This window comes from Drosophila montana, unplaced genomic scaffold (assembly GCF_035044405.1).
Source record: "Drosophila montana isolate Dmon_TW-CO22-7 unplaced genomic scaffold, ASM3504440v1 contig_2482_1, whole genome shotgun sequence".
Taxonomy (NCBI): Eukaryota; Metazoa; Arthropoda; class Insecta; order Diptera; family Drosophilidae; genus Drosophila; species Drosophila montana.
Window position 1 is genome coordinate 756005 of NW_026997352.1, and position 72089 is coordinate 828093.

Genomic DNA, 72089 nt, shown 5'->3' on the forward strand with positions numbered 1-72089 from the left:
ATGTAAGTATGTAAGTATGTAAGTATGTAAGTATGTAAGTATGTAAGTATGTAAGTATGTAAGTATGTAAGTATGTAAGTATGTAAGTATGTAAGTATGTAAGTATGTAAGTATGTAAGTATGTAAGTATGTAAGTATGTAAGTATGTAAGTATGTAAGTATGTAAGTATGTAAGTATGTAAGTATGTAAGTATGTAAGTATGTAAGTATGTAAGTATGTAAGTATGTAAGTATGTAAGTATGTAAGTATGTAAGTATGTAAGTATGTAAGTATGTAAGTATGTAAGTGTGTAAGTATGAAAGTATGTAAGTATGTAAGTATGTAAGTATGTAAGTATGTAAGTATGTAAGTATGTAAGTATGTAAGTATGTAAGTATGTAAGTATGTAAGTGTGTAAGTATGAAAGTATGTAAGTATGTATGTATGTATGTATATATGTATGTATGTATGAATGTATGTACTTATGTATGTATGTACATATGTACATATATATTAACTATTATGTATGTGCGTAGGCATTACATGTATGTATATGCATATATGGGATATACGCATGTTTAATGTAATTCTTATGCATGTAAGCATGTGTGTGTGTATGTTTGTATGAATATAAGTATTTATGTATGTTTGCATGTATATATGCATGTGTGTATGCATGTATGTATAAAAGTAAATAGTATGTATGCATATATTTTGTATATTTATATGCAACTTAAAAAAACCTATACTTAAATAGTATCCTTCTACTCGATTCTCAGAAATTAAAGTAAGCCTCATGGGCTTCACTTCAACTGCAGGAGACGGCGGCCTTAACATTGGAGGAGACGGCCTCTTAAATATTGGAGGAGATGGCTTTAACTATAGAGGAAACGACAGCAGCCTCCACCTACTCCTGGCTTAATGAAAGGATAAGGTTACTTTTTTAATATTGGAGGAGACAGTGGCTTTAAATGTGACATATGTATATAGATGAGAAAACTGGTAAATAGTATAAATTTAACTATGTCTTCGTATACGTAAAACTATTACAATATTTGAATATATACATGCATGCATGTATTTAAATATGTGTGTTAGTTTGAGCTGAGCTGAAAACTAATTATTTATATATATTGCTCTACTATGCGATTCTCACTAATTCAAGTAAGGTATAGCAAGCTTGCTGCGTTTTTAAACTAATAAACATTTTCTCTTCTTTTCTGTTCTTGCAGGGAATTGTTTATGTAAAAGTTTGTCTCCCGCCTGCTGAAAGATGACGACATAATAATCATGCGTGTGAATTTACAGGTGAGTACGTAATTACAAATATCTCTATATACAAACCTATTTGTTCGAACTTTTGACTGACTGACTGAATGACTGACTGACTGACTGATTGGCTGATTGACTCACTGACTGACTGATTGGCTGATTATAATCAACGCACAGCCCAAATCATAAGAGCTAACAAGTTAGGACTGTGAATAATTCCTGCCGCAAATATGAACAAATCGGGAAAAAACTTTTTGAAACTTTTTTGTGTATCATCCGATCGTTTTAGCCGATGTTCTTCACACTTAATTCCAAGGCCCTTCGTGAGAATTTAATTCATATTTCAGAGATTTCCACCCACAAAAGTAGTAAATTGGAAAACCGATAAACCGGAAAACCGTTGTAGGAAAGTTTTTCGTTTACCGATTGGCTTCGAAATCATTTTCCTTTTTAAATATTTGTTAAACTTAAATTTAAAACGCGTTTCACGCTTTTTGGAATTTCCACCCGCAACTGTGGAAATTTGCAGAAAATTTGCATCTTTTTTGTGTGTCTTCGGATTCAAACTCACTTTGAGATCTTTGTGAGAATTTTTTCGATACGTTTATGTTATTACAGTAAAAACGAAGTTTTGCGAAATGCTTTTCAACTTCACATTATGTTTGATTGAGTTTGAAATGAATATCGATCGCAACTCAAATATTTTTTGATTATGGTCCCATCCAAATGAAGTTTTGTTGTTTAGTTTTAAATGAAAGTCTCATTAGATAAGTTGTCACGATTTTGATAAAGATCAGCTGGCCATAAAATAAAGTCGCTTTAGCCGAAATGTGAGAAATGCGAATAAATGCGACAAAGTTTTGGGCTTCAACAATGTTATTCTATTTACTTGCTATTCGGAAAGGGCAACGCAGCTCTTTTATAGTTGGGCAAATTTATCTAACGATCTATTAGCAGGTTCTACAATTTACGAGCCTCTCGCAATAACAAAATAGAAGACGCAGAAGACGCAGAAGAAGAAGAAGAAGCGCCGCCAACAGCTGAGCAAATTAACAAAGTCAAGGGAATGGAGCCAATAAAAAAAAAAAAAAAATGAAAAGCAACAACAATGCAATGTGAGAGAAGAAAACGAGTGTGTGTTACAGCAGGTGCCTACTCATAAAGCGCTGGGCAAATATTGCGCATACGCCCCGCGTGCGGCCGGGGGAGAGGCCGATGAGGCAGCGGGGGCAAAAGGCAACTATTGCGCATACGCCGCGCATAACGAACGGACATATCTCTCTCTACCTCTCTCTGTGCGTGTGTGTGTGTGTGTGTGTGTGTGTGTGACGATCGATGGAAAATTATTATAGGAATATTTCGTTGTGTACCCGCGATATGTCTATTGCCCCCGCACCCCTGCATAATAATAACTGAGCAAATAAATATATAATTGCCACACAATTTTGTGTGCTGTCTGCAAAATTGTGATTGCGATCAATGATCAGTCGAGCGATGCTCTATGTGTGTGTGTGTGTGTGTGTGTGTGCTGTGCCCTGTGCCAGCGATAGATACTACTTATGTATCTGACAGATACTCGCTGCGCGCTGTAACTACACGCGAGGAAATTATCTAGATATTTCACTTTTGGCATCAGTGGAACATTGGAATGTGGAACAGTGAATCCTTGTCAAAGTGAAAGCATAAAGTCAGACAGGATATAAACAGGGTGTCAAAGAGGCACTCACTGAAAAAATAGAAAAGTGAAACATACAAATTGTGATTCAGTGGAAATTTATTCACAACGATGTGGAACAGTAAAATATGGAAATATGGAACATGGAAAGGTGAAACAGTGAAATATTAAGCAGTAAAAAACGGAAAACGGGGAACAGTGAAGTGTAACACACTCGACCATTATTGTTCTTGGAAATGTGAAACAGTTATTGATCATGAAAATGGGAAACAGTGAAGTATTCTAAATGTGGCACAGTGGAATATGAAACAGTGGAAAGTGGAACACTGCAATGTAGAGTGCATCATATCCGAGAAGTATTCGAGAACCGTGTCTTTTGCCTTTATATTGCATGGGAAATGCCACCGTTCTCTATACTCTCTTATATGTTCTCGTCCAAAGAAAATGAAGCGATTAACTTCTTTAATTGAATGATCTGAGAATCGAATAGAAGGGCATTTTATCTCATGCGGCATATACATATACACTGCGACTAGATTTATGCTGTTGCAGCATAGTTGCAGCATAGTTGGGTCAAGGAATTTTCAGTTGTTTTCAACATTTATTTACGCTTATTTGAAATATTCAGATTAAGAATTCTATAAACTGTGTTAGGCCGTATTTTCGCTCAGTGTATGGCCCACTATTGTCTTAATTATGCGCTGCTGCTTCTGCTGCTGCTGCTCCGGCCTCTGCTGCTGCTGCTCAAGGCGTGACTATCTAACGCCAGACAGACACAGCCACAGCCGAAGCCGCAGCCGCTTGGCTTACTCATCGTCTCATCAGCTAGCCCCACCCCCCATCACCCATCCCCCATCCCGGATCCTCCCCTTGGCCAGCCCCTCGCTAAAGTACCCGAATTGTTGGCTCGCTTTTTGCCCGTTCCGCTCTCGTTGCCGTTGACGTTGCCGTTGACGTTGCCTTTGCCTTTGCCTTTGCCCGCTGAAGTGACCATCGACATCGTCCATCGTCCGTCGTCGTCCGTCGTCGTCCGTCGTCGTCGTCACCGTCGGTCGCCACTTGTTTATTTCTAAGTATTTGGCGCTCTCGCAAGATCACGCGCCGCAGCGATCGCTGATAAAATTGCTTTTTGGGGGCCCGCATATGGTACGTTTTGTCGAGAGGGGCCAGAGGGGCCAGGGGGGGCAAGAGGGGCCAGGCAGCTGGGGATGGGGGCGCAGTGCTCTGCGTCTAATCTGCGAGTGTTCTAATTTAGAGATGGGCGCAACGACACGAAATTCACAAATATTACGAATCTGCAATCGCTTTAACAAAAAAAAATTAAAAAACAAACCAACTCAAAGGCGAAATCTACATCGAATCTCATAGTTAATATGCTGGGTCAGAATAGCTACGTGAATATTTTACAGATCATATATATGTACATATATGTATTTTCACTTAAATACTATAGCATGCGATTATATGGGAAAGAAATCTGAAGAAGAAAATAATATAGATTATTTATAGTTTTTATATATATATAAGACTTTTCATTCTGATTGATTCCTGATCAAAGCAAACTTACGAATTCCATCTGTCGTGGTGAAAAATTGGTGGAAAATGGCTAAAAGCAACTATTTGTGTTAACTTTGATGAAAGTCGTGTTTCACACGTTTCGAAGAACTCACCGCGTTTAGTGAAAATGTAGGATTTCAGGAGGAACTATGGGCATAAGTATAATTTTGGACTGTTACGTTTTAGATTTAAGTTTACATGCAAAATTAACGAATGCCGGGCAAAGCCGGGTAATGCCTGCTGGTCTGGAATATAAGAATATTTATAAAGCAAATAAATATTAAGAGCTGATCAAGGAGAACATCAATATATATACACATATGTGGAATACTTGGGCACAAATCTCGAACCAAATCTAAAGATATAGAAACAGATCGGAGAGGCTGCAAGACGTAAAATAGAAGAATATATATATGAATAAAAGAATTGTATGTCTTGAGAGATAAGGAGGAATGGAGTTTTGAATATGAAATATGGTTAAGCAGACACGAACGAAGTTTCAGCTCACGAAGAGTCGCTCGGTTACCTCTGGAAGAGGCAGGTCTCGAAAATATATTAAACGTGGGCGCATCCGTCGACTCGTAATTATGTCCATTCGCGGTGCGCCGGGCATTGTTTGGACTGGAATAACTAATTGGCGTTGCGATCATGCGCTCGCACATGTCCAGCGCTGATTTATTTGGCAGTCTCGGGATCTGCTCAACGGCCGGCCGGCCGGCCGGTCACATGGCAACGGGGCCAAATAGGGCGCAGCGGAAACAAGTTGGGGCCTAATGCATTGTTTAAGGCATTTGCCAAATGCACGTGCCATTATATTTATGATCGCGTGTTGTTTGTTTGCTTTGCGTTGCCAACACTTTTCTAATGAAGGCAGCGCACAAACAAAACGCGCTAATTGATGCGGCAACGCGGCATCTGGAATTGCCGAACCCGAAGTCGAACCCAAATCGGCGACCAAAGCCTGATTTGGCGCTAAGTGGGAGGTAAATATTGCAATAACGAAATGGTGAACAATTTGCCCAACACTGTTAAAGACCTATGGAATGTGGAACAGTATGGCAAATGGAACAGTAAGACACGACAAGTGGAACAGCAGTTGGCCAAGAAAACCTAGTATATCAATATGAACAAGCTGTTGAGCCTGTGGCATATGGAACAATGGAATGTGGAACAGTGAAAATATAAACTTATCAAAAGCAAATTGACTTAAGAAAAGTTGAATACGAATCCATGCTATGTGAAACAGTGCTATTTGGAATGCTGGAATTGGAACACATCACTATGTCAAGCCAAGCATATTAAGGCGAAGTATAGCCATGTAACAACTTAATGCGCAACATATTAGATGGGGAACAGTGAAATTGCAGTTGGAATACTGGAATTGGAACACTACAATATGTCAAGCCAAACGTCAAAGCAAAATAAAGCCATGAAACAAGTTAACAATATAACTCACAATATATTAGATGTGGAACAATGGAATTGGAACACTACAATATGTCAAGCACAGCATGGTAACTAAAGTCAAGCCATCTAACAACTTAATGCACTTGGAGTTGGAATACTGGAATTGGAACACTACAATGTGTTAAAGTAAAGTAAGGCCCTGAAACAATCTTACAATAGAACACACATTATATTAGATTCAGAACAGTGGAATTGGAGATGGATTGCTGGAATTGGAACACTAAAATGTGTTAAGCCAAACATGTTAAAGCAAAGTAAAGCCATCTAACAACTAAATGCCCAATATATTAGACGCGGAACAATGAAATTGGAGATGGAATGCTGGAATTGGAACAGTACAATGTGACAAGCTAAACGTATCAAATCCAAGTAAAGCAGTGTAATCACTTAATGCAATATATATTTAATGCGAAACAATGGAATTGGAGTTGGAATGCTGGAATTGGAACAGCACAATGTGATAAGCTAAACGTGTCAAAGCAATGTTAAGCCATGTAGTTACTTAATGCAGTATATATTAAATGCGGAACAATGGAATTGAGACATATTAGTCCTGCTTCTCTGCCAAACGCCAGCCTATTGGCTCGCTTGACACTCAAGGATTTGGATTCCACAGCTGAGATGAAGCTAATCGGTAGACTCAGTCGCCACACTTGCCAGTTCCAATTCCAGTCGTTGCTGTGGCTGACTACGAGTAGTTGTAGACGTCGGATCGTGACAGAATATGAATTGAAAGGGAAACCAGATTATAGACACAGACATAGACGCGGAGAAGAAAAACATGCACATACACGGGCGGGCAATATGTTAACAGGTATTTAGCTAGGTAAATACCTTGACTAAGTTGTCGGGTATGTCTCCGGTCTGCGGGTGCACCTCGAGACATTCCATGAGAAAATGTTCTATAAGCGAATGCGACTATTTTTAGACACGTCGAGATGCATACACAGACGCAGATATAGTCGTATCTATATCTAAATCTAAATTTGCCTGGCAAACAGTCGAAAGTGAGCCTCGTGACGATGATGGATCATCGCGATGGCATCTCCAGCTAAACAAATGACGTCAGCAGCTGCACAAACTGCGGAATTCGGCTAAAGATCATGCGTTGCATCGTGAGTGTAATCGTAATACTGCCAACCAAAAATTCCGCCTAACCAAAAATATCCCAAAAATAAATAATGAAAAGTTTGTGCAAAAATAAAAACATATTTTTGCATTTACGCATAGTTACAATAATAAACAAGTGCGCCAGTGTGCCTGACTGCGAAATACCCTGTAAGGAGAAAATGCACAGCATATGTGTGCACAAAAGTCTGCTTGACTATGTAATACCCTGCAATGAAAAGAAGAATCAAATTCACAACTTATATGCAAGCTAAACTCAAAATTTACAGCCCTGCTATAGCCTTGTGCTTTGTTCAATAATCAAGCAAGGTTTTTCACACGTTTTCCACGAAGGAGCGTGAATACTTTTTAGTTGTCTACAAGTTATCGGTATTTAACTTAAACAAGTGTGTAAAAGAACTGTCACACAACTCATTTACATTTACAGCGCGTTATGCCAACCCTCGCACCACTTTTGCTACAGGGTATGCATGTTCAAATAGTTGCGCTTTGCTCCGATTTCAATGCAACAATATTTCGCACATTGCGCATACGCCGCGTGCGCCGATGCGCCAATGCGCGGCTGCCTGTCGTAGGTTAGTTCCGCCGACAGCAGCTCCAACGGGGGGCTAAGTGTACACAAACACACACACACACACACACACATACATACATATGCTTGTACATATGTATAAATATGTGTATGTTGGTATGCATGTACATATGCTGTTCACTGGAAAGTAGCGCACGCTTCAATAGGCAGCACAAAATCAATGGAAAGAGCGTCGTATGTGTGGGCGGAGGGGGGGGGGTCGACGTTGGGTGGGCTTGGTGGCATGCTGAATGCTGATTGCTGGGCGGGGCGGGCGCGCATTAGGTTAATAGATAGCGACAGGCAAAAGACAAAACAAACAATATAAAATACACGTTATAGCAGCGACAACAACAACAACAACAACAACAACAGAAATGAAATTAAAATCCACAATAAGCCAAAAAGCAACAACAACTAATCCAGCAAACGAAGTGCGCGTCGTGCATGTTGACAAAATACAACAAAAAAAAAACAAAAAAAAAAGCTAAAAAGCTAAAAAAAAAAAACCACACAGAACAACAAAAAAGCTCAACAACAACACGAAAGAACGTCAACGGCGACAGCGACAGCGACGTCAGCGTCAGTGTCAAGCAGAGCGCAGCTGTCGGCCGTTGTCTATTTGCCTATTTGCTATACAGTTGTATGCATGTGTGTGTGTGTGTGTGTGTGTGCGCGCGTTTGTCACATGTGAGAGAGCCGTCAACTAAGAGAGAGGCGCGACGCAGTGCGGCATCTATTCTATGCGACGGCTGCTTGTGCTGCTTTTGGTGCTGCTACTGCTGCTGCTGCTGCTGCCGGCGCGCGTCAGCGTCAATCGAACTTCAGTTTGTCCAAGATCGCGTCGACCGAACGAACGACGCTAGAAAAGACGCGCGCGCGCAAACGAGACGCGCAGGCGACAACAACAAAAACGAAAGACGAAAAACGCAGCGAATTCGAATGAAAAACAAAACAAAAAAACAAAAAAATCAAAACAAAAAGAAAAAAATATCAAACAATACGAAAACCGAAGACAGCCGATACGAGTGCACACACAAAAAATTGACAAATAAACGCGAACTGTTAACCGTTAAACGTTAACGGTAAAACGCAAGCGTCGTCCTGCAGCAGCAGCAGCCGCCGCAGCAGCAGAATAACGAAGCTTTTTTAACGAACGCGTATTTTCAATTGTTGTAGGTGACCAAAAAAAGAAGCGTTCGCAATGCGTGTGGGTGTGTGTGTGTGAAGGTAACACACACACACACGCACACACACATATGTACATATATATATGCACAGCTGCACTGCTCGCACTTGCAGCTACTTCTCATATAGCAATAGAAACTAAATTAAATTGGACATTGATAAATGTTAAATGCAATATACATAGATGATATATACGACATATGACGTGTGATATATGATGTATGGAACAATATCGTGTGATTGATGGCTAGACCAATCGATTTAGATGTGTATAACTGCCTCATAAGAACTAAATGAAGTGCACTTTAACACAAGAAACCGTAGACAAAGTGCAAGAGTCGCACTTCGAATACCCTATAACTGGAGAACTTTTATGAATGCTGAACAAGTAAAAAACAAACTGAAGGAAATTTATTTTAAAAGTTCAAAATCTATAAGTAACAACTTTTATTATATTGCCAAAATGAGAGTCTTTAAATGAAGTATTCCGGATTGGATCAAACAAATTTTCATAGATCAATATAAATTTCGATCTCTTGTTTATACAATAGCTATATTATCTGATGAGCAAATCCATTCGATATCGACTTGTGTATTAATTGTGTAAAAAAGATGCAGATATAGCAAAATTTCAGAAGATAACCCCACGTAGGACCGGGATCACAGTACTTCTCCTGGCAACCTTGTGAGAAATCTCACATTCTAGCACCTCTCGCATACTCCCCCTCTTTCGCTCTTACTGTCCCTTTAGTATACCCTTTTGCTGTCATTTATGGGCAGAGGGTATTTACAGTGCCAATTAAAAGCATGTGGAATGAATTGGATAGCTATTCAAAATTCCCATAAATCAAAGTGGATTCGATGGGATTGAGCGAAATATTAAGTGTAATATTATTCAGGCACATTCTCGACTAATTTCAGGCAAACTGATCAAGTTATTAACTCGAGGAATGCGGCGGAAACAGAACCCAGCCCCAGAACCAGAACCAGGCACCGACACTTAGCCAAGACACACACCCAAAAAGAACAAAAAAAGCGGCAATTACCTGGCAATGAAGTCGGCTTTTATTACTATGTTTAGAGGCTGAACGAAGGGTGACCCACAAAAAAAAAAAAACATAAAAAAAGCGAAAACAAATCAGAAATCAATCGATCGGGGGCTTGGGTTGGGGGCCTGTAGATGCCTTGCTAAAAAAAAAATACCGACGAAAAGAAAGAGAAAAAAATAACAAAAACGAAAAACAATTTTACAATTTACAATTCAATGGCTGCTCGAGCCGTATCGTTTCCGATCGATTGCGAATCGGAATCGGATCGTATCGCAGCGCGGCGTGCATTAGCAATTGGTGTGACTTACAGCATGGCGATTGCAGTGCACCATCGGGGCGTGCCACTGCCAAGGGGTTGGCCCATGGGGGGGGGCGCCGGCGGTACGCAGGGGTAGGGCACTGGGTGCTGAGGTACTTGGCGCTGGGTGCTGAGTGCTGGGTACTTGGTACTGGGAGCTGGGAGCTGGCATTAAATAAGCACATAAATTGCTGGCGCTGATGACGCATTTTTTTTTTGTACATACACATTCTTTAGGTATTTCGCTATGGTTGTTGCTTTTGCTGTTGTGTGTGTGTGTGCTTTTTAATGCGCTACATGGGTTGAGCATTTCCGTTGTGAAGCTGCGTTTGGCGCCGTTTCAAGCGGCGCGTGAAAGAGTCAACTTTGAACACAAAAAGGATAAAACGCTTTGCAAGGGAGCGACAGAGAGAGAAAGAGCAAGAGAAGGAGAATTAGAAAGAGAAGGTGACAGAGAGAGAGAGAGAGAGAGAGAAAGAGAGAGAGGGGTATAGAGAGAGAGAGAGAGAGAGAGAGAGAGAGAGAGAGAGAGAGAGAGATAGAAAGAGGAAGAGAGGGAGAAATAGAGAGAGAAGCTTCAATCTCCGTGAAGAGTTGCATAGGTACGTCTTTTTCCTTATTTCCCCTTCTCAATATAACGAACGTCTTGAATCCTTCCAATAGGAACTTTCCACAAGTAAAATTCTAGCATATAAGCAATATATATTAAAAAGTGGACTTCTATTTCCCCTAGAGAAAATCGACGAACATTGAGCATTCAAATCAAATACAAAAGTTTCTTATAATCTATATTTCTGTAATATGTTCGCGAAAAGGGTATTCAATTATCGATATGCCCTACAAAAAACAAAACCATCTAGTTGCCTTGCTGTGAAAGATATAGAACTTTGTGATAACAAATGCCAAAACATATCGAAGAGGTGCAGACTTGAATAGAGCTGAAGTCCAGCTTTAAGAGCAAGGCAAAAGATGACCGATTTTTATGGGAAAGCGAGAGAAAGAGAGAGAGAGAGAGAGCGGGGTGGCTTCCATATATTTGCCCGATTCAATCAGACCGACTACGCTGCAATTACATATGAATGAGTCTCAACACACACTCGCACACAGTTCGATAAATGGCGATCGATCAATTGCGTGATCGATCAATTGGTCGATCAGTCGGCAACGCGATTCACTCACCGGGTTACCAGCTTTGCGGCTCTTGTCAGCCAGTTGTCAACTGGCAGTTGCCAGTTTCTCGCCGAGTTATGAATATTCATACGAGACGCGAGTCTGATTTAAACTTTCCCAACTTTTTTTTAATTGCTTTCAAGCGATCTAAAACGCTAAATACATGACGTATACTTAATATTGGCTGAGTCGACTGTGAAAGCAAGAGGCGCGAGCAGAGATCAGCACAGTCAGCTATTAAAACGAAAATCTAAAGTCTACGCTGGCGTGGCTGGCAGGGGGGGGGGGGGGGGGAAGAACAAATTGCTTTGAAGCACCTCAAAATGCCAAGGCTACAAAATGTGTAGAAGAAAACGTCATCGAAATGTTGAAGCTTTCAGTTTTAGCTCTGATCACAGGAGTTCCGAAAACAGCCAAGGGAGACTTAAAATGGGCTCACTTAATCAAACTTGCAGCTTAGCTAAAGCCAAAGCTTTAAGTCGTCAATGACTTGTTTCAATCAAGCTTTAAACTACTCAAAACAGCTTTTGGGCAAGATAAAGGGGCGGAGAGGGGAGGGGGGAGCACATTGTTAATACCCATTAGCCGCTTTCTCTGCATGATTAATCCCATGATGGATATTGCCGTGCGCCGTGCGCCGTAGCTAATAAAACAAAACAAAACACAATAAACAATTCAAAATAAACGATAAACGATTTCATATGGTTTCAATCTGAAAACAGATGTTTGTGCGGTGCAGTGGCTTTTGCCATTTGCCATTTAAATCAGGCACAATTTTTTGTGATTTACTTTGATTGGCATCTAATTTATGATTGACAGTTACAAACGTTGCGTCGAGCCGACCAGCCAAACGGCCAAACAACAGCAACAAACACAACAACAACAACATCGTTTGAGCCTACCGCAAATGCGGATACAGATACACAGACAGCGGCAGATACAGATACAGATACAGATGCATATACAGATGAATGAATACAGATACATTTATTGGTTTGATAGTTTTGATAGGGAAATAGAAAGGCTTGAGAGGGGATAAGCAAACGGTAAGCCAAATGGAAATAAATACAGATACAAATGTGAATATATTTATAAGACTGACTGTAGGTTTGAAGGGGAAGATCACGGTGGAAAATACAGATGGATACAGATACAGATACAGATACAGATACAGATACAGATACAGATACAGATACAGATACAGATACAGATACAGATACAGATACAGATACAGATACAGATACAGATACAGATACAGATACAGATACAGATACAGATACAGATACAGATACAGATACAGATACAGATACAGATACAGATACAGATACAGATACAGATACAGATACAGATACAGATACAGATACAGATACAGATACAGATACAGATACAGATACAGATACAGATACAGATACAGATACAGATACAGATACAGATACAGATACAGATACAGATACAGATACAGATACAGATACAGATACAGATACAGATACAGATACAGATACAGATACAGATACAGATACAGATACAGATACAGATACAGATACAGATACAGATACAGATACAGATACAGATACAGATACAGATACAGATACAGATACAGATACAGATACAGATACAGATACAGATACAGATACAGATACAGATACAGATACAGATACAGATACAGATACAGATACAGATACAGATACAGATACAGATACAGATACAGATACAGATACAGATACAGATACAGATACAGATACAGATACAGATACAGATACAGATACAGATACAGATACAGATACAGATACAGATACAGATACAGATACAGATACAGATACAGATACAGATACAGATACAGATACAGATACAGATACAGATACAGATACAGATACAGATACAGATACAGATACAGATACAGATACAGATACAGATACAGATACAGATACAGATACAGATACAGATACAGATACAGATACAGATACAGATACAGATACAGATACAGATACAGATACAGATACAGATACAGATACAGATACAGATACAGATACAGATACAGATACAGCTTAAAGTAGAAGAAGAGTGAGAGGGAGAGCGAGAACGGGCGAGAGGGGCAACTCGCGTCTTGATTTACCTAGTTTGTTACCTGATTTTGATGCCTGCGGTTGCCGTCGCCTGACAACATTGTCAAAAACTAAACACACGCTGCCAGCTACCGTGCCAAATGGCTAGTAGCAGCCCCCACCCCCCTCCCCCTAATCCCCCTAAGCCCCACACAAACCCCAAGCCCCAGTCGGCACTCTCGGATTACGCGTCGTATGCGCAATGCCAGCCGCAGCTCTTTCGAGTCTTCTTCTAGTTTCCGTGCTTATCAGTCAACCCAATTAAGCGCCCGCCGAACAATTACATGAGCCCATCAACCCCCGTATATAGCGATGATATAATACCCGATCGCCCGATCGCCCGATCGCGCGATCGTACGATCCGATCGGTATATCGATCGGTCGCTACCGTTGCGTATTCGGTGTAAACCAATTAAAGTCTTAACTTGGACAATGCGCAAATCTATAAACAATCGACGCCGCACAACAATTGCCCGATAAGCGCTGCATTCAGCGATATATATATATGTATGTATGTATGTATATCTATATATAGCTCTATAACCATATAACTGGGTAATGCAGAAGAAAGTACGCAATAATCGAATATACGAAAACAGTTATAGTCGAATTCGCAAGCTTCTTCGTAGAACTCAATGGGGCAATAAATGCTCTAAGTGTGCATCAAGAAAGGCAGAAAAAGACAAAAGAAATTAAACGAGAGAGGGGAGAGAGGTAGGGAAAGAGAGTGGGGAAAGAGGGGGGGAGAGAGAGAGAAAAGTAAGGAATGGACTGAAGGAGGCATCTTTTAAAGTAGTTTTGTCGAGCTGGGTCGATCTAGCCATGTCTGTTTACCTGCCTGTATGTGTATATCGATAAATATCGATCATTTTCAGCACCTGTCTTTTGAGCATATCTCACAGATAATACGAGCCTAGAGACACCTAATTTGACAAGTAGTTTCTCGTTAACCAAACGCAGATTTAGTTGTTTTCATTTCCATAGCTCGCTCTCAATTTGCGATTAACAATTAATATCGATAACAATTCTAACTTGATTGAAGATGATAAACTGATTAATATCATAGCTTTGAGACACACATATTAAGCATAAGATGTTTTTGGTATGCATGTACAATACTTTCCTCCTTTTTGAATGATTTTTCAATTGAATTCCTTTAGAAAGCCGAAAATTTCAGAAAGATCAAAGCAAATGCAGTAAAGTTATTTGAAGAATGAGTTTTTGTCTGTAAATTTCTGTAAATATGTTAACAGCGCTGTTAAGCCTAACATGAGCTCTTCAGCTGTTAAGTAACATGATCTGTGAGAGTGCGTGTGTCTGTGTGAGAGTGGGCGAGTGGAAGAGAGGGAAGGGGAAGCTCGCTTCTGTGGAGTCGCTTTTCGTGCAAGTCATGCCTGGAAGAGCTGCCAATTTATTGATGATGATGCGATCAATTAACTCTGGCCAGAAACGAGAGAAAATAAATTGTTTCGAGGAATGACTAAAGCAGAAGATTAATCATTCAACTATTTCTTAGCACACGAAACGCTTTCGCTGTACCAAAAATTTAAGAAAAATTCTCCTATGAATTTTCTTTGGCTTTTCTTTTTATTTTTCTTCACTCTTTTTTTCTTGGTTTTTTCTTGTTCATTTTGTGTTTGTCTCTGGCTGGCGACAAATCCCTTTATGGCCGTCCATATATCATTTTAAAGCTCCCACAACACACACTCACACACACACACACACAGACACACACGCAGACATTTGTTTTTTGTTGTGTCTTGTAGTTTTTTTTCTGTATTTTTGTTGTTCTAGTGGGGCACGTGTGAGCGCAATTAAATGAAAATGTCCCGCAAATATATTAAGTATTGGTAATAAATTATGCGAACACAAAATATTTGCGATATTTGTGACAATCTGAGCAAAATATGCAAAAACTGACGAGGGACGAGTAACGAGTGTTGAGTGTCGAGTGAGGGGGCAACAGCACAAGGCTGGCGTTTAGTCAATTAATTTGTTTGCTTTCGCGAGTGGGGAGGGGCAAGGGGCGGGAGGAAAGCGGCGAGTGGCGAGAGTCGAGGGGCGAGAGGAAAGCGGCGAGTGTCGAGAGGCGAGTAGCAAGCGGCGAGTGAGGGTTGCTTAATTTGATTGCTTTCGAGAGCGGCGAGAGGCAAGCAGCGAGTGACGAGTGGCGAGTGACGAGTGCGGGGGCAACAGAATCGCAAATATATTAAGTATTAGTAATAAACAATGCGAACACAGAGTATTCGCAAAACTTTTGACAATATGCAAAGACTGACGACTGGCGAGAGGGGAGAGGCAAGAGGCGAGCAGCGAGTGGGATGTGAGGGGGCAACAGCACAAGGCTGGCGTTTAGTTAATTAATTTGTTTGCTTCGCGAGTTTTCGATTCCCATGCTGTCAATTTCATTATCAACAACAACTGCACAAGATAAAAGACAGACAGACAGACAACAACAAGAACAACATGAACAACAAGAACAACATGAACAAGAACAAAGAGAACGAGTCGCGAAGGCGGGTCAACAATTTTAATGTAGCGCCAGGCGTTGGCCATAAAATCGCGCGATATCGTTTAACCATAATTTCTGTCACTCTTAAAGCAAAAATAAAACAAATTAAAATAGTTGAAGAACTCAAAACAAAATAAAAAATAAAATAAAACGAAAACTAAACAAATAAATAATGAAAGAAAAATGAGTTGGAATGCAAAGAAAATTATGAAATAATAAGCACGAAAATAGGCAGCTGGCAACAGGCTACACAGACTCTAAATATACCCTAACCAAGTGTATTGCAATTATGTCGCAAATTCTGATACCTTCTTGATGGAAACCCACTGAACGCAATACAAAAATTGTTCTCTGTCCGAATAATCTATGCGAACTCGACTCCGGACGCAGCTTTCTTGCTGAAACTTGACTTGAGCTTCAGCTTTTTGCTCTAGATAGTGTATCTATTGATACCGACCAGATCGGCCCACTATATCATATAGCTGACATAGAAAAGAGTTTGGAAAAAACTTTTTTTTTATCATGATATGTTTTTCTTGAACTAACTGGGAAATACTTTGTGATCGGAATATAGTTCGAATATTATTTAGAAAATATTGTTTTGATTTTGGTCGGGATCATATGGACTTCTATATGATACTATATGATATACCAAATGCTTTTGCGTAATTTGGTTAGATGAGGGTATTTAAGCTTATTTTAATGTACAATTCCTTGTCTGTTTTTCCATTTTATGTGTTATTTAATTAAGTCAGGATATTTGGGCCTCACCACAATTTAATAATGTTAGGGTATCTAAGCGTCGGCTACTCGTATTAAAGGGTTTTTTATCTTCGACTAATTGTATTTGTAATGCATCTTCATTATTTCCATTAGATAATTTTTAATTTTTTGCTAAACTTTATTAGTATAAGGGTATTTAAGCTTCGGCTAATCATATTTGAATGTATTCTTTTGTCTGCTTTTCCATTAATAATATTCCTTTTTTGCGAAATTTTATCATGCTAGGGTATTTCAGCTTCGACTTATTGTACTTGTATTATATATTTTCACAATTTCCATTTAATAATGTTCCATATTCAGCTTCATTTCATAATGTTAGGGTATTTCGGCATCGGCTCGGCTCGAATCGAATTTAAATTTTTTTATTTATTGTCTACTTTTCCATTTCATAATTTTCCATTTTTTGCGCATAGAATTTTGAACGCGAGAACTTTTCAGTTATTGTTTGTCGATTTTTTTTTTGTTGTTCTTTTCTTTGCTCCTCTTTTTGTCAGCCTCATTTAATGCGCTGCCCGCCGACGCAGCGGCAGCGGCAGCGACGTTGACGTCGACGTCGACGTCGCCGTCAACGCTGTGACTGGCGTCGTGTCTGCGATTTGAAATATTCCTATAAATGTTTTGGCCTCACGGCCCGCCGCAAAACAACAAATAAGCAAAACACAAAAAAACACAAAAAGAAACGACGATCAAATATATAAAACGTTATATATTCAATATATGTATCTTCGTATGTGTGTGTGTCCGTGTGTGTGTGTGTGTGTGTGCGTATAAGTGCGATATCTGTCTCTTGTCTATATGAAAAGAAATGTTAAATGTCTGAAACATGCGTACAAAATGCTAATGCAAAAGCAACAACAACAACAACAACAACAGCAACAACAACAACAACAACAACAACAACAACAACAACAACAACAGCAACAACAACAATAGAATGAAAAGTTTTGTAGACGCCCGCCGAATGGCAAAGCACAGAACAGAAAAATGCTTTTCCTTTGATTTATGTAGTTTTAGCGAGCGGCGTCAACGTCAACGTCAACGCTGACGTCGCAGTCGCAGTCGCAGTCAGCGACAGCAGCGCTGGCACACGCACACGCACAAATTGCAGCTGCAGCTCAAAATTTGAAGCTCAAGCTGAAAATTCGCCGCATCTAAAACTAAATGCAAGAAATTATAAAGAAATCAACAATTTGACATTGTTATGAATTATTTGCAATATAAATTATTATATTTTATGTATATATATATACATATATATTTATTTAAAGAATCCTCTTTAAGAAACGAGAAAGTAAGGATATCTTTGGCACGCCGAAGATTTAATACCCTGGCAGACATTTGCCCTGTGACTTTTCAGATATGTGAGCATGTTGAGTTTGATGAAAGTATCTCGGAAAACAGATCAGTTTTCCTTACAGAACTCAATTTGCGACCGATTCTTCTTCTTGTGCTGCTATATAATATAGTACGATCTTGATAGGATTTGACTCAGATGTAGGCAGCATAGTTTAAATATCTTTAATAGTCAAGATATCTTGAAAAACAATAGTGTCGTTTTAGAGAAGAACTTAATATTCAACCGATCGTTCCTATTGCACCTAGATGATATGAGGAGCATAGTGAAACTTATAGTTATAGTTGTTATAGTTGTTCGATCCGGCCGGTTCCGATATATTTCAAGACGATATTCTTAAAACTGAGAGATCGGCTTCAAACTTATTATTAAACCTTTTTCGTAACCCAACATAAAACACAAAAGATTCCGTGTCTCAGCGATTTTGGAAATTCCACTCGCAACTGTGGAATCTTGGCGGAAATTTTGCAACCTTTTTGTTTATTGTCGGTTTCAAACGCATTTTCAAAGATCTTTGTGCAAATTAATTTGATACGTTTTCGCTAAGTTTCCCATTTTGGAGGGAAAATAAGAGGCAAAGGTTTAATAGACGAAAATTTATTTTTCGGCTTCAGTTTTCTCACCTTAAGTCTAACATGGCTGGAAATCGTTGATTCTAAAATTTGGTTCTTTATTCGTTGGAGCTTAAACATATTTTTAAATAGAAGTGGAGATCTACGGGTCGAAAGGTGATATCTAAAATGTTGAGCACAAAACGGGAAAGTCCGACAAGACCCGCTAGTATACTATATACAGATATACATATATGGCTTATATGTATGTCTATCGTAATCCTCTTCTTGGGCATAAAGAGATCTCAAGTAATGAAAGAGCTCTCAATGGGAACTTCAAGAAATTAGAATATGCCAAAAAGTAAACGACGTTCAATCTAAATTCGTATTCTTCGGAAAAATGATTTTCCATTGTGAACCACTTGAAATGGAATTTTTTAAAAAAACCCATTAAATTGGCATATAAAAAACAGATCAATTTGAAATACAATTTGTGCATTAATGTTTGTTTAATAAAAATATATGAAACGTCCAGATGTGTATGCGAATCAAATAACCGAAGCGACGCATTTGCTGATTCTTAAGAGAGTGTATCAAGTGCTTTATATACCCTGTATAGGGTTAACACTATAACCCCCCCCCCCTTTCCTACCTGCCCCAAAAGGTAAACATACTAACTGGGTAATTGGGTAATTGGCGGGGTCGTCGAGCCTCAGCCTCAGCCTCAGCTGACGAACTAATTAGCACAGACACCCAAAAGAAAACAAGAACATAAAGAGAAACGAACTAGCTCTCGCTCTCTTTCGCTCTCTCTTAGTCACTCTATCATATCAACTAATCTTATCAAGATAATTTAGCATAGATACACTCACACGCACACAGCGCAGACACAAACACACGCACGCACGCATACAAAATCGTAGCGACGCGCCTCTCTTCGCCCTCTCTCGCTCTCTCGCTCAATGCATTTGCAAGGCTGCGATTGGCTCAAAGGATGCGCAGGCCACAAATGTCACACTTGCACACCCCTCCCTCGCTGGCCAGTCGCTGCCGATGCCGATGCCGCTGCCGCTGCCGCTGCCCACACCATCTTCGTTTCCCTCGCCCACAGGGCGCAGGCTCACGCCCACGCGCAGTCAACGCAATTTGCACACAAGCAGGCCGTCAGGTAGAGGCAGTCAGGTGCTCGTTGGCCCGAGCGGGGCGAGTGGCTGGCAACATGTTGCGTGCAAATGCAATGCAGGCTACATGTTGCTGGCGCAACAAATGACACAGTGTTGTAGCAGGGGCGGGGGGAGGGGGTGGCCAACAGCACGCACGCATGCGCCGCTGCTGCTAGGCTGGCAGTGCAAGCATTGAACGACGGCGCGTCGTTCGTCATCGGGCAAACATCTTGGCGACACGCGACTCAGCCGCAGCCGCAGCCGCAGCGACGACGGCGGCAGCAGCAGCAGCAGCAGCAGCAAGGCGCAGGTTTTGCAAACGGCAAACCATAGCAACAACAATAACAGCAGCAAAAGAAAATTGCAAGCGCTACGTTTGCCGCAGCCGCAGCCGCTGCTACTGCCAAAACCGCTAGCAGCAGAGACGAAGACGACGATGAGACGACGAAAGCCGAGCGCCGCACGATCAGTAAACGACGCCGACAGCAGCAAACTTTATGGCTCTCGCATTGCGCGCGCGCTCTCCCACACGCTAGACGCTCTCTCAAGCTGACGCGCGCGCGCGCTCTCTCACAAGTTTAACTGTTGTTGTTGTTGTTGTTGCTGCTGCTGTCGCCTCACCTGCGTGCCTGCCTGCCTGTCTGGCCTGCACGTTCTGTGTGCACGCGCTCTCTCACTCTTGCGCTCGCGCTCTCTGGCTGCGCGCGCTCTTTTGCGTCGCAGTCACCGTCAGCGTCGCAGTCGCGGTCGCGGTCGCTGCTGTCATCGTTTGCGCTTGTTTTAGTTTATTTATTCAACCGACCGATACCGTGTGTGGACATTATTTTCTGAAACGTTCGTAACCGCACACACACTCACACTCACACTCACACACACGCACGTCGCGTCGTCATCGTCATACACACACAAACACACACACATACACAGTCGCAGTTGAGCAAGCAGCGGCGCAGCAGCCAGAGCCCATATACACGGCGTGTGCGCCCCGTGAGCTATCTAGTAGATAAAAACTCGCCGACTCGCCGACAACAGCAACACAAGCAACAGGCAACAAGCAACATTAACAACCACAAGCAGCAACAAGCTAACTAACAACAACAACAACAACAACAACAACTTGCAACTGGCAACAGATTTTATTTTGGGGAACTTTTGTTTTATGAAAAGTCTGTGGGAAAAAGAATGAGAAATGTGCAAAAACAAGTCTTGATTAAAATTGACGAAATCTCTCAATACATTTCAATTGAAGTAAGAAACAAAAAACAAATACCAACAAAATAGTGCGCGCAACAACAACAACAACAACAGCAACAACAACAACAATCAAAAGGCAACTGAAAAAAGTTGTTTGAAAAGTTTGCAAAATTCGGGGAAACAAAAATTCAAGAAAGAAAGAAACACGCGTGTGTTATCTAATCTGCAAAACAACAACAACAACAACATCAAATATATATATATATATATGCAACAACAAACAAATAACAAATATCGGTTCGGTCGGTCGAAATAAATATATATACATCTAACAATTTTTCCTTTTTATTTTTTCTGTTTGCGAATTAGCAAAAAGTGCGTGCAACTTATTTACAATTGTTTATATATATTTTTTTTTTGTGCCTAATCAAAGCTAAACTTAACAAGAAATTGAATAATAATTAATTAAATCAACGAAATGATCAACAAACAAACGAATGTTGCCGCCACGGCCTGGGCCACGGCCACGGGCACGGTGCAGACGCTGGACAGGCCAGCGGGGGCAGCGGCAGCGGGGGCGGCAGCGGGGGCAGCGGAGGCAGCCAGCAGCACAGCTTGCAACGGCAGCAGCAACGGCAGCAACGGGAGTTGCGACTGCAACGTTAGCGGCGCCACACATCATTATCATAGAAGATTGCAACAGCTGCTGCTCGTCGCGCTGCTCCTCTGCCTCTCCAGCCTGAGCAGCTGCTGGCCCCAAGCGGTCCAGGCGCGCCGCCATGCGCCGCTCATGTTCGAGGAGGCCGACACGGCCAGGCGCTCCAATAGACCGGCAGGTAAGTGAGACGCAGACACCGCTATACACATAGATATAGCCATAGATATAGTCATAGATATAGTCGTATCTGTTGGGCTGCTGTTGTGCAAGCGCACAAATTGCGCATACGCCCCGCCCGCCGGCTGGCCATAAAAGTGGGCAACACGTTTCGAGCCCTGTTCTCTTTGGGCTTAGGGTTTTTCCGTGGCCCGGCTACCTGGCCGGCCGGCCGCTGCACTGGCTCGCACCCTTAAGCCGCCGGCGGTGTGTGTGTGTGTGTGTGTGCAACAACAATGTTGCAGCTTGGGTTTTCTATTTCTTCTGTTTTTTTATTTATGCTTGTGCTAATCCGGAATGCGGGAATTCCCTTCCGCTGCCCGGCTACCCGGCTGTCCGGACAGCCAGACATGAGGGCGACCCCAAGACAGAGATGCGGCAAGCAGCTCGCCTTTGTCTCTGCTAAGCTGCTTAGTTAGCCCAAGAGACCCAGGCCCAGTTAGAGCTCCTTTAGTTCAATTTGTTGCAACTCACACGCTTGATTAGCTGCATTTCCTGTTTCTACACCGTGAGAGAGGGGAGTGTGTGCAGTGAGGGGGAGGGGGCAGCCTGCAGTCAGTCATGCTCAGTTCTGTTCTGTATTATTTTGTTTCGTTTTTCCCTGCACGAGTTTTTCCTTTGTTTTTCCGCCCGCCCCCGTTGGCTTTTTTTTTTTTTTTTTGCCTCAGCTTGGCTTGCTTTTCCCTCATTTCAATTAAAAACAGTTTGCGGTTTTGCTAGCAACGACTTTGAGCTGTTTCTCGTCTTACAATGCGGCGCAATGTTCATGTTAATGTTCATGTTAATCTTCAGCTCTACTGCTGCCGCTCAAAGCCGCGCAATTTTTTCACCCTTTTTCAGCTTTTGTGTTCCATTCAGATTAATTCACTCTAATTTTATAAACCAACTGCTTTAATTTAAATTTAAAAGTGTTGCTTCCGTTTTATAATAATATTCCTCCAAGTTGTTCGCTTAAAATGTGCGTAACTTCTTAGTTTTTGTAGTTAGCTCGTTGAATCCTTTTGTCAACTACGTATTTTGTTGTTAGTTCGATTCCTGTAAAATCTTTTCCAAATCGCTCGTCATTTACATAAAGCCAAAACCTTAACATGAGCATAACTAGGCCATGTGTTCAGCTAACCGATTTAATCGTTTTGTAAATCATATATTTTCTCGATAATTCAGCATATATCAAATATTTCCATAATCGCACGTCGTTTACATAATGCTAATTAGTGCAAATGGGTACATTTAGGGAATGTTTAAGCTTAGCTCATTTAATTTTAATGGGCTATAGCATAATACATGATATATAACATTTTTATGGCTTGGGCTACGTTTGGGACCAAGTGAAAGACTTGGGATTGGTGTCGATTAATAGCAAATACTTCATATGTTAAGATCACATACAACTAAGTACAACAACAAGAAAAACGATCAATAGCTTATCATGTCTGCCACTGGCCAAGACACAAACCCACCCAATCCACCCACCCAATCCACCCACAGGCCACTCGAGCGAGCCGCAGCATAGCGCTAATTAAAAGCATAATATGCCATGCTATAGCTATATATAAATGTGTGCATATATAGATATGTATCTTTTTGTGTATCTGTATCTGTATCTGCATCTGTATCTGTATCTGTATCTGTATCTATGGCGTAGTATGCTGTAGTAGGCACCGCGATTGACTACAAATTCGGGCAACGGCAAATCCCACCAACATTATTTTTTTTAATGAATGAAAAGCCAACGCACAACACACACACACACACACACACACTAAATCAACCGTTCTTTTTGGCCGTATTTCTGCTTTTTGACTTGTTAAAGGTGGTCTAGGGGAAGGGTGAGGGGGACGGAGGGGGGACGCCACAAGATTGGGCTAATCAAACATCAAAAACCACGCACGTTTTCAGCAGGTGAAGCAGACAGCGCGGGCGCAACGTCAAAGGGGAGCGGGAGGGGGGGCGAACAAACTGGCCAACAACTAACTACCAATTCGTTTTGTTCATTTCGCATTTAATTTAGCTGATTAACAAGCGCTGCCGCCGCCGCGAGCTGCTTAGTCCCCCCCCCCCCTTCCCCCTTCCCGTTGAAAGACCGGGCTGCCTACGTTCGCCGGGCCAATACCCCTGCCCACACCGCCCCTCCCCTCCCTTCTACCCCCCTCTGCCCCCTCTGCCACCTTAACAAGCACAATCCACACACAGCATTCGCCATTCGTCAGCATAATTCATTTATTCAACTGTCTGCCGCCCAGTTAGGTGTTAAAAAGTTGTTAACTTATTTTTAATGAATGCGTGTAAAAGACAACAACAACAACAACAACAACGACGACGACGACGACGAAAATCAAGATGTGCCTACGTAAAGCAGCAAACGAGACGACAAACAGACAGAGCGGGCAGACAGGGGAAGGGGGGGGGGGGGGGTTGGGGGGGCAGACAGCGGGGCAGACGGAGCGACTGCTTCGTTCCGTTTGGCATCTCGGCAAACATATCCATGATCTTTTACGAAACGAACACAAGAAGATGAAAAGGCCAAAAAACGAAAAAAGAAAAGAAAATAAAGCAAAAAAGAGCTAAACAAAAACGAAACACGTTAAAACGTTAAAGCGTTAAGTCCCCGGGCCACAGTCAGAGCAACAGTCAGAGCCACGACGTCTGTCAGACGCCAAGTTTTTGCCTGGCTCTCGTTTTAGCCCCAAGTCTTAAGGTACTCGGCTTTGGTGTGCAAATATGCGACCTGGCCCTCGGCCGAGGCCCAAATGTGCAACATTTGGTTTGTGGGCGAGCTAGAAGGGATATACATATAAATGCATTTATCAAAATTGAAACAAAACAAAAGCCACAAAAATGGCTTGAAACTCACTTTCTACCTTAGTTTTGGTTTAGCTCAAAACTTCTGTTCTAGTTCTGCTCTTTAGTTCTTTCATGTGAACTAAATACACAACATAAACTAAGGCCTGACAAAATTATTAATAATATGTTAATATTTAAATTAAAATTAATATTTAATTACAAATTGCCAGATACAAAAATATTTGGTTCAGAACCAAAATTATTTTGTCTGTCAAATTTTGAAGGAAATATTTCAGGCTTCGGTTCAGGTTTGGGTTAAGTTTCTGGTTTGGGTTCAGTTTCCGGTTTGGTTTCGCGCTTAGGTTTGGGTCTTGGGTTTGGCTTCGGTTCAGGTTTGGGTTCAGTTTCTGGTTTGGGTTCAGTTTCCGGTTTGGTTTCGTGCTTGGGCTTGGGTCTTGGGTTTGGCTTCGGTTCAGGTTTGGGTTCAGTTTCTGGTTTGGGTTCAGTTTCCGGTTTGGTTTCGTGCTTGGGTTTGGGTCTTGGGTTTCGTGCTCGGGCAATTGATTTTCATACATTTATTTGTTGGTTTCCGATTCGTTTTCAAGTTAGTTTTGAGCATAAAAATTGGGTAATTAATAATTTTATTTTGTCTTTGGCCTATGCTAATATTTATTTTATGTTGATTCACGTTAAATTGTTAGTTGATTTAGTTTTAAACGCTTTTCTTTTTGTGCTTTCCCTTGGAACTTAAACTTCGAATTGATCTGCGATTACCTTGTATTCTGTAACATTTATAAATTGCCTTGGCTAAACACAGTTCGGACTGTTTCAGGGCTTAAAAATATTGAAAAAATGCAAACAATTAACATTAAATTAAATAAAGGAGCCACTTTGAACTTTTTGCTTCGTTTTGGACTTAATTTCTGTTACTTAAAAAGTTGTTAGCCAAAAAGAGGCGGGTTAAATGCAAGTTAGAGTGTTTTTGAGCTTCGGCTTTGCTTGACAGTTTTCTTGCTTTCTTCATGTGTTTTTGTTTTTTTTTTTGGGTCTCTGTCGACGTCGACGCTGACGTCAGTGTCAGTTGCATGTCAGGCAGTCGAAAACGAAATGCAACCAATTTGTTGCCGGTTGCTGCAATGCTTGCAACAACAGCAACAACAACAGCAACACAACAACCGATTGCAGCCTTTTTTGGCTTGGAGACGAGGCGTCGCCAGCGTCGTCGCAATCGCCAAATCGCCAAATCGCCGCCAACCGCTCGCGAGTCGCTGGAGTCGCTGGAGTCGCTGGAGTCGAGAGTCGCGTGTGGGCAGAGGAAGCACTTAATGCCCACAAGGTGTCAAATTGCAGCAGAGAGTTTCGAGTTGGAGTTCGAATGCGCCGGCTTCAACTTGAATTCGAGTTTGGGCTGCCTGCGGCTCGCCCACCCAGCTATAGCTAGAAAAAAGCCAAATGCCGTGTCGCTCTCCCTGCCTGCCTGTCTGTCTGTCTGTGTGCGTGCGCGTGTGTGTGTGTGTATGTTAATTAATTTGGCTCTTTTTTTATATTTCGGCTGCAGCGTAGGCAAATAAGATACAGATACGCTTCACAGATTCGTGGGCTGCTACAGTTTTTTATTTAGCTTCTTTTTTTTTTTTTCGCTGTCGCATTTCCGTTCCACAGAGACCGAGTGAGAGGGAGAGTGAAAGGGAAGAGGAAGTGGGGCTAGCTAGCTGTTTTGGCTAGAATTTGGCTGCTTCTGGTTTGAACTGGGCTCAAGCCAAATTCCGCTTTATTGCCGCCATTCGATATGCCTTTCATTAGCACAAGCTCTGTTCGCTAGCTAGAAAAGCCGGCAGCTGGCAATATATGCCAAACTTTGCCATTTGCCATTTGGCATTTCGCATTTGGCATTGCTGTCATGCACTTCACTTATCAATGCACAATCAGCGCCAGCCCCGCCCCGCACCGCCCTGCACCGCCGCGTCACCCGCCTTTAGCCATTAAATGGCTTTGTGGTTCGCGCATCATCAAAATTGTGCATCGCTGATAGGCGGAAGCGGACCGCCTGCCCAGTTTCTGTGATGTGTTTGTGCAACTGTTCCCATTCGCAGTTGCCCAAGCCAAAGCCAGAGCCAAATTCGAATAGCATATTTTCATTGCCATTAAATTGCAAGCGAAAATCTTTAATTGAAATGCACATCTTTAGCCTTTAAACAGCCAAGCATTGTCAGCCTAAAGCTTTGTTTGTTAGCCTGCCTTAAAGCTCACTCAAAGCTCTCTTAAATCATCTAATCTTTAAGCTACTTTGAATTGTTTCAAGTGCCTGCAGTAAAGTTGACTTTGCTGTGTGCCCAGCAACTAGCAAAAGCTTTGCCTTGAGCTTAAAGCTCACTTAAAACTTACTTAAAGCTCGACAAAAGCCAAGTAAAGACAATGACATGGCGAAAAGCGAAAGGCAGGAATTGAGCTGTGTGAGCGCTATAAAATCGCTTAAAGCGCACTTAAAGCTCACAAAAAGCTTGCTTAAAGCTCGCCGGGATCTAAGCAAAAGGCAGTTACATAGCGAAATGCCTCTTTAAGTGATTTGCAAGCTGCTATCAATTGAACTATCCGAGCACTATAAAGCTCGCTTAAAGCCCACTTAAAGCTCGCCATTGGAGCTTTAAGCGTGTAGCCAGCTTCAATTGCACTCAATATCATAATTTGCTTGAACTCAGTTAGGTTGCCGCTTGCTTGTTGTTGTTGTTGCGGCTCATTCATTGCAGCTGCAGCGCGCAACGATCATCGGGATCATTGGGAACGTCATCAACAACAAACTAGAGCCAACCCCGCCAACCCACAAGATACACATCCTTAGAATATTTGTGCAACTTATCAGCGCATTTAAAATTAGCCAGCAGCAGCAACAACAACAACTGCGACAACAACTGCGACAACAACAACATTTACAGAATTGTTTTTGCCGTCTGCTGCGGCTGAACTTTTGACGACATCTGCGACGGGGGCAACTCGCAGTCGCGTGATTTGCTTTGTAAATGAGCAAAAATGCAAAACTAAAACCAAAAAATAAATAAATACAAAAAAATAAATAAATAACAAAAAACAAAAAATAAAAATAAAAAAAGCCAAACGACAAGCAAAAACAAATAAAAATAAAAATAGTCATTGAAAATGTTTACGGCCAGAGACGTTGCCTTTGGCTGCCTTCGGCTCTGTTCCAAAATAGCCAACACACACACACACACACTCGCACACACACACACACTCGCACACACACACAAATTAGCTGCTTTTGGGGCAACTCATGCGCAATTGTCTAAACAAATTTCACAGACACTAAAATAATTGCAACGCTTGCAACAGACTTCGTTCCACGTTGGCTTCCATTTGGCTTCCTTTTTTTTCTGTTTTGCGCAAATTTGTTCTACGCCATTTTAGCCAATTTCAAGCCAGATACGCTAGTTTTCCGCTTGCTTCTGGCGGACTCGTGACATTTGCCGCAAATTGACACTTAACTTTTCTTTTTTTTTTCGTACTTTTCTTTTGCTAATTGAAAACAATTTTGAATTTTGATTTGCTTTTCAAATCAACAATCGCCCTTCTTTGCGCTTCTCACTGTGCGATTTTTGAGCACAATTTTATTTCGGCAGTGTTTATATATTCTATTCTTGACTTTGTTTAAAATTGATCTTATTTGAATTGTTATTAAGTTCCATTTCGAGAGATTTTGAACCCGAGTTTTCCTTAATGCCGAATACATTCTCTATATTAACGAGAAGGCAAACCGGATGTGGCTCAAAGTGAAGCACAATCGAGCACAGTTCGTCGCTATGCTGCAGGCATACATCCTATATATATATATATATAGTTATATTTATATCATATATTTGCATCGATTTATCATATATGTATATATATTTGTATATATATATAATATGCATATGGCACAGACCTGCCAGATCTGCTGGCTAATTGGAAAGGAATTGTCATTCATTAAGATTGAGGTTTCCTCTCTCCCCCCTCTCTCTCTCTCTCCCTCTCTCTCTCTCTCTCCCTCTCTCTCTCACCCTCCTCTCCCCGTTCTGCTTGCCGTCGCTTGATTCATTTGCGATTGACGCGTTTTTTACATAAGCAGAGCCCGGCGAAAAATCTTTTCGTCTCAATCGATTTTCGCGAGTTGCGAGTTTTTCTTTTGGCCATTGTAGTTGCCAAGGCGCAACAGCAACAACAACAACAACAACAGCAGCAACAGCAACAACAAGAAGAAGAAGAACAACATCCGAACGAGCCCCTTTTTTTTGTGTATTTTGTGCGCGCGTTTTGCTAGCGACTTTAAACGCGTCGTCGCACCTTTGCGGCTTTTTCACTTTTGAACTTTTATTTCTCAGTTTCATATATACATACATATATATATATATATTTATTTTTTTTTGGGTAATGAGAAAATTGTTAGGGCGTGGCGGGAGGGGGGGGGGGGGGCGTGAACACAACACCTCGCTGTGTGTGCATTTGTCCATCGGCCTCGGCTGTTGTTTGCTTTGTTGCCGCCACCGCGAAGTGTTTGCCCCCCCCCCCCCCCCTTCCGTCCCCTCCTCACCGGCCGGCCAACCGCCCACCCCCAAGCGCTCACACCAAGCGCAGAGCTGTCATAAATTATCAAGAACAAGCGCGACTCCCAACTCTGTCGTCAGCGGCAGCGGCCGCACTTAATCAGCCATTAGAGATCTTCATTTCGAAGCGTTCCAAAAAAAAAAGAGGATACAAACAGAAGAAGGTGACTAGCTGATACCCTGTAGACAGCAAGCTGTGGCGAGGCAAGAGCAAGCAAGCTGAGGCGGGGCTATATCAACATTTAATCAGGCTTAATACGTCGAAAGTTTATATAAATCATGAAAATATGGCACAACATTTGCTCAAAGCAGGCGGAGTTAGGTCGCGTAGGTCTCGCTGCTTGAATTACAGGGTATTCAGTGAGGGGCAGTGCGTGTCTGAGGCGCAGGCAAAAACATTCTTCAGGTTGCTTTTTGTTAGCTTTGCACTTAAATAATTTAATTGCTTATAAAATAAATAAACTGGGGCGCGTCCGTTGACAAACTGAGTGCGTCTCGCATTTAAATGCATTTTCCAAAAAACAACACACACACACACCCCAATATGTGTGTGTGTGTGTGTGTGTGTGTGTGTGTGTGTTTACACTTGCTGCACTCTTGCGTTACAATTTTCCAACCTATTTTATTTGGGTTTTCTTTTTGTTGTTTGCCGCGTTGTTGTTTGCTTCAACGATCGCTCGATCTATCGATTCATTTGGCGATTGATTGATTGAGCCCGCGCAGACTGATTGACAGCCCAACACTCGTCGCTGTCAGGTTTCAAGAAGGCAAACAAAAACGCGCACAAAAGCGAAAGCGAAAACGAAATCGGAATCGAACTCGGAATTGAAATCCGAATAGTTACCAACCAATTCGCTTGCCTGACTGCCACGCCCCTGCCGCCCCTTAAAGCGATGTACGGACTGATTGAGAGCTCAATACTTGCAGTTGTCAAGTTTTGAAGATCGCAAATAAAAACGAAACCGAAATCGGATTTGAAATCGGATTTGAAATCGTATTCGAATTCGCCGCAATTCGCTTGGCTGACTGCCACGCCCCTGCCGCCCCTCAAAGCGTGCCGCTCTTTAAGCTTTTTCATCGTGTTTCTTTTCATCCTATTTTTATATATTTTTTTTTTTTTTGGGATTTTATTTGATTTGATTTTATGAAATTCAGCGTTGAGCTTTAACTTTTACGCTAATTATTTTGCAACAATTAATTAAGGCGCAAAACAGAAATAACATTTCTCAAATCATCAACAACAACTAGCCAGCATACGGGCTCTATATATATACCAGACCACCATTCCCCCCCCCCCCCTTCCCCTTTACCCTGCCATCCGTCGCCCCTCAGCTACCAATCCGCAGACTATATACGCTGATCTGTGCTGATCTTTTAACTCAATTAAAAGCGCACGCAGCCAAGGCAAAAAGTGAGCAGCATATAAAAGAAAGCACGACTGGCAGTTACCCTGTACGCACTCTTTTGCCTTAGCCGCAAGTTCTTGCGGCAGCAGATGTCGCAACTCAAGTCGGGCTGTTCGCTCTGCCCATTTTACAGGGTATTCCCAAATGGAAAACTCAGCGCAAAGCCATTTTCAAAGGCACTTTGCGCGCCTGTGCGTGTGTGTGTGTGTGTAGACTACAAAAAATAGCCCAACAAAAAAAAAAATCAAATATACTGTGCGCCAGTGCGACGCCGCTGTCGACGTCGACGTCGGCAGCGGCAGCGGCAGAGGTTCTGCGTCATGTGAGTCAGCAACGCATTTGGCAACACCAAGGCGAATTTTTAGTTGGCTGCTTCGTTGGCTAAAACAAATGACCAACAAGGCACACACACACTCGCACACACACACACACACACACACTCGCACACAGCTGCTGTGGGCCACGTGTTGGCGGCAGCCCCACAATGTTTATTAGAAGTTGAAATGCCTGTCGCTGCCTTTTGACTGTAATTAGCACATTGTGCGAAGATTCATCTGTTTGTTGTTGTCTCTAAATGCAGCAGACACACACACACACACACACACACACACACACACACACACACACAGAGACAGCTCTGAGCACATGCCACATGCTGCCTAAAATACACAACGTACACCACACAAAATTGTCGCCAAGGGCTTCCTTAGCAGATATTCCAAATGGCAAGCATTTCGTAAAAAGAAAGACAGCTTTTAACAGGCGCTTTCAGCTGAAAGTTAAGCTTAATTGCAGCTTTAAATTAAACAAAAAGTTGGGATTTAATCAGCCTTAAATTAAGACGAATAAGTAGTCCAGTTGCAAGTCTAGGCCTGGCGAGCTTTTTGTGCTATTAAAGTAAGCTTTGCGGAAACTTAGCTGATTAAAGTCTAAATTAGTTTTAAATGTACATAAACAATCTTGAACTAATCTTAAATTAAGCTAAATCAATTAATTTACTAATGCAAATAAAACTTAGCTAAAAGTTCATTCAAAGACAAAGAGCTTTAAGAAAAGTTCATCTAGAGAGAATAAGCCCTATCAAAAGTTCGTTTGCAGACAACAAGCTTTAATCGAAAGCTTTTGTGGTGTTGAGCTTTTAGCGCAAAGAACAGAGAGCTTTCAGGTGCTTTAAAAGCTGCTTCAAAACTTTGTTGCTGTGTGTGAGAAAAAGGGTTTATTTAGAGGATTAATAAGAGAAAAAGATGAGAGAGAAAGAGAGAGGAAGGGAGAGAGAGAGAGAGAGAAGCAAAAGCGAGCAGGACAAAAAATATTTGCATTTTAACAGAACAATTTGTTTGTGGCAAAATGTTTGCCAGACGCAACATTTTGTTTGCTGTTGTTTGTTGCTGTTGTTGTTGTTGTTGTTGTTGCTTTGGGTGTGTGAGTCAATGCACTGCCAAACAACAACAACAACAACAACCACAACAACCACAAAGAAAGCCGCACACAAAACGCGTAAATTTATTTCTAGACATAGAACATTAAAAATAACACATAAGTGCAGAGCGTGTGTGTGTGTGTGTGTGTGTGTGTGTGTGTGCCCAATGCACTTGCCTAAGCTCTAGTTGTTGTTGTTGTTGTTGTTGTTGTTGTTGTTGTTGTTGTTGTTGCTGAGTGCCGCCCACGCTGCGCGCAGACAATAATTATTAATTTTGGTCTAAAAATTGCGCATGCCGAAATTGAAATTATTTTCTTTATTATTGTTTTTATTGTATTTGCACGTTTTGCCTGTCAAAACGTTGTGCATCGATGAATGAATTTGCCGAAAGCAATAAATAGCCTGGAACAGCAGCAACAACAACAACAACAACAACAACAGCAGCAAAAATAATAATAAAATTGTTGAAATAACATTTTTGCGCCAGGCAAAAACATTTTTGCGCCCATTAATCAAAAGTCTAGACAAATGCAGGCAGCACACACACACACACACACACACTCACAAGTCAAGCTGTAGATCAACAGCGCATAATTAAATATTGATGAGCTGTTGTTCTTGTTGTTGTTGTTGTTGTTGCTGCTGCTGTTAAACATTGGAGCGGAAATGAGGGGCGGGTCCGCAGCAACAGGAAGAGCGGCTGTTAATCAAGCTGCCGTCTTCTGTTAGCAACATTTGCAGCACCAGCAACAATAACATTAACAGCTGCCCAACGAGTCCATTTTTAACAGCTGTTATTAACAGCAGCAGGCAGAAATGTGGCCACGTTTTGGGCGACATTCAAAGCTGCACCTTGACATGTTGCTAAGCTGTGCCTGGGCAGCACTTGACAGCCGCTGCACATGTTGCCAAATAGTTGCGGAACAGAGCTATGGGCTGCACTTAAAGCTGAGCATAACATAGCGAACATGTTGCTAAGGATATTTCTGGGGCAACATTTAGAGCTGTGCTTGAGTATGTTCAAAGCTGGGCAGCACCTAAAGCTGCATGCAAATGGGGCAGCACTTGATCTAAAGTGAATTTGTAGCAACATTTAATAATCGACGACAGCTTGGCAACATTGTTAGCCTTGTTGCCAAGAGGTTTTCGAGCAACATTTGCGACTTTTAAGGTCATGTTTTTGTACACATTTCGCGCAAATATATTATTTATATATATTTATCTACAATATATATGTACATATATACACGATATTTATGTATCGAAATTTGTGCTGAATTTGCAGGCGGGCACAAAAAATAAGAGGAAAAAGAAATGTGAAATCAAGCGCAAAAATTGCCGAGCGCCAATTAACGTAAATTTCAATTATTTTTGCCAGAGTAAAAGTATTTTTCAAATTGCGCAAGAAATAAAAACAGCAAGTCGCAAATGAAATGGAAATACAAATAAGTAAAATCAAATAAAAAAGGCAGCAACAAAATCGTTGACTAAAATGGGCATTAAATGAGGCTGAGCCGAAGGCGAACTGTGTCGAAGCATTTCTTTGATTAACGCGTCGTTGTTGTTGTATACATATATATACATATATATATGTGTGTGTGTGTGTGTGTGTGTGTGTATTTATTTATTATAAATATTTATAAATCTATTGCGCGTAAATCGGCAGCTTTTGTGTATCGCAGGCCGCTTCGAATTGTTGTCTTTTCTGATTATTTCCCTATTGTTGTTGCCTGCATTTCAATTGTATTTCTTTATTTTCGCACGCAAATAAAACTGGCGCCAAATGAAAAAAAGACAACAACAAGCTGAAGAAGAAGCAGCTGCGAATTATAATAAGGCCGCCACTTGATAAACGTCGCGCGTCGTTAGCGCCACTTATCACGTATACGCCATGTCGGGCAATGCCGCCCCTGCTTGTTTCACATACATATTGCTGCCGCTCTTGCTCTTGTTGTTGTTGTTGTTCGATTACTCTACTATTCTGATTGTTTTGCTACCCTGTTAGCGGAATGCGTTGCCAAAGGCGAGCATATTGGCTGCACTAGCTTAAGGGACATCAGCAAGGCCACAGTTTGGGGCACACAGTTTGATTGTCACAGTTTGAGAGTCATAGTTTGATTGCCACAGTTTGGAGTTGATACTTTGTGAGTCACCTAAACGGTCATCATAGTTTGCGAGTCTCAGTTTAGGGGTCACAGTTTGAGAATCACAGTTGGAGAGTCACAATTTGGGAGTCACAGTTTGGTAGTTGCTTTTTGGGAGTCACCGCTGAAGAGTCACCGTTTGACAGTCACAGTTGGGGTGTCACAGTTTAGAGGTCACCGTTTTCAAATCATAGTTTGAGAGTCATCGTTTTTTGTCATCATATTTTATGAGTCTTAGTTTAAGTCAAAATTTAGTAGCCACACTTTGGAAGTCACCATTTAGGATAAAAAGTTTGAGGGTCACAGTTTGAGGGTCACAGTTTGAGAGTCACCGTTTGGAAGTCACAGTTGAAGTGCGGCCTTCCCATTTTTACCTTGCTAGTCAACTCTTTTTGCCACGCCTACCCGTGCAAACGCAAACGTCTCACAGTTTTAGAGTCGCAGTTTGAAAGCCACTGCTTGGTAATTTGGCATTTGTGTTAGCTGCACCCAATCGAAGTGCACACAGTTTGAGAGCCGCATTCGCCTAGTTAGCGCCACAGTTTTGCTATCACTGCGGCGTAGCTACAGTTGGTGAGTCACCAAAGAAGAACAACAGGGTATTGCGCAGTCGTTACATCTGTCTCCCCTTTGCTGCTGCCTGTGGGGTGGGTGGGCGTTTGCACCCCTTAGATAGCTGATTTGTCGCTGTGTTTAGTTAATTAGTTGTTGCTGTTGCCTTCAATTCAAGACCAACAAATCAGCAGCTGCGCCGCCCAACGATAAGCAACAGGCCCCAAAACCAAAAACAATGCAAAAAACAAACAATCCATCAACAAAGTTAAAGCGAAAAGAAAAAAAACAATTACCTTCTGATATTTGGGGGCGAGAGACACGCACATACCCTGCATACCCTGCATACCCTGCATACCCTGCATACCCCACCCCTCACCTGTAAGCGAGCTGTTGCCTGCAAAGCTTCAAATTGGAGTTTATTTTGTTAAACAAAAGTTAAATAATATTTCATTATTTAATAATATTTTTTTTGCTATTGATTCTCGCCCAACTCTTTGAACTCTTGTTGGTATATAGCTGCTGCTAAATACCCTGTCGCGGCTGTTAAGCCGCAAGGGTGTGCAAGCGGGGCATATCAGCTAACAGGTCTCATTTACTAAAGCTAGAGAGGGTATAATGTCTTTGGGCAAATGTATGTAACGGGCAGAAGAAAGCATCTACCAGCCCATAAAGTATATATGTTCCTGATCAGCAGCAAAAGACGAGTCGATCCACGCTTCGATCTCAGAAGCTATAAGAGCTAGGAAACTGAACGTAGGTCCTCTTATTGCCCGTGCAGTACGAGTATGTTTTCGGACAATCGATAACTTGCCCCTTTTCCAGGCAATCGATAACAATCGCTATCGATAATTGTGTTTTTTGAGAAAATCTCGTAGGTGTTAAGAGCTACAAACTTGACATTTAGCTTATAGAATAGCATAAACACCTCAAGTATCTGTCTGCTAGCTCGAGCTGCCTTTGCTGTTGGTAGAAGAAACTTTAGGGTATCCCCTAGTCGTGCACTCCCGACTAGCGCACTCTTACTTGTCTAAAATTATTTAAGCAAAATATAATTAAAAAATAAAAGATGCTTCAACTGGCACAGCTTAGCTTTGCAGGGTAACTCTCAGTCGTGCTTTGCTTCTCTTTTTATTTCGTCGATTTTTTTTTTGGCTATTTTTTTTTTGCTATTTTTATGGGCTGCGCGTCGCCAACGTTCGATGTGTGGCGCCAAAGAGTTTAAAGTTTTAGCATTTGTAATTTCGTTTTTTGTTTTTATATATTTGTATTGTTTTATTTATTGAGTGTGCGTGTGTGTGCGTGTGTGTGTGTGTGTGTGCGTGTGTGTCGGCCGCCACTCAGCCGGGATAATTAAAATATATTAATAATTTAACGCGCTTCGCAGCGATTTGCATACCGATTTTAGTGGCCCATCCAATTAACAGCGGCAGCAACAAAAAGGCCGCTAAAAGCCAAAAAAGCGAAAAAAGCGAGAAAAAAAAAACACCAACAACAAATAAAAGCTGAGTCTAGCTGCGGCCAGTGCTGCCCCCTGCTAACAATTTGACACTTGTTGGCGCCGGCAGCAACAGCAACAGTTGCTGCTGCTGCTGCTGCTGCTGCTGCTGTTGTTGCTGTTGTTGTTGTTGTTGTTGCTGCTTCTTTTGGCTTTTATTTTGGTATTTTGTTGCTGCTGCTGTTTGTAATTGAAAACTGCTGCCGGAAGCGGCTGCTGACTGCTGCTTTGAGCTGTGGCGCCAGGCAGCGGCTACGGCGACACAATCCCCTCCCCCCTCCCCTCCCCCGCTCCCCCGCTACCCCAACTGCACGCAGCCATTATATGTCTATAAAGTCTTTTACGATGCGCCTCGATATAGGCTATAGACAGCGGCGGGCATTGACTAATTTCTAATATGGGCAAATGCAATTAGCTGGCGCCACAATTCCGCAAGCCAAATCGGCGTAAACAAAAATATATACACACACACACACACACACACACATACATACATGTAATATATATATGTATGTGCTTTTATAGCAAAAACAACAACAACAACAACAACAAGGAGATGCAACTGCAAATTGGCAATTGAGGAAAACACTCAAAAATTGCCATTTATTTGTATTTATTTGTATTTATTTTTTGTTTGCTCACATTTTTCCATTTACCTCGTTTTGAGACACAATTTTCTCACGGTTTTTTAACGGCATTCTTATTTTTTTGTTTTTTTGCTTTTCAGTTACCGAATGTCAATTTGGCAAAGTTCTGCGCGAATTGGGCTCTACTTGGTACGCGGATCTGGGACCGCCATTTGGCGTCATGTACTGCATCAAATGTGAATGTGTGGCGGTAAGTAGCCGAAAAGCTTTCAACTTACACTTCAATTACACAGCTTTAAGCAAGAGCTTTAAGCTGGGCTAAAGCTCGTAGACAAGAAGTTAAATGCAAACTCAAGCAAAGCTGAAGATTAAGATTAGGAATAAGATGAAAGTAAAGGCAATTGTTGAGCTTAAAGCTTCCACACGTAGAAATCTAGCAAATTATGCAGCTTTCTAGTTAACATACAGGGTAAAAGATTGTTGAGCTTAAAGCTTTTGCGAATTAATTAAAGCTTTCAGGTGCTTTCAAAGTCGATTTGCAGGCAAATGCAGTTGAAGACTAATGCACAAATGGCTGCAGCTACAAATACAAGTGAAAGATACTTTTTGTATCTTTTCTTTTGGCTTTTGTATCTTTTGGGGGCCAGGCCATGTGGCTCGGCAAATTGAGGCGCTGCTGCTGCTGACGGGCGGCCAACTAATTGACTAATGTCCGCCGACATTTACTACACGCAACAACAAACAGACAGACAAACAACAAAGTTGCCAAAAGAAAATTATTGGCGAAAAATGTATTTTCACTTAAGGTTGTGCGAGGCTCGAAAGGGGGGGATGGGGGCAGCCGGGTTAGCAGGAAGACAAAGCGCATAATTAATGGCATTTTTACGCATGATTAATATTGATTTGAAAGCACTTTTTATAAGCGAGACAACGAACACATACATATGTACATATGTATGTATGTAGTATATACCCTATACACATTGCCAATGGGCGAGTGAAGAAAGCCTTGCCAAAACTCAACTAAAAACAAATTTAACATTGTGTTTGTTGTGCGCTTTCTTGTCGATCGAGTTACGCAAAAAGAATTTGCATTGCGCATAAAAAACAAAAAAAAACCAGGGCAGGGGCGGGGACATGCTGAGGCTAGAAAAAAAGGGGGGGCGACTGCCCAAAAGAAAAAAGCAACAGCAACAAACTCTTGTGTCCTCGTTCAAGTGCTGCGTTAAGTAAAAATAACAACAAATTATATAGCTTATATATAACGATTTCTTCTATATACATATGTATATATCCATGGATTATATATGTATGGCTTTACTTTCGCGCAGTTTGCATCCAGGCCCCGAAAATTAATTGACGCCATAAAGTCTTGGCATATTTTTGTTGTTGCTGTTGTTGCTGTTGTTGCTGTTGTTGTTGTTGTTGTTGTGCGTCTGCCAACGGCCAGACAAGCGACGATCCCAGTCATGCAGCCACAATCCCAAGCCAAACCCCATTGGATGATAACATGCCCATCAGCAGACCCAAAAGAGCTCCAGATCAAAGCAAAGATATATATGTACATATATGGGCAGAGTTATGGGCAGCTCCAGAAATGCCATACATTCGAAATACTTTAAAGATATGGTCCAGTTAATGCACACTTCCATCTCGAGTCGTATTCCAAGTTTGAAATATTCAAATTCTCTAGAAATTATTTGGGTTTCTATACCCTAAACCCATTTAAAAAAGGTAAAATGGATATAATGTCTTTGGGCAAATGTATGCAACGGGCAGAAGAAAGCATCTACTAGCCCGTAAAGTATATACATATATTCCTGATCAGCAGCAATAGACGGATCGATTCACGCTTCGATCTCAGAAGCTATAAGAGCTAGGAAACTGAACGTAGGTCCTCTTATTGCCCGTGCAGTACGAGTATGTTTTCGGACAATCGATAACTTGCCCCGTTTCCAAGCAATCGATAAAAATCAATATCGATAATCCTCTTGGTAGAAGAAACTTTAGGGTAACCCCTAGTCGTGCAATCCCGACTAGCGCACTCTTATTTGTCTTTATTTGAACCAACTCCGACAAGAACTAGTTCAAGCGTAAATCTCAGAGTTCGTCAACTTTACGAGCCAAGTTATGCTCAATTATTTTTATTTATTAGTTTGTCTTTCGTTATTTTTTTTTTTCGGCTAATTGCAGCTTCGCACCTGCCGACCCCCCCCCCCCTCCCGCCGATCCCCTGTCGTGCCCGCCCCTGGCTATGGAGAGCGCCCCTTGAGTGGTTTTTATGTAGTCAATTTTTTTATGGAGCTGTCGCTGGGCATTCGGTCAGTTGGCTGTTGTTGCTGTTGTTGTCTTGGTCTTTAGTTAGTTGTGTATTAATTAATTATAATTTATGTGGCTGCAAGCGTTATAAACGAGGCACATCATAAAATAATTCCTACTGCCGCCACTACTGCTACTGCTGCTGCTGCTGCTTATGGCGTCCATTAAAAGCAACAACATTGTCCGAGACGCATAAAAGTCAACAAGAAATTCGCATGAACATCAAACAGACAAGACAAGACACGACACACAAAAACTCTCAGCAGATTCGCGCAGATCAAAAATGAATTAATAAAAAAAAAAGTGGAGAAAAATCGAAAATACACAACAAAAAAAAAAAAACAAACAAACTTGAGCATTATAAATATACTCAAATATTTATATTAAGAAAATCGCAGCTTGATTTAGTTCTAATTTTAAAGCAGGCGACGAGACAGTGCGAAAGAGGAAGCAACAGCACTAGACGGTCACAAAAAAGCCAACGACTAGCACATACCCTGTACTCATAGCAGTTGGAGAAAAGCTCAATACAAATGATATATACATGCCATATGTCCCGATACGTGGGATGCTCTTCAGATTATCGCTAACCGTGATAATAAAGCAAACTAGAGGTCTCTAGCTGCTCCAGTTGCCGAGTTCCGACAGATAGTTCCTTAGTTGGGGCCAGCCGAAACACGTCCGATGCAGCTGAAATTCGGTGCCCGCAAACCCGGTGCCCAAACGAACGCATTTGCACACACTTTATGCTTGCTGGGTATGGCAAAGAAATGTTATTGGGAAATAGAAAGAAAAAAGAAAAAAAGGAAAACAAGATATTGAGTCAGTTTTCAGTTATGCGAATGGCAGCGCTAATTAATTTTGCGGCTACAAAAATTATATAAAAAGTAAATAAAAAATAAATAAAATATACAGTAATGGCACAAGGCAGACAGAAGTGACACATTGGCCAGCCACTCAGCATAACTAATGAGATACAAAGAGTCCAACAGAAACCAAAAAAAAATAGAATACAATAATAATAAAACAAAAAAAACGAACAAGAGCTGCACTAAAGAAAACTAGAAGACAGGCACCGACACAACATGTTGATTTGCACTTTATTCGACTATATGCAAAGTTTTCCATGTTTGCATCTTTAATCTATAATCGATCTATCTTTCCAGATACCCAAAAAGCGTCGCATTGTTGCACGCGTTCAGTGTCGCAATATCAAGAACGAATGCCCGCCAGCCAAATGCGATGATCCCATCTCATTGCCCGGCAAATGCTGCAAGACCTGTCCCGGCGATCGTAACGGTAAGTCCACAAAATAGATCATATCATAGATCAGATCATAGCCATATCGTATCGTATCCTTTCACATATTATATGATGTCATAGATCATAAATCATATGATATCATATGACATCCTACTATATCATATAATTTGCTATCATATCATATGCTACGATATCATAGCATATCATATCCTACGATATAATATCCTCACATTTGATATCCTATCATATCATGTGATATCATATAATATATATTATATATCATATCATATCATTTCATATCATATTTTATTATATAATATCCTATCATATTATATCGTATGCTATGTATCATATCATATCATATGAAATGATATCATATCATATCTATCATATCATATTATATTATATAATATCCTACGATATCCTATTATATCATATCATATTATATCGTATGCTTTATATCATATCATATCATACCATACCATATCATATCATATTGTATCATATCATATGAAATGATATCATATCTATCATTTCATATCATATCATATGCCATCCTATCAAATCCTATCATTTGATATCATATCATCATTTTACATCATATCGTATGATAATCCCATAATATCCAGACATAATCCCAACTATGCGTAACTTTGTTCTTGACGAAAGAAAAACACTTTCCCTCGACTCGAGCCGAATATCGTGCCAAAGATATGCGTCATGTCTATGATATGCCCCATGGTAACTATACAAAGTGGCGTTGGGTAGGATGGGGGACTGGTATTTATCATAAATTTGCTAAATAGCTCAATATTTTGACACATGCAATTGTTTGTTACGCACAATAAAAAAGGCTAAAAACTTATAGAGGGAGCGAGGGAGCGAGGTAGACAGATATCGAATAGGTTTATGCGGGTTGCTTGGACGGATAAAATGTTGTAAAGGCTTGCGTTTTTTTTGCATTTTCTTTTTGGCAAAATGCTAAAAGCAGATATACACAGATCTATAGATCTATATATCTATGAATAATTAAGCGTAGCAGCAAACGCAGCTGTACAACACTTTTCAGCGCGACGCGACGCGACGCAACGCAACGTAGACCATAAAAACCATCAGAAAAAAAAAAAAGCTAAAGAAGAAGAAGCAGCTAAAAACATGCTATACAAATACTATATAGTTGTATATAGACATATGTAGGGGATAGTTTTTTCTTTTTCTTCTGCTGTGTTTCTGGCCCGAAACGCGTAAATTGTTTATGAAAAATTACTTGGCCCGAAATGAAGGTCAACGCTACGCAATTTATAATTCTTTTTTATGCCATTTTGTTGGCTCTGTCGCGTCGCCTCTCTCCCTCTCTCTCTCTCTCTATCTATATATATAGTGGGTTATATACAGATACAATATATAGATATATCTGTTTATCTATATACAACATCATATTCCAATCTATACTTAGTATTCTTGATGTATGTTATTTCATTTTTTTGTTTTTTTTTTTTCTCTCAGACCATCTCTGCATTTATTTATTGTATTGTAGCATTCGACTTTTGCATGTTGTTCGATGTTCTCCAATGTTTTCTTATTCTTCTCCTTGTTGGTTTTTTTTTCTTCTTTTTGGCCATACAATTTATTTTATATCTCACCCCCAGCGTATTGGGTGGCAGCGGGACAGCGGGGGGGAGGGGCTGTGGCAGACATCATGCGACAACACCATGGGGAATATATGGCTATCAAAATTGGTATGTCCCCCACATATATGTATGTGGAGGATGTGCGTAAGGGGGAGGGGGGCTGGTCAGCAGTGGCAGAGGGGCAGCACTGGAATTGGGCTACAATTCGCCGAAAATTATGTTCTTGTTTTCTTTAAAAAGGGGGCGGGGTGTGTGTGTGTGGGAGGGGGGGGGGCCGTTATACACTGGGGACACACACGTGCCACATTAAACGAACGGATTCCATTGCCATTGTGGGTTCAAAGTCAGCATAGCTATTAGAGTGAAAGAGAGAGAGAGATCACCTGGGGAAAGAGGGAGAGAGAGTGAGAGAGTGAGAGAGAGGAGGGATTGAGGGGGAGAACAGGCTCAACAGTTGAGAAATGGGCCAAAAAGACAAGTTCATCAATTTAGTTTGAGGCGTATTTAAGCCAGGTGGCAACACCAGCCGCCATTTACAATCAAGTGGCAGCCCTGGGTGCGATAATAAGCATTAACTTGCTGTCATATCTTTCTGGTCAGTCAAAAGCTCAATCCCAACCAGGTGGCAACGCTGCACAGAACACAAGCCTGCTCTACACAAGAAACGCTTATAACTAGGTGGCAACCCAAGCAAGTAGCTTGACTTAAGACACTCTACAAACTATTGGCAACTCTAATGGCAGAGTCAAGCGAAAGTCCAACGGGATTCTTCTACGAAAAAAGGTGGCAACTCTGTAAATGTATCAAAAGTATTGATCAGTCTATGTAGATATATATGTCCAAGTGGCAAGGCCAAGCACAAAGCCAGACACTGGCAAATATTTGTATAACTAGCTGGCAGCTCTCAATTGCGACAAGCTGGCAACTCTGGCGCTGTTGAATCCATGCAGCATTGTAGAAGAATTCATTTGCGCCCAAAGTGGCCTTAAAGCTTACGCATGCTTATGGACACGCACGCACACGCGAGAGAGAGAGAGAGAGAGGGAGGGAGAGAGAGGGAGTGAGATGGAGAGAGAGGGAGAGAGAGACGCACACATGCAGAGCTTAAAGAGCGACTGAATCACAGGCAATTCTTTGGCTTTTGCTAATTTTCTGCATGAATTGAATTCATAATTAGAAAAACTTATGAGGAAACCTACGGAGTGTGTGTGTGTGCCTGTGTGTGTGTGTGTGTACCTGTGTGTGTGTGTGTGTGACATTTTTCACATAATCAAGCCAAGTGCTGTGCCTGAATTCCAGTCTGCGTCTCCCAGTTGCTGCCGCTGTGTGGCATGGCCGCGCCGCCAAACTGGTTGCAACTGTTGCCAGTTGCTGCTGCTGCTGCTGCCAGTTGCTGCTGCTGCTGCTGCCAGTTGCTGCAGCACATCATTAGTTTCCGTTTTGCGGCAATTTTTCATTTGCTTATGCAAAGCCGTTGACCTTTGGCGCGTCCCTCTTTGACGAGAGCGGACGCAGCGAAAGATTTCACTTTTATGCCGCTGGCTCGATGAAGGGGGAGGGGCAAAAGAGGTAGGGAGGGGGGAGGGGGTTGGCAACAGAGGTTGGCTTAAATTGCTGCCACATCAAATTGCAGCCAGCAGCAGCAGCAGCAGCAGCGGCAACAGTTGTTGCCTGTTTGGCTCCGGCAACTCGTTTGCCATAAATAGTTAGAAGGCACGGGCGCGGCCCCAACTTGGCTCGCTGCTTGCCACATGCCGCATGCCGCATGCCCCCCATTCCCCATTCCCCACGTCGCTCTCACGCAGTTGCTGTGGCTATTGTAAAAATATTTAACAACAACAACAACAGGCAACAGGCAACATGCAACTGGCAACAGGCAACTGGCAACAGCAGACTTTGCTTTTGATTTACCAAAGTTATTTTTTTTGCGCCCAACTTGGACTAGGCCCGGCTGCCGCTTTTGTTCAGGTATATTATATACACCTGTACATATACATATATATACATATATATATAGATATATGTCCAGTTTGGTCGCTGCTGCATCTGCAGCAAACGTTGTTGCCACCAAATTGCCCACGTTTTAAATGCCCATTTTTGGGGCTTGCCTCAAGCTCAGTTCTCAGTTTCTCGGCTCGTCTCCGTTTGTCTCCGTTTGTCTCCGTTTGTCTCGGCTTGTCTCGGCTCGTTGTCTCTGCGCATTCCTTGGCATTAATTTATGCATTTTTTCGTTATTTTTATAATGACATAACTCGAGCATTTTAACGCTTATTAAATTATCTCATTTGCCGCCACAAACAGCGGGCGGTCCTACTCGACAGAGTGAGAGGGGGCTGCAGGCGGGGCGGGGCGGGGCGGGGCTGACCGAACCTGGTCAGGCTGGACTATGGCCAGGTAGAGACAATAAAAGTTAATGCCCAATGCCAGTTCCATGCGCAATCGTTTCACAACGATCGATCGATCGACGTCTCCTTCTCCTTCTCCGTCTCCGTCTCCGCCTCCGTCTCCTTCTCCGGCTCCGATAAGGTCCGGGGAAACTGTCCCAACGATTGTGCTGGGATCTTCGGATCTTCGGGCTGCGATCTTCTGGCGTCCATTAAGTGCCTGACAATTCAAGTTGATGACATCTTTTGCGGTCGCGCGTTTCCTTTTTCGACCATTTTATGGCTACCCCGAATCAAATCGAACCCGATCGAACCCTGACGTACCATCGGGACACACACACACAAGGAGATGCGCGGGAGAGTGAGAAAGGGAGGGAGAGGGGCGCGGAGAGGGGAGAGGGAGAGAGATTTTTATCGCTGGGCGTGCGCACTGGCCCTGGCTCTTGGTCAGCGCCCTGGCTAATAAAATTTTCAACTTTATCTTTATCGCGAACGGCATCAAGAACGGAACTGTCTATTAAAAAACTCTGCTGCACGAGATCCCATTTAGATTGTTTGCCTTAAGGTAGTTAACCAGGTGCGCCTGTGTGTGTGTGCGTGCCTGTGTGTGTGTCGTTTGGGCGCAGGTCAGCAGGAGCTTTGGTTTCCTGGAGCAGCAAAAAGCGAAAGCTTTTGCTCCTTGCTCTCTGAAAAAACTCTTTTATAACGATAATAAGCTTTTACTCTTTGATATCCTTCATTCATCAAGCCTAAGCTTTCGTTAAAGTCACTCTCGACAGCAGACAGAGAGAGAAAGAGAGAGCGAGTGAGAGCGGCGAAAGCTAAAGCTTCTCATTTCCTTCTTGCGTATTCTCAAAAGCTCTGCAGCTCCTTGTTTTGGGCTCAAAAGCGGGCCTACCAATGTTAAGCTTTTCTGTTTGTACAGCTTTTGCACTTCACATAAAACTTCAGAAGCACACGCTCTCGACCGCCTTGAAGATAGTTTGTTCTTTCTTGCAAAGCTCCAATAATCGCAGCTTTCGCTCTTTTCAAATGTATGTTTAGAGCTTTTAAGCAGCTTACAGTTCAGGCCGAGCTTTTGCTTAATGCACTTCAATAAAAGCTCCGGTTTTTTTTATCTAAAGCTCGTACAGGGACTTAAGCTTACAATTTGTCTTTCTCTAACTTTCTTTCCTCTCTCTCTTTCTCTCTCTCTCTCTCTACTTCTCCCTCTCTCTCTTTCTCTCTCTCGCTCTTTCTCTGTCTGTCGCTTTCTTCGCTATAAATAGCAACAATCCGTTCTCTTCTGCTTCAACAAGTCCTAAAAGCTTTTGAGCCACACACAACGCTTCAAATTCCATGGAACAAACACAACAACCGCATCCCTAACAAATACAACAACAACAACGAGAACAAAAACGAGAACAAAAACGAGAACCAATCCAATTCCATCCAATCCAATCGAATCCAATCAGCAATCAGTTAAGTTCTCTGGCCGTGCAGCGCGTTGCCTTTGCTTCGAGCTGTGCGAAGATCTACATAAGTAAATGCTAAACGCTCCGAGGAATTCATTCGGATAGATCATTTGAGAAAACACTTTCAAAACGGTTTTTTGTTGTTCGTTTTAATGCACATAAATATATCGATTCTTTTTCGTTTAATGAGCTGCGGCAACTGAAAGAGAGCGGTCGGAAGGAAGGGAGAGAGGGGGGGGGAGGAGGGGTGGTCAGGGCGAGCCGCTGGAAGCCACATACCAAAGCGTTGACTCAATGGCCGAAGGTGTCGTTTGTCTTAGCCCCTGGCTTTGTCGGCTTCTGGCTGAGCCCTCGTCCCTTCCTCTCTCTCTCTCTCTCGCTCTCGCCCTTGCTCTCTCGCCCCCCTCCACCGTCACACTGCGTTTCGCCGTATTTGTCATGATGGGCAACGTGTCGTCGTCTTTGTGCGCACCAAAACTCATTTATCTTGACTTACAAAAACGGCCAGCAGCAGACCGAAATAATAACAACAACAACAACAAATACAGCAACAACAACAACAAACACATGAGAGCCACACACGGCATATAAAACGAAAAGAAACGAAAAGAAACGAAACGAAACGAAAATTCATTCATCTGCAATGGAAGCGAGCGCGAGTCAAGGGCAAGGAGTGGAAGGAGTACATGGCGAGGGGGGCGGGGAGGGGTAGCCTGAGGGCAGGATCTGTGCACAATCTGCGGGCCATCGCCAATAAGCTGAAGAATGCGCCGCAGACGACGCGTCAAATTGAAAAACGCAGCACAAAAAGAAACACAAATAGTGTGGGCGAGAGGGGGCGAGAGGGGGGGGAGAGAGACAGGCAGAGTGCAGGCGCTGCTGGAGTAGCGGGGCGTAGTGCGGGGCAGGCCAGCCGCGCGGCTTTCGGTCAGAAGTGGCTCGTATTAAGATCAGGCGATAAGATCGGACAGCCGAAGACGACATTGGAAGGCGCACACAAGCGCACACACACACACACACTCGCTCACGACCGCAGCATGCTCTTGGCCTGGAACGAACCCCAACCTTAAGCCGTCCCCGTCCCCCTCCCCCCGACCGTTGCCCGCGCTCTGGCCACAATCGCTGCGGCCTCGGCTCAATAAAATGCTATACAAGGTGTCAGATTTGTCGCCCCTCATTATGCGGCAAGAAGAAGTGTTTTTTTTCTGCTGCTGCTGCCGCTGCCGCTGTCGCAGTCGCTGTCGCTGCCTCTGCTTCTTCTTTTTTTTGCGGCTTAAGAGCGGCGGGTGTTTGTGTGTGTGTGTGCGTGTGTGTATAGCAAAATAAACGAAATTCCAATGCAGCAGCAGCTTTGGCTTTAGCCTTTTTTCATCGTACATTTTGAAGCTGTTTTCGAGCAGCTCCTTTATTTTTCTTAGCCGTTTTTTCTTTTCGTGTGTTCTGCTTTTAATCAGCTTTGGGGCAGCGGCTTCTAACGAAGCTGCTGTCAATCAAGCGGCTGAGTACGTGTGTGTGTGTGTGTGTGTGTGTGTGTGTGTGTGTGTGTGTGTGTGTGAGTGTGAGTTGTGCCTGTCACATCCGGAAATGTCCACCTACTTTCACGCCGCATTTGCCTGGCTGTCTGTGTGTGTGTGTGTGTGTGTGTTTGCGTGTGTGAATTTCTAGGAATTCCTTGACTAGTTTTGTTTTCTTTTACCTGCTCAATTTATGCACGATTAATGAATGCCACCTGGACAGGCACACACACACACACTCGCACACACTCGCACACACTCGCACACACACGCACACGCTGATCCGTCTACCTGTGCTGTGGCCTCTTTTATTCAGATTCATTTCATTCATTCACATTGCATTCATAGACATTCGTTCGTCCGTCGGGGCATTCATTGCGGGCCCTTTGATGCCATTTAGTGCTATCTGAATTCCATTTAAGTAGAGCATTTCCTAACCTTCAGCTTGTTCTTCTTCTTCCCATTCCAGATACGGATGTGGCTTTGGATGTGCCCGTGCCCAGCGAGGAAGAGGAGCGCAACATGAAACGTAAGTACAATTCAATAGAAACAATCCCAAGTATATTATGCGAGAGATATAGTCGATCGATCTTAAATGAAATCTTGTTTGACAATTTATAGCTACTTTTCTCATGGGCGAACTTAACTCTGGTCCGATAGTTGCCTAGGCACATAATTAAACCATATTGATCCAATTTATTTTAAAATATATAAAAACTTAAAAAACTGAAATATAGTTTCGAAACGAATCATTTCTTGGAAGAAAATCTTTATTTATGTGTAATAAATAAGTATATATATATATTAAATATAATATCTTAGTCTATTGTTGAGCGTCAATTTGTATGACAGCTATATGATATAGTAGGCTGATCCGCTTGCACACGCTTTATGCAGCTTCCGCTGTCAGAAGAAGCAGCTGCACCCAAATTGCGAGCTCCTGGTACGGCAGAGAGTCGAGTTACCTGAGAACAATTGCGCCTATATTCGCACAGCAGGTGTTATTCGCCCAGCTAGGTTAACTCAGCGTGTAGACACACTCACACTCATTCACACACTCATTCACGGATATATTCACAATTGAATTTCGGTCCATTCACAGATTACGCAGCTCTGCTAACGGGCCGGACATCGTACTTTTTGAAGGGCGAGGAGATGAAGTCCATGTACACGACGTACAATCCACAGAACGTGGTCGCAACGGCCCGCTTTCTGTTCCACAAGAAGAATCTGTACTATTCGTTCTACACGTCGTCGCGGATTGGGCGGCCGCGGGCGATCCAGTTCGTGGACGACGCGGGCGTCATTCTGGAGGAGCACCAGCTGGAGACGACGCTCAGCGGCACGTTGAGCGTCTATCAGAATGCGACGGGCAAGATTTGCGGCGTATGGCGGCGCGTGCCACGTGATTACAAGCGCATCCTGCGCGACGATCGGCTGCATGTCGTCCTGCTGTGGGGCAACAAGCACCAGGCCGAGCTGGCCCTGGCCGGCAAGATAGCCAAGTATACGGCTCTGCAGACGGAACTGTTTAGCTCGCTGCTGGAGCCGCCGACAATGGGCGGCGGCAAGCCGGATCCACAGCTGGCGGGAGCCGGCGGCACGGCAATTGTGTCCACCAGCAGCGGCGCGGCCAGCTCCATGCACCTGACCCTGGTCTTCAACGGCATCTTTGGCGGCGAGGAGTACGCGGACGCGGCGCTCAGTGTCCGCATCGAGCTGCCCGAGCGCAAGGAGCTGATCTTCGACGAGATGGCGCGCGTGCGCAAACCCTCAGCGGAGATCAATGTACTCGAGCTATCGTCGCCCATTTCGATACAGAATCTGCGTCTGATGTCGCGCGGCAAGCTCCTGCTGACCGTCGAGTCGAAGAAGTATCCGCAGCTGCGCATCCAGGGCCACATCGTGACCCGGGCCAGCTGCGAAATCTTCCAGACCCTGCTCGCCCCCCCGCACGGCAACGAGCCGAGCACCCGCACCCGCACCCGCAGCAGCAGCAGCAGCAGCGGCCTGGCCTGGGTCTACCTCAACACGGACGGCTCGCTGGCCTACAATATCGAGACGGATCACGTGAACACCCGGGATCGGCCGAACATCAGCCTGATCGAGGAGCAGGGCAAGCGCAAGGCCAAGCTGGAGGATCTGACGCCCAGCTTCAATTTCAATCAGGCGATCGGCAGCGTCGAGAAACTTGGACCCAAGGTCCTCGAATCGCTCTATGCCGGCGAGCTGGGCGTCAATGTGGCCACCGAGCACGAGGCCAGCTTGATACGCGGCCGCCTGGTGCCACGCCCCGTGGCGGATGCACGCGACTCCGCGGAACCGATACTGCTGAAGCCGCACGGTGAACACGCCGGCATGGGCATGGCCTGGATGTCGATCGACAACGAATGCAATCTCCACTACGAGCTGACGCTGAGCGGCATGCCCAACCCCAACGGCAACGGCGGCGGCGGCCAGGATCTGCAGCTGTATCTGGAGGAGAAGCCGATCGAGGCAATCGGCGCGCCAGTCACACGAAAGCTGCTCGAGGAGTTCAACGGCGGCTACATGGAGGGCTTTGTCCTGGGCATGCCCTCCGCGGAGCTGATCAAGCTGGAGACGAGCGTCTGCTACCTGGAGCTGCACGCCAAGCACAGCCACCAGCTGCTGCTGCGCGGCAAGCTCAAGTCGACCAAGGTGCCCGCCCACTGTTTCCCCATCTATACGGATAACAATGTGCCCGTGCCGGGCGATCATAACGACAACCAGATGCTGACCGCCGAGAGCAAGTGCTTCCATTCGGGACGCTTCTACAACGAGTCCGAGCAGTGGCGCAGCGCCCAGGACACCTGCCACATGTGCGCCTGCCAGCGCGGCCAGGCCAACTGCGAGCTGATCAAGTGTCCGGCTCTCAAGTGCAAATCCGGCAGCGAGCAGCTGCTTCAGCGCGACGGCGAATGCTGCCCCAGCTGTGTGGCCAAACGCGACGACTGGCATCCGACGGGCACAACTACCAGCTCCAGCTCCAGCTCCAGCTTCTCCAGCTCCTCCGCCTCCTCGACGCCCGCGCTCAATGCCAGCGATCTGCTGCTGCAGCAGCAGCAGCGGCGGGGCTGCCGCTTGGGCGAACAGTTTCATGCGGCCGGCGCCAGCTGGCATCCGTTTCTGCCGCCCAACGGCTTCGACACCTGCACCACCTGCAGCTGCGATGCGGTCACGCTGGAGGTGCGCTGCCCGCGCATGGTCTGCCCGCCGTTGCGGTGCAGCGAGAAGCTCGCCTATCGCCCGGACAAGAAGGCCTGCTGCAAGGTCTGCCCCGAGGGCAAGCAGAGCAATCACGGCCAGAGCGGCAAGCACACGCCCAGCAATCCCAATGTCCTGCTCGACCAGGCCGTCCAGCGCACCGCCGCCCACAATGCCGAGGAGGTGCTCGCCGCCGGCGGTTGCAAGGTCGTCAACAAGATCTACGAAAACGGACAGGAATGGCATCCCATACTCATGTCGCATGGCGAACAAAAGTGCATCAAATGCCGCTGCAAGGTAAGTGTACCCCACTCCCCCTCCCCTCCCCCTCCCAGAGGAAGAAGTGTAATCGGCCAACTAACTGTTTTATTCTCTTTCTTTGTCTCTCTTTCAGGACTCGAAGGTCAACTGCGATCGGAAGCGCTGCTCACGCTCCACGTGCCAGCAGCAGCAGCAGCAGCAGCAGACGCGCGTCTCCGGCAAGCGTCGCCTCTTCGACAAGCCAACGGCTGGCAGCGACCTTGGGGGCGTGGCCGGCGCTGCTGCGGCGCCCATCGACGAGTGCTGCTCGACGCAATGCCGACGCTCGCGACGTCATCACAAGCGTCAGCCGCATCATCAGCAGCGCGCGGCCAGCAGCTGAGCAGCTGAGCAGCGCAGTCGACATCGAAGGCGACGTCAGCAGCAGCAGCAACAGCAACAACAGCAGCAGCAACAACAACAGCACAGTTTGTGCGCTCTCTTTCGAGTGAGAGAGCCAGAGAGCGAGCGAGAGCCATGTAAACTTGTATTATAGAACAAACGGGAAGGAAAGAGAAAGAAAACAAACACACACACACACACAAAAGCATACACAGAGAGCCAGCGTTAGACGAAAGGAAGCAAGGAAGAAAGTAAGAGATAGACAGAGAGAGAGTGAGAGAGAGAGCATATAATATTATATATATATACATGCATATATATATACATATACACACACACAAACACACACACACATATATATATATATGTGTACATAGAATGTGAATAACCAGTGCAGTTGCTTTAAATTCTCCACTTTAGAATTTAGCTCGAAAGCATTTTCAGAATTTCTTTGAAATTTTTAAAATTGATATGAAAAACTGTGCTGTGTAACGTTCGTTAAAAAAGAAAACATTTAAAAAAAAAACAAAAAAATAAAAATAAAATGGCAACAAGAAGCAGAGCAGCCCACAATTCAACCAAAACTCACTTCATTTCAATTAATTTAAATTCACATTTAAATTGCAATTTGAAAGCGAACCAGAAATAACAGCAAATACACTGAGCGAAATAATGCTACGATTTACATACATATATTATGCACACACACACATATATATATACATATATACACTATATTCATATATATTTATATATATCTATATATATATATATGTTTATTATCATATTTTTTTTGGAGAAATATTTTATGAGAAACAAAACGCAGTGGGAAACGCTTTTGGCGCGATTTTAGTTGCTATCGATAATAGTTTATATGTACATGTTATCGATGTGTTATCGATATCTTTTGCCGCGCCCAAATGCGCAGCGGCGGCCAACCAAAAGTTTCGACTGATTGACTGAATGGCAAAAAAATATATAAAAATATATATATAAAAATAACAAATATTTAGCATATAAGCAATAAAATTTTTTTTTTTTTTTTCGTGGAAACATAAATTGAAAATTGAAGCTTTTCAATGTGAAATTATTTTGTACTAATTGTTACTTACTCACACACACATACGCACACACACACACACACACACACACACACACATATTGCAGAGCGTATTAAAAAAGAATTTAAAAAATATATAAATATTTTATATATAATTTTAATGCGTTGAAAAATTTTTAAAAAATCATTACAAAAATGATGTACAAAATTTGAAGAAAGGAAACAAGAAAAGAAAATGCCATGTATACATATTTATACACATACACACACACACACACACACACACACACACAAAGCTCACACACACAAGAAACAACAAGAAAGAGAAAATGAAAGGAAAATGAAATTGTATTAATTTTTATTAAATTTTATTCTATTAAATTATTCTTATTATTATAAATTCTATGTTTATTTTTTTGTAGCTTTTACATATATGATATATATACATATATACCAATACATATAAATACATACATATATATACAATGCATACATACGTATATATATCTATATATATCGATCGATTCAATTTGCACGATTAATTGCGAAATACTAAAAAAAAAAACATTTTATGCAACGGCAGCAACAAATTGTACTAATAATATTTAAATTTAATGTTTATAAATTTAAAAAAAAAAAAAAACCCAACAACAACAACAAACAAAACTCCCCAAAAAACACACACAATAAACAAACAACAAAAAACATTAACTAATTTTTTTTTCTTTATGCAATTTTCAAAGCGTTCACTTATTTATTTTTATTTTATTTTTTTGGAATTATATTTTAAATACGCAAAAGTTGCACAAAAATATATGCATATATATTGAAAAAATTAATATATATACATAAAAATAAATATACAAAATATTTAATAACAATTGTCAGTTACGTTTTTTATTCAATTTGATTTCCAAATGCCAAATTTGGCATTTTCTCAAATGATATTTGCCTTCTTTGAGAGTCGGAAATACAGTTATGAGCGGCATTTCCGCCGGAAATGAGCTGGCTAAAATGTTGGCCAAATGCTTAATGCTAAATGTTGGTAATTGGTTGTTGTCAATAAAAGTTGTTCAAAATGCGGCAGATTTGATTAGCAAAATAAATTAAAGATGCATATTTGGCCTGAAACAGCCCAGACTTGAGACATTCAAAGAAGAATCTCTTAAACTCAAATGAGTGTCAGAAAACTAAAAAGTTCAGTGACAACATTTTGTAACCAGCTTGAACAAAAGAAATAAACATAATCATTCAGAGATTCCGATCTGAGACTAAGCTACAATATCTATTATCTGGCATCAAATATAATACAAATGTGGTTTTTGTACAGTTCAAAGTAGGCCATTAGAGTTGAGAACTATTGTAAATAGTTGCATACTAACAAAGAAGTAGTCAGTACTTGGCAATAAGTACTTTGAGTATCGGAAAGATAATCGTAATTATTCAGAGATTGATTTCTGAATGTTTTTTTTTTATATAGTTCAAAGTAGGCCTGTAAGCTTAAGCTCTAAGCCTTACCTCCTCCTCGTTTTAGATTCAAAAACTACCATGAATAGTTGCCTACTAGCGAAGAAGTAATGAGTATCTGGCGACAAGTGCTTTGAGTACTTTGAGTACTTTGAGTACTTCGCCCGCTGTATTTCGAGGCAACTAAGCTACAATGTGGTTTTTGTACAGTTCAAAGTAGTCCTTTAGAACTAAAAACTATTGTAAATAGTTGCATACTAACAAAGAAGTAGTCAGTACTTGGCAATAAGTACTTTGAGTATCGGAAAAATAATCGTAATCATTCAGAGTTTCTGATCTGAAGCTTAGCTTCAATAAACGTTGCATCAAATAGAATTAAATTATATGTTTATGCTCTGATCCCCCTTCCCTTTAGAGTCAAAAACTACCATAATTAGTCACATGGTAACAAAGAAGTAGTCAGTATTTGGCGACAAGTACTTTGAGTATCGGAAAGATAATCGTAATCATTCAGAGATTGATTTCTGAATGTTTTTTTTTTTTATATAGTTCAAAGTAGGCCTTTAAGCTTATGCTCTAAGCCTTACCTCCTCCTCGTTTTAGATTCAAAAACTACCATGAATAGTTGCCTACTAGCGAAGAAGTAATGAGTATCTGGCGACAAGTGCTTTGAGTACTTTGAGTACTTTGAGTACTTCGCCCGTTGTATTTCGAGGCAAGCGTCAACTGTTGAAGACAAATGTTTTTTACGCAAATGTTTAACAAATTTTAAGCAACAAAAACAAAGACAAATACTAATGGGCGAGGAAGGGAAAGAGCGACCATATATGTGGATATTTCAAGGGAGTGCGCGACTGCCAGATACCCTGCAACAAGTTGTTTATTATTGAGAAGCTCTTTGGATATGTGAATGTAAGTAATATGCTTAAGTTTTAATTATGCTTATATATATATATGCAAATTCGAAATATGGTAAGATATTCTATATACATATCCATTTATATATGTGTATGTATGTGTACATATATAAACTTAAATATGAAATTAATATAAAATTTGCTAACCGAAGTTCAGATAAGCTCTGAACTCGAACCCTGCCCCAAAGCAACAAAAAGTTTCATAGTCCAGCATGCCCTTAGCCATCGCCTGGCCTATTACAGGGTATTCCTACTACACTCTTAGTTGCTCAGACTAACAGAGCGGCGGCGGGGGACATGTGGGATGGGGGGATGGGGGTCGCTGTCGCAGTTGTCGCGAATGAAAAGCAAATGAAATCGAATAATTAAATATTGGCATAGTCACACCTTGTTGACAATTATTGACAGGCTGATTGGCAAACAGCAAACAAATGAATACGTCGCCATTTGCCGCAGCTAGCGCGAAGGGGAGCTTAGCGAGGGCTGCGGGTATCCGTGCGTGTGTGTGTGTGTGTGTGTGTGTGGCTGTTGCTGTTGTGCGCCGCGGTGGGTGTGGCACACAGTTCTAGGCCAACAGCTACTGTAAGCACACGCAAGGGCCAAAACGCGATCGTATCTGTGCCGTATGCACAGCCCCCGACCTACCCCCCCCTCAAATCTCAATTCGATCCCAAAGCCAAAGCCAAAGCCAATTGCATTCACATAAAGCCAAACTTGGCACCAAGTGGCGCTTGGCGTTGGCGTTGGCGTTGGCGTCTGTCGTCTGTCGTGCCGCATTGAAGATTGGAGATGCCATCTTTAAAGTCTATATATGGACCTATTCAAAGGGGTGGAGCGGGGGCTACATTTGATTTGTCATTTGCATTGGAATTGGCCAAACCTTAGCGCCCACATTTGGACATTTGCGGCACGAAAAGCTCTCGTCCCCACACACACACACACACACACACACACACACACACACACAGCCAGAGTAGCTAGATGATATCTTTGAGCTCTCAGCGGCTACCATTGGCTCAGTTGATTTACGAGACATCCAAACGCCACAGCGACACATATATCTGTTTACCTGGATCTATATATATATATATGTATATATATGTATATATATATGTTAATATATGTATTGCAATAACACGCTCACGACATTTAGCCGACACTCATAATCATCAATTATCTGAGCTGTCGTCTCTGGCAATTGAAATTGAACTGCGAATGCGAATTGAAATGGAAATTGAAATGGAAATTGAAATGGAAATGGAAATGGTAATGGAAATTGTTTATTTGTTGCCCTCACATATGTTAAGCATTGCAACAATTCAACGTTTTTATTCATATCAAAATTCTTGAGCAAAGCTGCTTTTAATCTTAAACGTCATTTGCCATTCCGATTGCAGCTCTGTTTTGATCGCAACTGTCATTCAACATGATTGAATGACTGTTTGACTGACTGAACAGCTTGATTGATTGCCTTGTTGCCTAAATTGAAATTGAAATCGAGGAACTATATATATATTGATCTACTATATACTAATTCAATATCAGACTAACTAAATCTAATCCAAATACTCACTTCACTTTCAATTCTGATTCTGAATGAACATTTGATTGATTGCTTGATTGATTGACAGCTGTACAAGACTAATTCGATTGAAACGGGAAATATTTGTTATCTGACTCTTTTTCTTTTCATTTTCTATTGTAATATCACATATAATTTTACTTAATTTGATTGACTGATTGATGCACTCAACACTGACACAAATTAAGATTGAAATTGAATATAAAATTTAATCACCATATCTTATAATACATCTAATGACTATCAGACTGCCCTAATCTAATCTAAATACTCACTTCGTTTTCAATGTTGATTCTGAATAATTTTTAATTGCAATTTTTATTTAATGATTGAACAGATTGATTGACAGCTTTTCAAGACTGTTTCGATTGAATCCTAAATAGTCGTGTATCGGAATATATTTTTCAGAGTCTCCCAGTTTTATTCTATATCAGTACACCATAATATAATCCAACTCATTTGATTGACTGATTGATGCACTCAACACTTGAAATACTTGGTCGACTCTATGAGCTCGTTTTGAATAGTTTAAATTTGGATTTCAGCTCTAACATAATAGCGCCCATCATTCAAGGCTTGAATAGTTAACTAATCGATTGACTGACTGATGGAAATGAAATGCAAATGTTGTTCTAAGTGTCATATAATTTAAGTGCCTTTAACTTATTGGCATTCAACATTTAATTTATGCTAAATTGACACAAAACTGAAAACAAAAGTTAACAGAAATTAAAATATTAAAAAAATAAAAATGCGAATTGAAAATTTAAATTAAAGCTGATTAAAATTGATGTAAAAGTAAAATGCAAATCGTGTACAAAAAAGCATATCAAATTAATAAAAATTTAAAATAAATTCAAAATGCAATTGCAATTATAATGAAATTGAATCGTGTTAAAATCTAAAATTTTATTCAAAATAAGATCAACTTAAAGTTGTAAATTAAATAACAAATGGGATATGTCCGACTCGCTGATACTCTGCCCAAGCACAAGGTCCAGATTCCATTTAGAGCCATTTAGCAGCTGTCTTTCGTTAGTTCAAAACTGATTAAAATTCAATGCGAATCCCGTGCAAGGTGTTAAATATTTGGCCAAAGACACGCAGCCACAGCCACAGCCAATTGTTAGTCGACATACATTCAACATTGAATAGAAATTGAAAATCAAACTGGCAAATAGTATGTCAAGCACTGCGTATCTAGTTCTAAATCCCATTTGCGACATTCAATTCGCATGCCAAGCTTGTGCTGATTGAAGCCGTCATTCATTCAGCCGACTGACTGACTGACTGACTGACTGACTGACTGACTGATTGAAATGCATGCCAAAGTCTGGCAGATGTATGCATGTATATACATCTATATACATTTATTTTTATTTGACATTCAACATTGAATTGAAATTGAATTCGGCTGCATTCGAGTTGGGTTTCAGCTTCTCCAGTTGCCATTTGCTGTTGGCTGATTGCAAATGCAAATGCGCCAATGGGTCAAATCACGTTGACACTCGCTGTCATTGGCTAATTGCTGCAACAAGCCCCAAAACAACAGCCACACAACAACAACAACAACAACAACAACAACAACAACAAGTCTCAAGCACACGCGATCATCTCTGCGATCTTTGTGATCCCTGAAACTGGCTGGAGACAGCCGGAAAGTTGATTCACTTCCCTTTTCAGAAAAACAATCTCAACTCGCAGTTGCTCTTCCTAAATGCACATCAAGAAAATAAACATTTTTCCATAGTTACATCCATTTATTAGAAGTCTTATGATTTTCAAGAGGTTTTCATTTATAATTCTCAAACATTTTAAGCGTCAAACTCCAAATAATTGGAAAATAAGTTACATCTAAAACTTTAAAAGTATATTTGTTTGTGTGTATCTATGTTTGCATGTATGTCTGTATGTATGCATGTATGTATGTATGTATGTATGTATGTGTGCATGTAAATTGTCTTGTAAAATACCAATAGCAGACCAATTTGTCTTGTTGCGCGGCAAATTTAAATAAGAAAACGTATTTATTAAAGCTGCTCTCCTCCTCGATTCTCAAAAATGTAAGTAAGGCTTGCAGGCTTCACCTATGAGTTATGCACAGGCGGCTTCAACACTGGACGCAGAGGAGCCGGAGGAGCACCAAGGGGGCGGAGCAGGAGGCGTAGGTATGTATGTAGATATGTATGTAGGTATGTATGTAGGTACATATGTAGGTACATATGTATGTATGTATGTATGTACGTATGTACGTATGTACGTATGTATGTATGTATGTACGTATGTATGTATGTATGTATGTATGTATGTATGTATGTATGTATGTATGTATGTATGCATGTATGTATGTATGTATGTATGTATGTATGTATGTATGTATGTATGTATGTATGTATGTATGTATGTATGTATGTATGTATGTATGTATGTATGTATGTATGTATGTATGTATGTATGTATGTATGTATGTATGTATGTATGTTTGTTTGTATGTATGTATGTATGTATGTATGTATGTATGTATATATGTGTGTGTGTATGTATGTATGTATGTATGTATGTATGTATGTATGTATGTATGTATGTATGTATGTATGTATGTATGTATGTATGTATGTATGTTTGTTTGTATGTATGTATGTATGTATGTATGTATGTATGTATGTGCGTGCTTAACTAATTCCCTTCTACTCGATTCTCATGAATTCAAGTAAGCCTCATAGGCTTCACTTCAAGTGCAGGAGACGGCGGCCCTAACATTGGAGGAGGCGACTTCAACTTTGGAGGAGACAGCAGCTTAAATAAAGGAAAAGTGGCTTAAATCTGAGAAGAGGCGGCAGTTTCTACTATGGTGGAGACGGCTTCAACTGTGGAGGAAGCGACAGCAGGAGGAGGCGGCGTCTTGAAGAAAGGAGAAGGCAACATTTTCAATATTGGAGGAGAAGGTGGCTATGGGTTTTCAGGAGGAGAAACATAGTGCGTATTATAAATATAACTGTGCCTTATTATACGTAACAACTACTACAACTGACTGATTGCTTGCCTGTGTGAATGTATTTGTATGCATACATATATGCATGTATTTAAATATGAGCGTATGTTGAGCTGAGCTAAACATGAACAAAATATTGCTCTACTACGCGATTCTCACTAATTCAAGTAAGGTTTAGCAAGCATGTTGAGCTGTTAAACTAATTAACATTTTCTCTTCTTTTCTGTTCTTTTAGGGATGTGTTTATATAGAGAGATGACAATTCAATATAATCATATAAATATAATCATGCGTGGGAATTCGCAGGTAAGTACCTAATTACAAATATCTTTAAATATAGACATTTTTGTCCTGACTGGCAGACTGACTAAGTGATTGACTGACTAATTGATTGACTTGTTTCAATTTTCCTAAAATTATCCAAGATGTTGTGAAATCCCAAATAACCTTAAGGCTAAGCTCACATTTACTCATTCGAAAGTTAAGCAAATGTATTTAAAAAAGAGTTAAGAGGAGGCTAAAAAAACAAAGCAACAACTGTCCATGGTCACACCCATACACACACACACACACACACACACACAAACACACACGCGCGAATTGATCTATCAAAATACCTGTGAGAATAATGAATGTAGAATGTTTTTGTTCGACTCGATTTGCTCCAGTTTTAACAAAATGAGTTTCGGTTTTTGGCCAATTTGTTGACCACGCGCTCGGGACACAATCAGCCTTAAACATACATCTAGAGTCAACAAATCAAAATAATCAAAATAATAATAAAAGAAAACAACGACAACAACAATCAAAATACAAAACAATGCCAAAACAAGTCGATTTATAGAAGTGGCGTGTGCACGACTCTACAATACCCTGTAGTTCTGTGTTACAAAAACCTGCAGCCGTCTACCCCGAAATTCCTTATATCTCAGTATTATTCTCCTTATGATTATTTTGATACCCATTGAAAATGGGAGAAAAGGGTACAACGTTTTTGTGCAAATGTATGTAACAGGCAGAAGAAAGCATCTACGAGCCCATTAAGTATATATATTCTTGATCAACAGCAATAGACGAGTCGATCTACCCATGTCCGTCTGCTTGTATGTATAAATGCAGGGATCTCAGAAGCTGTAAGAGCTAGAGAGAAATTTTGAGCATAGGTCCTTCTATTGTCCGCGCAGTACGAGTTTGTTTTCGGTTAATCGATAACTTACCCCGTTTCCGAGCAATCGATAAAAATCATTATCGATAATCCTGCTTTTGAGCACATCTCTTAAGTGTTAAGAGCTAGAGTCAACAAACTTGACGTAGCTTCTAGAGTAGTAACAGCTCTGTCCCCAAGCTCGAGCTGCCTTTGCTGTTGGTAGAAGAAGCTTCAGGGTATCCCCTAGTCGTGCACTCCCGAATAAAGCACTCTTGTTTTATTTATTTTATTATTTTTATTATTAATATAATCACTTTTCTTTTTATTTTCTACTATTACTATTATAATACACATTTTTAATATTATTTTTTTTATTATTAATATTTTTTTTTTTTGGTAGTTTTATAATTGTTATAATAATTTTATTTTCACTATTATTGTTATCGTCATTTTTGTTCTTTGATTTATATTATTTTATTCTTCTAAAATATTTCTATTGTCTTCATTCACAATCATCAGCTGAGCATACCCCTTTAAGCGATTTTATGGCTATAGGGTATACAAAAAAAAAAGAAAAAAAACAACGAAAATGAAATTTTTATGAATTGTATGCCAATTTGGCCAGAACATGTTGCCCGAAGGGGGCAAGGGGATGGCTGGCGGGGAAGCCAAGCAACTGGACACGGCCATAAAACTGGCTAAAAGACAAATTTGGAGCTAATTATAAATGCAGGCAGCACCAAAGCCAAAACCAAAGCCAAAACCAAAACCGACTCCGCCGGGTCTCAGCCAATGGGTGGGCGGACTGCCAAATGCTGCTGCCAGTCACAGTCGAAGAGGGGTGGTCAGCCGAGGGGGGGGGGGGGGGGGATAGAGGGGCGAGTGTAGTGCGGCGACAGTTGGTGGCAATCATGAATGAAAGCCAAGAGCTCAGTTGCGCGGCATTTGTGGGCGACTACAACAACAACAGCAGCAAAAAAAAGCTCAAAAAGTGGAAGTCGAAGTCGACGCTTTGGCGATTTGCAAAGTGTGAAACTAATTTGTCAGCATGACAATAACAATAACAGCCAAAAGGCCATAAACATCATAATAATATTCGATATTCAATAAACATTAACAAAATGCGACAATTAGCGGCCGACCGATTTGGACACTCCAAAAAAAAATCCAAAAAACTATAAAAAAAAAAAAGGAAAACAAGTATGCGCAATGTGCAAAATTTCGAAAAGCAGTCGGGAAATAGATTCAAGAAAAACTGTGGACGGAAAACACTTGGAACTTAAATATATATTTGCATAGGCCAAAGGCAGCTTCTGCAGGAAACCGGGCAGGGTGAAAAGCGGAGGGGAAAAGCTAGGAAATTACGAGTTAGAAAATTCAAATCGAAACTCGAAAAGCGAAATAGAAACTCACAGAGGAAAACGGAAAAAAGAAAAAATCAAAGAAAATTATTAATGGGAGACCATTAGGAAAATGAAAGTCTTAGATTAAATAATCGAAACAACGTTTTGAAATTAATCTCTGGCTAAAAACTCACACGATAAGCTATTGCAAGAAACTCTCGTAAGAAACTGGCAACAAGGAAAGAGTAAAAGAAAAACTGGTGATAGAAAACTTGAAGAAGCCAAAGCAGAGAGACACTTGGCAAGGAAAATGGCGAATATAAAGGCTGCATAAGAGAAATTCCTAAAAAGAAAACTCCCAAGTCGGCTGCGAGAGAGAACCGCAGGAGCAACATACAGTAAAGAGAATCGCTGAGGAAAACGCTCAGCCAAAAACATTCAGGAAGAGACTCTCAGAGAAACTTCTCGCAGCAAGCGCTCAAATGCATCTCAGAAAGAAAACTCTTACCGACGGCAACCAGAAAGGGGGAAAACTCTCAAGAAAACTCTAGAGCAGCTTTAAGAGAGAAAAATCCAAGAGAAAACACGATCCACGGAATACTTTTTACTGAAATGCAACTCAAAAGGAAAGCTCATCCTGAAAAGCCTCAGAGAAAAACTCCAAAAACTTTCTCCTTGTGGAAAGTCCCAGGAAAAACTCTAGGATAACCGCAGATGTAAGCGTAATACACAACTTTTAGACAGGAAAACATAAATGAGCCATCTTAAAGATAATTATACGAAAAACTCCGAAAACTCCAAAAACTCCGAAAATACCGAAAACTTTGAAAAACTCCTAAAGATTGCGAAAGCTCTGAAAAACTAAAAACGCGGAAACAGGAAACTCCGAAAAATTTCGAGCACTCCGAAAAACTCCGAAACTTTCCCTTAGAATTCACAAGTTTTTAAACTGGCAGCCAGAAGTACAAAAAAACTAGCTCGACTCTTGCGTTTAATTTAGAAATATCGTCCGACCCCTCAGCCCAGACCTAGCCCACAGACGGACCATATTTTCAGGCTCCACGACAAGCTTCCTGTCTTAGCTAACCTAACCTGGGGTAAATCTCACTGCGAGCTGTGACGAATGCAAATGCACTCGTGAATACTTATGAATGTTGAGTATGTTGTTGTGGTTGTTGTTGTTGTTGCAACAATTTAATTGAATTATAAACGTTCGAGCTAATAAAATCGATGATGTAAATTGCGCTCGCTTGCATTTAACACCTTCAACTATGGAATTTCATCTATTTTTATTTATGATCCATACCATGCTCAACAAAACATGCTAACCCAACCGAACGCTCCCCCGCCTCCCACCAGCTTAATCGCATGCAAATTGTATGCAATCGTAGCGCTAAAACGAAACCAAATCAAATCACAGCAAATCCCAAAGCCAGGGGCAGAGCCGTTGCCGTTGCCGTTGCCGTTGCCGGAGCCAGAGCCAGAGCCGGAGCCAGCGCTCGAGACGTGCTCTAGAGGCAGATAGTTATGCGAGGGTTGCCCCAAAAATGTGTACAATTATTTAAACTTAGCCAGCTCCCCTTAGTCTAGTGTCTTCTGAACACTCATATAAGAAAAATTAGATGCTATCTTACCCCAGGCATAAACTTGCCTCAAGACATTTGAAAGCCTGACCAACCAACTGAACCCAAGCGAATCAAAGCTAGCTTACCTTCACCTTTAGGCAAACCGAACTAGATTCATCTCTTTGTTATCCCTTTCTAGCAACTAGTCCGCAACTTAACCCTTAAGCTCACACGCTCATGTTATTACCTAAACATAATCCTAATTAATCAAACCATAATCTAACAAAAGCTAACCCAAGCGTACATAACCTCACTTTATCCGATCATAAGCTGAGCAAACACAACGTCAATTGTTCTCTATGCATTCCATTCTTTTCCAACCAAACTTAATCCTTATTCCTTTCGGTATCTCTTATACCAACATTAGCTACCTCTACTTAGACTTGTTCAAGCCATTTAAGACATTTTTCTTCTTTGATAAAGTTCTCTATACTTTATATTATCAATGACCAAAACAGAACGTAGGATAACTCCGCGTTTCCTTACCTAACACACATACTATCTCACAGAGCCCCAGCCTGATCGAATGTAACCTTACATTACCCAACACTACTCCGAACAACACATAACCTAACACATAAGTCAACGCAACTTAACCTCACTTAAATAAAACCCAATCCAAGTCAATCTTACATAGATTTTCAATATATTCAGAAGGGATGCACAAATTTCTAGCTAAGATTATTGTCCAACTATCCAACATAACCTCACATTTGGCATAGAGAGTGTGAGGTTATGTAGTTTCTATGTCAAATGTGAGGTTATGTTGTGCATTCAATTTGAATTCGCCAAGAGAAAAGTGTATTGGGCAAATTGATTAGTCGACCCGCGTGCGATTTGTAGGTGGAAATGGCAACAGGCCCCTAGACACGGACTGGGAACATGGCTTACATCGTATCGTAGCGTAACGTATCTCGTATCGTATCGCTTTATATCGTAACATGTCGTGTTGTACTCGTTGTTGTTGTTGTTGTTGCTGCAGTTGTCGTTGTTTTAGCCAGCTCAGGCTGACTTTGTATCTGCATTGGCATCTGTATCTGTATCTGTATCTGTATCTGCATTTGTATCTGCATTTGTATCTGTATCTGCAAGTGAGACTCTGTCTGGGGACTGGTTGAAACGCCTCGAAATGCCGCCGGGCCGTGTAATTGTAACGCAACAATCAAAATCAATTGCTATGTAAATAAAATTGCAAATTAAATTACAAATTGATTACCTCACTGAGTCATTAATTAAATCGACAATGCTCGAAATGTTCGCAATGCGACAGCCAACAGCGAAACAGAGAGAGAGCGGGGAGAGAGCGGGAAGAGAGCGAGAGCGAGAGAGAGAGAGAGAGAAAGAGAGCGAGTGGGAAATAAGGGGAGACGGCCAGAGAGTTGGAGACAAGTCCTGACTGCTTAATGAGTTGCTAATTGAACAAATTAAGTGAACCAGTTGAGTGAACCAATTAAATGAACCATTTGGTGAACCAATTAGTGAACTTTTAAGTGAACACTCAAATGATTGAAGTAAACCAAAAATAGAGCTGGCAAGTGAAAAACCAACATAGTTGGATGTAAAACCTAACTGAACCACTAAATGAACTACTAAATGAACCACGCTGGGAACAAGTTGATGAACCGTAATTTAAGTGAATCACTAGATGAACTAGCAAGTATACTACTTACTTCGATTTAAAACCTAAATGAACATCTAAGTGGTTCAGTATGTGAACCACTCAGCGAACTTTCAATTGAACCACCATGTGAACTACTTATTGATCATGGATTTAAGTGACCTAGAAAGTGAACTACCAAATAAAATTTCCTATTTCCATTTAAAAACTGTAAAGCATGTAAAACCTAAATGAACATCAGCTACAAAGTGAACTACAATGTGAACTGCTAAATGAACTGTCAAAATTCAATTCTATTTAGTATTAGTTTATGAACTATCAAATGAAACACATTTGGAGCTACTAAGTCGAATGCCATGAGCTGCCAAGTTAATTTCTAAGTGAACTATAAAGTAGACAGCTAAGTGAACCACAAACTGAACCACCGAGTGAGCTAGTAACTGGACAACTGATTGAAACAAGTTTGACCAAGTGAACCACCAAAACCAACTTAAACTCAGCAAATGTGAATCACTAAATGAACTTAATTAATCAAGTGAACTACGAATTGAGCCTTTAAGTGTTGTGCAAAATATTTTGTGAGCTTATTATGGAATCGCTGAGTGAACTAGTATTTGAAATTGTGGAACTACAAAGTAAGTCTAAACGAGTGAACTTACTAGTTAGTTAGCCAGTTAGGTTCATTTCTACGGAACTGTTACAAGTTCCGAATATCATGTGATTTTGTTGTGCCCATCGCGCTCTCTCTGCGTCGATCTCTCTATCTCCCTCTCTCCCTCTCTCTCTCTCTTTCCATACCTCTATTGATTTTTGTTCTCACTGTCTGAATCTTATTCTCTGCTCTCTTAGAAGCTCTTCAGAAGCTTAACTCTTAACATCAAAACTTTCCTTTCAATTCAATATATCGATAAAGTAGAGATATATGTATTACCTGCGTATATCGATACTTTATCGGTTAAGTTCGATTTATCGATATTTTTCATCTCTGAGTAACTGACAACTAATTGAAACAAATCCCTCGTGAACTGAAACATAACTACAGCAGCTGGTTTGACAGCTCAAGTGGAAGTTGCTTTCTTCCGTCAGATGAACATTTAATCAATCAGAAATTCGCCACGTCCCTCAATCAATCAATCAATCAATCAGTCGTCGCATATGTGGATCGTTATCTGTTTGTAACTTTTAGCGGGCGTAAGAGCTTGCCATTAAATATATCGACTCAAAAACGAGTCTCGATGCCAGTCGGTCGATCAGTTGATCATTCGATCAGTCGATCAGTTGATCAGTTGATCAGTCGATCAGTTGATCAGTCGCTAAGTCGGTCGCTCGATTGGCTCCTAATGGACCGAAAGCCGGTGGCACTGGGTAAAATGCAATCAAAATTTAAAAGTCGTTTAACAAATGCTCCAATTAGCATTGTGGGCGACGACGACGACGACGACGACGACGACGGCGCGTGCCAATAAACTTAATGAGCGGAAAAAAGGAAGGAAATGCATGAGAATTGGCATGATCGGGGAAGGGGAGAAGTGGCAAGTGCCTGGTGGAGGCTGCACTTGGAGTTGAAGTTGTTGGCTTGGGTAAAGTAAACAAATTCGAGGCGGGGCCGAACATAAAAACAATAAACAAACATGCTCAAGCGTGGCGAGCGAGGCGAGCTAACTGAATAACCAATAGATACCCTGGAATTTGTCAAAATTAGGCGCAACTACGCAGAAATCAGTAGCTGAAGAAACGTTCAGAGTGGCAGCTTGTGATACCCTGTACAACTGACTGTATTGGCATACCCTGTAAGCACATACCCTGTTCACTAAATGACAAACGTATAGGTTTTAACAGTTAGTTCAAGCCTCAACAACTATGAAGGTACGCCCAACGGCAGAGTTTGTTGTTTGTGGAATTCAGCCTCAAAGGTGGAAAATGTGTGAGAAAATGCTATGTACCTATTTTCACAGTGAACTGTTACGCAAAAAGACGTATTTCAGTCAGACATATATTATATACGCCATATACTCCTTTTCACTCTATTAACAGAGTAGCGAGTTTTGATCTGAACGATTTTTAAACGTATTTTCCACTAAGTAAACTGAATTATATTCACTTCATTTTATTATTAATATGCCTAAAATAAGCATATCAACTTCTTTCACTGCAAATCCACTCAAATGGGTGAAAAAGACGTGAAAATAGTAGGGAATAAGCTATGGACATTTTATGTGAGGCTTAAGGTAAACATATTGAGTTTGTGTTGCTGTGCGTGTGTGTGTCTAAACTTCTAGCACTGCAAATCCACTGAGATGGGTGAAAAATGCGTGAAAATAGGGGGAATCAGGCTACTGACTGCTGCTACGCTTAGGATATGCCCATCTTATGTGACGCTTAGGGTATATATGTTGAGTGCATGCTGTTGTGCGTGTGTGGGTGTGTGTGTGTGTGCCATAGTCGCAGCCCCAGCAGCGCGATCAGTTGACTGGCACGACATTTGGCTAAATTATGGCCTGGCTCGGCTCGACTCGACTCGACTCGGCTCCGCTTTGGCCTGGTCAGGCCAGCGCCGGGTGACCAAACGGGGACAGTTGTTCAATCTGATTCTCTGGCGCCCACTACCCCCCCCCCCTCCCTCTTGCCGCCCGCCGCCCGCTCCCTCCCTTACCGCTCTGGTCAAGAGGCAGCCGCCGCTGCGCTGCCTCCTCATCTTGAACTCCTTCGCCAATTGTTTGGCCGTGCCCAACAGCCAAATGGCGCTCCGTCAATCAGCAGCGGGTAGACGCTGGTGGACGCGGGGAGCAGCGGGGGTGGCCACTTACGGGGCGTGTCCGACCCCAAATGCCAATCTGAGCTGTTGTTGTTGTTGTTGTTGTTGTTGTCTTTCATTAGTCGTGATTAGTTTTGAAAAGGCAACAACATCTGAGGCCCAAAACTAAACAGCATCAAAAACAAATCGAAAAAAATTCCGCAAGTCGCGAATGCTCGACTAGTGCATACCCTGTAGACAGCGGCGTATGGGCGCAACAGCCATTTTTATAGAGAACGTTTTTCGGGATACACAAACAGTTCGAATATAATCAGTTTATCTGCCATATCAATGATAATTCGAATACTATGTACATATATGGACCTGATCCGTCTGTCTGCCAACTTTTTACTTGCATTTTCGGACGCAGGAATAATCCGGTTAGAGCCTCTTTATTATATAGTTCCAATCAAAAAAGGATTTAGTCCGAATATAAACATTGTCAGTTTCTATCTCGTATTAAAGATAATTCCAATACAAAAATTATTCTTCTGCTTCTTCTTTTGACAAGTGTCTCGATAAATATTTCATCAGCTGCTGTAAATCGATATTTATCGATATGTTCGTAAATGTAGACATGTGGGCATAATTATATAGATATATATGCGCCTTAGGCTTGTAGATGTCTTTTTCTAATTGTTACATGCGCGGGCACAAAGTCAATATAACCTTTCGATGGACATTTTCAATGGCTACAGGGTATTGAAAGGAGCAACAAATGCATAGAAATGGCCAATTTCCAGTTGTTTGTCGGCCAGTTTGCGGTTGTTGCCAGTTGCTGCCAGTTGTTGTTGCTGCTGTTGTTGTTGTTGTTGCTGTTGTTGTTGTTGTTGTTGTTGTTGTTGTTGCCACGCGCCATGTGCAGCAGCCAGCAGCAGCAGCAGCAGCGGCAACAAGTCAAGCGCCACTTTGGACTCTTGACAAATTGTGAGCAACGTGCACAATTGAAACAATTTAATCCAAAGCAACAACAACAACAACAACAACAACAACAACCGTTGGAAAAAACGGTGGCAACTGAACTGAAATGCTTAAACTCTATGTTGCACGTTCGCACAGTGGGGCAGGCAGCACAAATTCCTGACAAATGGTGCAAAGAAAATTGAATTATTCTAAGGTAAGAAAGAAAAGCTGCACACAATTTAAAATGAGTTATACTTCAGTGATTGATTGATTGACTGACTGACTGATTGACGCTGAAGCTAGCTGTCGGCATTTTTGACAGCAGCCAACTTTTCCGCTCTAATTTCACGCCAAGACGTGGTTTTGGGCCATTCCGCACTTTACTGTGGAAGATTGCCGGAAAATGTTTAAAATTTCAATTAATTTTTTTTATCCAATTTAGCTAAAATTTCTTACAAAAGAACTTTGTGCGAATTCAATAGCAATATTTTCCACTTTACGGTGAATCCACCGCGCCAGATGGAATATGAGCGAAAATTAACTCAACTCACAACTATTCTAAAACTTCATTTGAAAAAACTTCAATGAAAAAACTTAACTGAATACGTGTTCTATCAATTTAAATAATTTTCTTGTCCAAGTGCGGAAAATGCGTGAAAAGCTATTGGTGAAAAATTGCTTTCCGACAGGCTGACAACGGGGGGAAATTTGACTAGCTAAAATCAAAATTAAGATAAGTTTAATCAAATTGTTCGCTCATAAGAACCAGTTGCAACAAGCAACATTTGGAAAATGTAACTAGTTAAAAACGCGGTTAAAATTGCTTTTATCAATTTGTTCGTTAATCGGAACCAGTTCAAAGCAGCACACAAAACGAACTAGCTGGCAACAAAAACAATTCAACAACAGACAATTTGTGATAAATTGTTTTTCTTGTTGTACTCAATGTCAATCAATGCTCGAATAAGCGAACATTTAAGTGTGCCGCGGCAAAGAACTGGTTCACAATTGAACTGTTCACATTAAAATAGCAATCGAATGATTAATTGCCTTTTACCGTTCGCTCAAGTGTTATCGGTTCCAATAAGTGATTCGTTTTATATATCAGAGGCTATTAATAAGAAACCACAACACCAGACCCTGCACCTGTGTGTGTGCGAGTGTGCGAGTGTGCGAGTGTGCGAGTGTGTGTCTGCATATTTATCGATAACTAGTGAAAAGCAGCGCATGCATAAACATGTCAGCGAGCGAGTTTTTAACAAATGCCAACGAGCAAACACATGTCAGGCCGAGTCCAGAGCAGAGCAGAACAGTGGAGGGGAGGAAGGGGCGGGAAGGGGAGGGGAGTAGTGGCTTCTGCAGCAAACAGAGGGGGGGGGCAGCTAAGTGGAGAGGCGATGAAGGGAATGGGGCAGGGGCCTTGCTGGCCAGTTAGATGGTATCAGCTCCTTTGCGTGTAACACCGGGCGTATGATGAATGTGCATTTAATTGCGGCCTGCCAATTGGCTAGGGCATGCGAGGGCGGGGGCGGGGCGAGCAGAGGGGGCGGGGCGAGCAGAGGGGGCGGGCAGTGGCCCAGCTTGTAGGCGGCAGCTGTGGGCCGCTAAATGTTGCCATTTATTCGTATTACAGATTATAAATATTCCAATCGAAACATTCGAAAACAAAGCAAAGCGAAAAAAAGGCCAAAGCATACGAACACGACAGCAAAATAGTTAATAAATAATTAATAAATAAAGTTAACAAATGGCAACAACAAGAGCCAAGAGCTGCGGCTGATTTGCATATCAACATTTCACATTAAATTCTATTGAAAGCTTTTCTCACTTTAGCGTCAATTTGTTGTTGTTGTTAATTTATTTTTTGTTTTGCTTCTTGTTCTCCTCATTTCTGAAATTCAATGAGCCGCATTTCCAGCCTCAATTACCAGCTACTTACGAGCTGCTGCCGCCTCCGCAGCTAGAGATGGGCGCGTGACACGAAGCGCATGTCGTGCGTGTCTCGATAGCGATAGTTCGCGAGTGTATAAGTCGCCCACACTTAACTGCTCGAATAACAGTTGTGGCTCTTATTTAGTAATATATCTATAAATATATCGATAGCTTTCACAGATGTGTCGATGAATATATCGATATTTATCATGCAGAATAATAAACAAACTATAAGAAGTATATCAATAACTATATCGCCAAACGGAATATAAAAAATGAAAAGTTTTTAATAATCCTATCGATATACCTATCACTTTAAGTATCAATAAAGCAAGCTAAACAAACTAATCGATAAATGTATCACAAAAATATCAACAAAGATATCTAACAATAGATTGACACATCTCATTGGTGAAGTCCTAGAGGCAATATGATGCGCTTGCATATAAGTGAAGCTTATTCGAAAGTACTTGAAAAACTATCGATAAATGAATCGATAAGATTTTACTCGAAACATATCGATAAATATATAGGCTGCAATGAAAGCAATCGAGTTTAAAAATATGTTAATGCTGCATCTTTTTATCGATAAACGTATCATAGAATATATCGCCAGAACATATCGATACTTTTTGGCTTGTGGTTCGTGTCGAAAAAAGCAGCCATCTCTAATCGAAAAGTTCTGAACGAACCGCAACAAACGATCAATACAATCGGTAATGCATTTATTGGCATTGATTTACTCGGAAGACCCGTCCCAGCCCCTGCCCGGCCCGGCCCGGACCGTCTGTGGGAAAGGGGAAACGTCAGGTCGCGGGTGCTGGCACTGGCACAAAATTTATGATGGCATTTACCTAATGGCAATGCCGCAATGTAAAATGCAAAATAACTGAAATGTGCGAGAAATATGCAAAAATGTATAGTGTTATTTGTAATTTACACGAAATATAACATCCACACATAATACATGTGTCTATTGATAATACATTTGCATCATTAATCAACTGAAAAACTAATTTATGTGATAAAAACAAACGTAAAATATGGAGACAACTTTATGGAAGCTTCTACAAGACTGTTTTCTGAACTTAGCAATACTCAAGCTATGGCCAATCGGAAATGAATATTATAGCCGAAGTAAAATTGATTGAAAATACATAAATACATTATTAACTTCTTTTGAAAAACGCCCAAAAGTCCGCCACAAATTTCGTTAGTTTTTCGCTTCAGAAGCTCAACGAATAGTTGTAGTTGATACATACACCAAAGCGTTGCTAACTAAACGAACTGTCAGCGCATACCAGCACCACACGTTATTAACGTAGACAGTCGTATTTTGACACACCCATGGTACTCAAATTCAGGTTTCTGAAGCGAAGACAACAGACCAACATAAATAGGCTTAG

The 72089-nt window shown here is 41.6% G+C and overlaps 1 protein-coding gene across 2 annotated transcripts; it reads left to right on the forward strand.

Annotated features, from left to right (window-relative positions):
* The first annotated feature begins 1212 nt into the window (after positions 1-1212).
* sog (short gastrulation) lies at positions 1213-52763 on the forward strand. 2 transcript variants are annotated; one of them, XM_064682683.1, is made up of 7 exons: positions 8492-8825; positions 21448-21850; positions 37012-37121; positions 40357-40489; positions 47906-47965; positions 48539-50958; positions 51056-52763. In XM_064682683.1, exons 2-7 carry the CDS (start codon positions 21493-21495, stop codon positions 51302-51304), a joined length of 3330 nt encoding a protein of 1109 aa, XP_064538753.1. In that variant the 5' UTR covers positions 8492-8825; positions 21448-21492; the 3' UTR covers positions 51305-52763. The 2 variants fall into 2 exon arrangements, with proteins under 2 accessions (XP_064538754.1, XP_064538753.1); XM_064682684.1 differs by lacking the exons at positions 8492-8825; positions 21448-21850 and adding an exon at positions 1213-1288.
* Positions 52764-72089: the final 19326 nt, after the last annotated feature.

What these genes read in the sequence shown, in the direction of transcription:
- sog (XM_064682683.1), top strand. Translation starts at nt 21,493, where the DNA reads ATGATCAACAAACAAACGAATGTTGCCGCCACGGCCTGGGCCACGGCC. An exon ending in AGAGGAGCGCAACATGAAAC is followed by an intron (nt 47,966 to 48,538) that starts GTAAGTACAATT and finishes GTCCATTCACAG; the next exon opens with ATTACGCAGCTCTGCTAACG. An exon ending in GCATCAAATGCCGCTGCAAG is followed by an intron (nt 50,959 to 51,055) that starts GTAAGTGTACCC and finishes TCTCTCTTTCAG; the next exon opens with GACTCGAAGGTCAACTGCGA.